General features: G+C 38.9%; 1 long non-coding RNA gene across 1 annotated transcript; it reads left to right on the forward strand.

Moving 5' to 3' along the window:
• The first annotated feature begins 39,047 nt into the window (after nucleotides 1–39,047).
• LOC128110459 (uncharacterized) lies at nucleotides 39,048–57,163 on the forward strand. Its single transcript, XR_008218209.1, has 3 exons — nucleotides 39,048–39,311; nucleotides 39,415–39,659; nucleotides 57,059–57,163. It is a non-coding gene; the product is annotated as an uncharacterized LOC128110459 (long non-coding RNA).
• The last annotated feature ends 14,926 nt before the right edge of the window (nucleotides 57,164–72,089 follow it).

Raw genomic sequence — 72,089 nt, forward strand, 5'->3', positions numbered from 1 at the left:
TATTTTTGCGTTTAAAATAAATGCAAAAATTCTCAACAAAATATTATCACATTTAACTTGTCTTTGCTTCCTAGCAATTATATGTCATTTATCAAGTGGAATTTATCCCAAGGCTTCATGGGTGTTTTGAAATAATAAAATTTGTAAGCATGGTACATTGTTTCAACAGAATGACAGATAAAAGCCATATGATAACCTCAACTCAGGTAGAAAAATATTTGACAAAATTCAGCATCCCTTCATAATAAAACCCTCAATAATTGGGTATGGAAGGAGTATAAATCTACAAAATAAAACAAACTCATGGTCAACATAATTCTGAATGGGAAAAAACTGAGATCATTCACTCTAAGATCAGAGCAAAGACAAGGGTATTCATTTTTACCATGCCTTTTCAACAGTATTGGAAATCTTAGCCAGAACAATGAATTAAGAGAAAGAAACAAAAGACATTTGAATAAGAAAGGAAGAGTTCAAATTACCCTTGCTGACAGATGAATGCAAAAAACTGTTAGAACTGATAAACATGTTAAGTGATATTTCAAAAAAGACCCAGTGTTTTTATACACCAATAATAAAATTACTGAGAATGAAAGAAAACAAATATGAATCATAACAGTGACCAAACCAAATTAGTAAAAGTTTGAAGTGGCAAAGGAGACATCTCAGTCAGCAAAAAGTTTGCTCAGGAAACTTGAGTCCTAAGTTGCATTCCCACAACCCATGTTTAAGAATGGGTGTCAGTGGACACAGGCATAAATCTCTGGGGTTTTACCTAGCTAGACTAATCTAATTGGGGAGCTCCAGGTCAGAGTGAGACTCTGTCTCAAAAACCAAGATAAATGGGTCTCAGAGATTGACATCTGCTCCCTATGCATACACATACATGTGTGTATATACATATGCATCCTCATACAGAAAGCACACACACACACACACACATACACACACACACACACACACACACACACACACACACACACACACACAGAGTATAAATTGAGTTAAGGAAATTAAGGTAAACTAAGTGGAAACTAAGAGAAATTAAGTGGAGAATATAAAATACCTATAAAAAAAGATGAACACACACACACAGACACTGCACATACTCAGTAAAGACCTTCCACTTTGTGGATTGGATAATTAAAACTGCTTCAATGCTCATACTACTCAAAAATCTTCTTCAGTGAATTTAATATCAAAATATCAATAGCATTCTTTATGAAAATAGAAAAAAATTCTAACATTTGTAGAGAACCACAAAGGACTCTGAATTGGCAAAGGAATTTCAAGAGACAAAAAAATCAAAGCAGGAATATTACAATACCTGATTTCAAAATATCCTGCAAAGTGATAGTAATTAAAACAGTAACCTAGGGAAAATATCTCAAGACTTTTGTGAATGCAGACAATTGAAAATGACTTCATATGGGTAGATTATAAAAGCAAAGAATTTGTGAAGGGAATTCCAGCAACTACAATGCTTACAGATTGGAAAAAAGTATTTTCAAAATATTGACTCAATAAAAGATTGATATGCAGAAATATACAGAAAGGAACTTTCACCAAAGAATAAAACATGCGATTTAAAGATGGATAAATGACCTGAAAAGAGATTTGCTAAGTTCATATAGATAAATTGGCAGCAGGCATAAGAAAAGAAGGCCCAATGTAACAAATCATTAGTTAAATACAAATTAAAGCCATGATGAGATAGCAATTAGAAAGGTAGAGACATGCCAAGGAGGATAACAGAAAGACCATGAGGCCTCAACCCTACACAAAGAACTACAGGCAACTAAGGAATGTTGAGAGTAGGAGAAATGTTCTTCCTCAGGAATGAGAACACTAATTGTTCAAAACTGAATGGTCAGCCCTGAAAATACAAACATGCACAAGTAACACTCTACAGACTAAACAGGTTTTACTTAGGTATCATATATGCATATACATATATGCAAATAACAATATTTTTTATTTTTTTCAATACATCCCAACCACAGTTTCTTGCCCTCCACTCCTCCCAGTCCCACTCCTCCAGATTCACTCCTCCATTTCCCTTCAGAAAAAAAGAGCAGGCCTCCCAGGAATATCATCAAAAAATGACATAACAAGATACAAAAAGACTAGGCACAAGCTCGAGTATCAAGGCTAGGCTAGGAAAACCAGAAGGGGAAAAGGGTGCCAAGAGCAGGCAAAAGAGTCAGAGATACCTCTACTCCCACTGTTAAGAGTCCCATAAAAACTACCAAGCTAATAACCATAACATATATGTAGGCTCAGTGATTGCCCCTTCAGTCTCTGTGAGCCCCTATGAGCCCTGCTTAGTTGATGTCTATGGGCTGTGTTCTCCTGGTGTGCTTGACACCTCTGGATCCTACAGTTCTTCCTCCCCCTCTTCCGTGGGTTTCCTTAAGCTCCAAGAGGAGGGAACCAATGGGGATCTCCAATTTAGACTTTCTCTCTGCCTAATGATATGCTTTGTGTTTCTGCATCTGCTCCTATCAGCTTCCAGAGGAAGCCTCTCTGGTGATTATTGGGCTAGGCATTGATTTATGAGTACAGCAGAATATCATTAGGAATCACTGTATAGATTATTTTCTATCCTAGGTATCTGGCTTATGCAGCTTTCAGTCCTGGTCATCCAGGCAGTACTGGGCATGGGCTTCCTTCTGTGGAGTGAGACCACTCCCAAAATTTCTGTGCCTCCATTGCCCCAGCCTATCTTGCAGGAAGGATAGGTGAAGGGTTTTGTGGTTGGGTTGGCATCCCAGTCCCAACACTGAATGTTGCCGGGTTATAGAAGACAGCTGGTTCAGGGTCCTTAGCCCCCATTACTAGGAATCCTCCCTAGGGTCACCCACGTAGAATCCTGGGAGTTTCTACTGCACTGTTTCCACTGCCCCCATCACTCTGGTTCCTATTCCCACCTGCTCCCAGTCCACCCACAAAATTTATTCTATTTCCCCTTTCCAAAGACTTTCATGTGTCCCTCTTAGAGCCCTCCTTGAAGTAACAATAATAAATGAAGAAGAGGCTATAAATTTGAAAGAGAGAAAAGAGGCATATGAGGGGGTCTGGAGGGAGGAAAAGGGACGGGAAATGATGTAATTACATTGTAATCTCAAATATATCAAAATAAAATAAAAAGAAGATAATGAATGCTGGTGAGGGTATGAAAATGAGAAACATTCTCTACACTGTTGGCAAGACTTATCAGTGGAGAAGTATGGAGTTTCCTCAATATGTATATTAAAAAAACCAACTAGAAACATGTCTGCCATGTGACCTAGCAACCCCATTGTTTTCATATCTAAATGAAAAGAAGTACGTCACCCTGGTTGCTAGACTATTTGCCAGAGCCAAGAGGTGAAACTAACTCAAGTATCCATGAAGTGATGAATGGATAAAGAAAATGTGGTGCACATTCATGAGAGAATACTATTCCTTTTAAAAAAATGAGAAAATCCTGTCATTTTCAACCAGATGGAAGTGGATGCTAGTAAGTTAAATGAGCTAAGACAAACACAGAAGAACATGCCGTCACTTACAGGTGGAATCCACAGAAGGTAACTTTACAGAAGTTGAAAGTAGGAGGATGATTACTACATGTTGAAGAGAATCTGGGGTAGGTGGCGAAGGAGGGAAGACAGTTAAGAGATAGAGGTAATAATATAGCTGGGTAAGAGGAACAACTTCTAATGCAGTAGGACGATCTAAGGCTACAGTGCATTGGTGGAGTGTTTGTTTGACCCCCACAAAATTTCCCAATGCTGAAAAAAAATCTATAGCATACCTGAATAACTAAGGCATAGAGTAATTGACTGTATATTTCGTGACCTGAAATGTGGAGGCCTTTTAAATGTTTCATAACATATACATACACACATACAAATGATAAATATCTGAGATTATGGTATGACCAGTTAAACCCTGATCTGTATGTAGGATACATGTGCATATATACCCTATTTGTTTAATTTTTTAAATAAAATTATATTTTATTTAATAAATATTTTTTAAACCATTTTTTGTTATTTGAAACCAGAAAATTTGCAGATTTGCATCATGGTAGTCCTAGGCTACTAAAATTCCAATCCATTCTGCTTTTAAAGCAATTCAGTAAAGATTTTTAAGTGAATGAATGAAAGAATGAATGAATCTCTTAGTCTGGTGCTCTTGGTACTGTTGTGAACAATACAAACAGAGCCTTGAAATTTTACTTGCCTTCTGACTTCTCACTCCACTTTCTGTGGAGTCATCTCCTTATGCTGATACTCTACTTTCTCTTTTGTCCACTGTAAAACAAGATCAAACCCCAACACACTCTGTTCAAATCATCTTTATCATTTCCTCTGTAGATATTTTCCTAAATATCTACTCCTACATTGAAACCTTTTAGTGTCTTTCAGCAATTTAGGAAGTAAAGTCTTGTTAGTGCATTGTTAATCTGGATCTTTGGGTGACATCTCTTTGCTCTTCTCTTTAAGCATCCTTGACTATTACTAGCTAAATATAACTCCAGTCTAAGCCACCCTCCTCTTGGACCTGAATCATTATATTGCTCCCCAAATGCCTGGTGGTGAGAATACAGATTAATTCAGATGACATTAAATCTCCATTTAAAATTTATTAATGGCTTCTCATCTCACTGGGAGTAAAACTCCAGCTCCTAATGACCTTCAAGCATGGACTCCTAGAGACTCTTAATTCCCTCTCTTCCTACACTCTGAGCTCCAGAGAGGTAGAGACAAACTGCAAGCAGTCCTCCTTTACGGGTCACCTTAGATTCCTTTCTAGTTGCTGTGATAAAACATCCCAATGAAAGCAATTTAAAAGACAACAGTTTTATTTTAGCTCACAGTTCCAGATTACAGGTCCATCGTAGTAGGGAAGTCATAGAGGCAGTAGCTTGAGGAGTTTGGTCACGTCACATCCATAATCAAGTACGAAGAGCAGGAAATGAACATGTTTGTGCTCAGCTTGTTTTCTTCACTCTAACATACTTCAGAATTCTTTTCCTATGGAATGGTGTCACTTGCAGTGGGAGGATCTTCCTCCCTGTTTAATTAATGTCATCAAGACAATTCCCACCCCAGACATGTCCACAGGCCAACTTAATCTAGTCAATTTCTCTCTCATTCAAGTGACTCTAGATTGTATCAAGGTAACAATTAACACAAACCATCCATCCCAGGGATTTTCACTGATTCCTTGCCTTTAGGATAATCGATGTTCTTGAGAGAGGCACCTAATTTCTTTGGTTCTCTCTCTCTCTCTCTCTCTCTCTCTCTCTCTCTCTCTCTCTCTCTCTCTCTTTTCTCCTTCCCTCCTTCCCCCTCCCTTACTCCCCAACACAGTGGTGTTTTTTGTGTGTGTATGGTGTGTGTGTGTGTGTATGTTTGTATGTATATGTGCATGTGTGGTGTGTGTATGTATGCATGTGGTGTGTTTATGTGTTGTGTATGTGTGCATATGTATATAATATGTGTTGTTTGTGTGTGTGGTGTATGTGTGATGTATGTATGTGTGTGGTGTGTGTGTGGTATGTATATGTATGTATGTGTTGTGTGTATGTGCTGTGTGTGTGCATATGTATGTAGTATGTGCTATATGTGTATGTGGTCTAGGTGCAGGGTGTGTCTGTATGTTTGTGTGGTGTGTGTTGTAAGTTTACAAGCACATATGCTTGCATCAGCATGCAGAGGCCAGAGGAAGATGCTCAGTATCCTGTTCTGCTGTACTCTGCCTTACTCCCTTGAGGCAGGGTTTCCCACTCATCTAACCTTGGCTGGCAGATAGCAAGTCCCAGCAATCCTCCTGTCTCTGCCTCCTGCCAAAATGGGGTTACAGATACCCAGTTATGACCAGTTTTTTACATAGTTGTAGAGATCCAAACTCAAGTCCTCATGCTTGTGTGACAAGGGTTCTGGCCACCAAGCCATCAAGCCACCAAGCCAATCTTTATATCTTTACTCAAACTTTATCCCTTAGAGGAGGCTTCATGGCCTCCTTATCACCAATTCCAACACGCTGCCCCATAGAAATTTATTTCCATTTGCTAATTCCCTCAGCACTTCTCCCCATCTCCTTAGCACTTATCACCATCTAGTATACTATATACTTTAAATTTTAATCTTACTTGCTGTTACTGCCCTTTGAAATGTCATCCCCTTAGGTCAGGAACTTGTGTCTCTTTTGTTAAGACTCGATTCCCAAAGCCTATAACAAGGCCTACCAAAAGTTGTTAGATGAATCACTGTAATGTTTGGGATGTAGAATGTTTAGCCTTGCCTCAGAGAATACCTTAGCAAGGCTCTGTGAGCAGGAGAGAGATGTCTTGTTCTGGTTATTTTTTTGTCAGCTTGAGACAAACTAGAATCATCTGGGAAAAGGGAACTTCAACTGAGAAATGTCTCCATAAGATTAGCCTATAGGCAAGTCTGTGGGGCTGTAAGCAAGTCTATGGGGTACTTTCTTGATTAATGAGAATTGGTGTGGAAGGGTCCAGTTTACTACAGGAGGTGCTATCCCTGGGCAGGTGGTCCTGAGTTATATATAAGAAATCTGCATACGGGAGACAGTTGTGTAGATTGGTCTGTTTGAGGGGCCCCTGGTAGTGGGATCAGGATCTGTTCCTGGTACATGAGCTAGCTTTCTGGAGCCCATTACCTATGGTTGGACGCCTTGCTCTCGATTGATGCAGGGGGAGGGGCTTGGTCATGCCTCAACTGAATGTACCAGGCCTTGCTGACCCCCTATGGGAGGCCTTACCCTTTTGGAGGAGAGGATGGGGGTGGGTTGGGGGAGGTAGGATGAGAGGAGCAGAAGGAGGGATGAGATGAGGATCTGTGGTTGGTATGTAAAATGAATAAAAAAAATTTAAGAAAAAAGGAAGGGAGCGAGGGAGGGAGGAAGGGAGAGAGAGAGGGGGAGGGACAGAGGGAGGGAGGGAAGGAGGGAGAGAGAGAGAGAGGGAGAGAGAGAGAGAGAGAGAGAGAGAGAGAGAGAGAGAGAGAGAGAGAGAGAGAGAATGAATGAATGAAAGGCTGAACAAGGCATGGAGAACAGGCCAGTGAGTGTCACTCCTCTGTAGTTGTTGCATCAATTTCTGCCTCCAGATTCCTGACCTGTTTGAGGTCCTGCCTTGGCTTCCCTTAATGATGGACTGTATTGGGGATGGGTAAACCAAGTAAACTCTTCCCTTTCAAGCTACTTTTGGTCATGATGTTTTGTCACACCAACAGAAAACAAAGCAGGACAGGTCTGAAGGAGGGGCTGCCTCGTCCTAGCGGAGATTCCCGGCACGGATCACCCAGCTCTGCTGGGACAGAATTGCTGCTGATGTTGAGATCCTGGAGCTACAGTTACCCTAGTATATTCCAGCAGACAACTGGAGGTAGCTCTAGCAAACAGCCACAGGACTCTGAAGACAGAGGCATCCCCACATCTAGCAAAGCATAGCTATAGAGAACCCAATACCAACAGGAATGCTCAGAGATCAAGGAGCTTGGAGGCAGTCAGCATGGGGAAATCTGCCCACTCATGGCAGAATTCACCTCAACTGAACTAGGGCTGCAGGTAGAACTTCAGACTCTGGGTAGAGAAAAACAAGAAGGCTGAAAGATAATTTCTTTTCAGTGTACATGCACATTATGTAATGACTAAATCAAGCTTATCTACATGTCCACCACCTTAAGACTTCATCATTTCCATATGATATATATTTTCAAATCCTCCATTATAAGTGTTGAGGTACACAGTACAGTAGTGTTAGCCTTATACACTACACATGTGGTACATCGTGGACTATAGTGACATGCATGTAGATAGGTGAGAGGATTGCTTGAAATTCACCTAAGCAATGTAGCAAGACTTTTTTTTCAGAACAAACACACAAAGAAAATGATATATTTTTATTTATTAAAAAGAATGAATTCCACCCTTAGTCAAAACACTCATGTGCTTTGAGCAATTGTGTTTAAAGAAATAAACCAGGCACAAAAACAGTAACATTGCATGACCCAACTTATGTGAAATCTGAAAAATGAAGTGCTAATTTTGAAGGATCTATATAGTTGTTTGATCAGATGGTTAAAAACCTAGAAGGATGCATTAGGAATTTTGTTCTAGAGTCTGAAATACATTGAACTAGGATGAATTTAAAATTAAAGAGCTGTTCCCATTCCTAAAGCAAGTCCAGAACCAATAGAAATGAAGTTGAGTGACAGGTCACAGTGTATGCGAATCAACTCTTCTAGAATCCAGAAGTTATAAGATTAAGAAGAAAAATGGTCTGACAGAAGAATAATGACAGTCAGCGAGCAGACGGTCCTTGGCACTTGGCCACCTGCCTCTTTGTCATGAAGTACTTTCCTGATCATTCTGTCCCCAACTAAATAAAATTCACATGGCCAAATAAGACTTAAACATACCCACAGGTATAATTTAGTTTGCCAAGAAGCAAGTTTTAAAATTGACTTGCAGATCTGTTTAGCTTGGCATTGATGGTACAGTTTGCTGCAGGCTCTGCCTCTCCTGAGCTTTTCAAGTCTCTGTCACCTGGATGCCCCTGAAGGCATTTCATTTTGCTACCTTTAATTATTTTTATCATCCTCTAATACCAAGTCCGTGGGTTCTCTGCCTTTTGGGGTTATTTGCTTAGAGTCAAACCTTCAAATTTCTTAATTTTACAACTTTATTCAGCATATCATGTTGTCTTTGTAGTAGAAGTACCTGTTTGTATAATTGCTTCTGCCTATGATTGTACTGATGGTCAGGATTTGGGTCTGAGTCAGCTCTGTGTTTCTTCAGTGTCTACTGCCATATCTTGAACAGAATACATTTCTCAATTGGATTCATAACTCTGAGTAATCTCTGGCCTTCCTAAAAATCAGGTGTTCTTCAGAAAGTCACCAGTTTATTCATTTTCACATCACATTAGTTATTTATGTCATCATTAAAGTTAATCACTGAGGAAAAAAAAGATCAATTTGAAAATGTTCAATCCAATCTGTTTGCTTCACGATTCAAATAACTGAATCATGCTGGTTAAGGTCAAGTGATTAAGTTAATTGGATTGGATGACTACTTTCTGAGTGAGCAATCCTTTTTTCACCATCAACCTTTGAATAGTTGATGTAATCAATTGTGTGGATTTACAAATAATTGCAGAATAAAGTGACTTGAAAATCACACAGATTGCATTGTGGTTTTATTTGCTATCTTCTTTTCTTAAGGGACCCATGGAAATGGTGTAGAGAAGGGTGTGGGTATATCTGCAGGGAAAACAGAAACTTTGTCCAGATCTTGGATGTCTGCTAATATGGTGCAGAAATGAAGATAAGAGCTATTTATTATTATTATTATTATTATTATTATTATTATTATTATTATTATTATTATTATTATTTGTGTGTGTGTGTGTGTAAAATGTGTGGGGGCGGGGCAGATGTGCCATGATGCATGTGTGGAGGAGATCCAAGGACAACTTTGTGGAGTTGGTTTACTCCCTCCATTTTTATTGTCTTTTGGAAATTAAATTTAGGTTACCAGACTTATGAAGCCAGTGCCATCACCCTCTGAGACATATCACCTGCCCTAGATGAGATATTTTTGACTGAACAAATAGTCTGTAAGCACTGATTACAGATTAAACTTACTAATTAGAAGAATTGCCCAGCAGCAGCTGGGATTTGTGGTCTGCTCTGTGATGGCATGATGCAAGCTGTGCTCATGAGTCTAGCACCTTTGGCTGCCCTGTTCTCTAAATCCAGCTTTTTCGTATGGATTGTTCTCCTACAACTAAATGAATTACTTTAGTGTCTGGAAACATTACGTGAAGAGAAAGACTGACTTAGCTAGTAGAAAGGGCAATGGTGGTGACTCCCAGTTTCCCTAACTTGCAGCGGTCCAGTGTTATCCAACTACTGGTAACTTCCAATCCTGTGTTTGTTGTTTTACATTAAGGAAGAAGAAAGAAAACGTCACAAATGTAGTTACCATTTTACAGTGTCAGTATATATACTATATAGGCCAGTGACAACTATCCATCCAAACAATGGATACATTTCAAATTTTGAGGATGAATAACACTATCCCCTGACAAACTCTCTATGTAAGTATGCTTCTATTGGATAGCAATAAAATAATTTCCGAAGTTTCTTGTCCACAGATGGTATCAGCAGCCATGTAACCTGTGTAGGAGATCTGTTTGGAATTATCCTGATTGTCCTTATGTGACAGTCCCACACTGAGACACAGGCATTTATGGTTTTTATTTTTATTTAAGTGTGTCACGGTTAGCTAACTTTGTTATTTTTGCTGTCATATTCTGTCACTATGTCTGATCAGTGTTTGGGATGAGAATCTTGTTTATTTGGTCGGGGAAACTAGCTACTCATTTAATTGAGGTCCTGAAACATAAGTTTTACTTCCTGGCTAATGCAAAAAGGGGTAACCTATCCATTCCACTGATTTCCTTAGGATTTATTGGCTTTCTTCAGCCCTCAGAGATCGTATGAGATGTGGAGACTATACAAGGCTTCGGGGAGAGATCAGTGGTTGCAGTGGTGATAATCATACAGTAAATAAAAGCACAATTTGCCTTTTATGTAAATTTTGATTTGTTGTTATGTGAATGAGAGTTTGAAGCAAGAGCCAGGAAACCAATCTCAAAGATGACAGCAGCTGCTGTGTCTTTTATTGTTCTAGGGGCTAATTCCATGTTTTTGTACCAAGTAGGTCTGTTTTTAATTGAGAAAACACTACAAAAATGTGCCTTGATTAGGGATGCTAAGATTTAGAGGCTGAAATAGATCTGAAAGATTTTCTAGCCCAACTTCTTATTTCACAAATGAGTTTAAAGCGGCACTCCACAGCTTCTTTGTTACATAACACAGTACGAGCATCAGGGATACATCTAATGTCTTCAGTACATGTGTAGTTCCATTTTCCACAGACCATATTCCAAGACCTTGCCAGATTTATGCCTATAGAAAAATACACAAGTCTAACAGGTAGGTTCCCTCTGAATATACAGTTCTCAGAAGATTAAGATTGTGATGTGAGAAAGTCAGGAGCAAGCTGAGTTCAGATCCTAGGCATCCTCCCTCTGTGGGTCCAGCTAAGTCTACTGGCACTAGCAAATTCTCCGTGAAGGAGAGAAAAGGCCTTTCTTCTTTTCTGAAGCTTATTTCAGGGATGCTCTGGGAAAGCAGTGAGGATGCAAGACTCACCTTTTCCCAGGGAATGTGGCAGAGCTGCCTGCCTTTTAGCTTTCAAGATCCTGTACCTATGGCTTTCTTGCCCCATCCCTCTGCTCGGTAATGTTCTGTACCAACAGTATTAGCATTTAAAAAAAATCACTTCCAAGAGTTTTACATATGGCATCTGGGAGGTTTGCAAACCACCTCCTTCTGGCTTGCTTATCCTGCCAACTTCCCTTAACTCTGTTAGCTGCTGTAGTCATTTGACTTTTCTGCTGGGCAGGTTGTAGTAATTTGGGGGCGGGGTCCTTAATTAGATTCCAGCCGCTCAATTCCCTGGTTCATTTACCCTGAACCACCTTCAAATTGAATTGTTTTTGTGTTTTATATTTTTTTTCCCTCACTGCCAGCCTAAGTAGGAGTGGATCCTGGGCAATTACATGGAGGCACAGCCTTCTCCTTTCCCCCTGCATCTGACGGATCCTCCTGTCCGTTTGTGTCTCTCTTCCATTATGCCTTCACAACCTCGTGCTCCGTACCTTCTGCTTAAACTGCCTGCGTGTCCTCCGTGAACCATCGTGATGTACAACACGTACAGTCCCAGGACCAGATGAATAGTTTTCCATTAGATGTACACTGTGCCATCTGGGGCACCTGGGAAGATAATGCCACAAAGACACCCCCATCTCTCACACACTCGAAGGGAAGATTTGTACCGCTCCGTCTGGCTCTCTGCTACCACTGCAGTGCAACGTGCCTGGGCTCTAAAATCTGTGCGGTTCTCTGCAGTATCTCAGTGCACTCTGCAGCTTGCGGTGGGCGAGCTTGAAATGGGATTCTGTATGCACCAAAAGGTAAAATACAATTGCAATACAACCTGTCAATACAGATACAAGGATTTCCCTCCGTCAAAGCCATCACACGAAATCCTTGCTTCTGAAAGGGCTTACGAAACAAGAGGACTATTTAAAAAGAGCAAGACCCTTCACTGGGCCACAAAATTAGCATTTTCTGATTTCAGCACCTTTGTTATTTCTTCTGTGATTGAAAGTTATTGGTGGGGAGAAGTCTTGATTGCTGCATAAGCCTCCTTAAGTGATTTCATTTGTGTGTGTGAGTGTGTACACTTCCATTTCTTTTAAGTCTGTTAAGACAATGCTGTTGCCTTAAAAGGGAAAAAAAAAAGAACAACCTCTGATTAGTATTCTTCATAAGACACAGTCTTCATTGCAGAAGATACACAGAATCTATCTTCACTTCCCCACCTGTCACCTGAGAATTTTAGTGATCTAGCTTTGAGATTGGAGGAAGCAGGCTTTCTGATTCTCCCACACCTACCTTCTGTCACTGGCACTGTATCTACAGTGACCTCGAGTCCATTTTTTATTCCTTTGTCAAATGCTTTTATTCATGGGAAACTGAAGGCTCATGTTTACTAGGACTAGAAATAGAAACACAATAAAAACCAGTTTGATAGATGATCTAGCCTATTCTCCACTCTTCCCTGTTGTTTTATTGATTTACAGAACACAAAGGCTAATCTGAATTTACATTGCTTGTATTTTCCCGTGATCTCTAAGGAATTGCTCCCCTTTGCTCAGATTAACCAAGCCAATTTTTTCTTTGTATCCAGTAGTTCTTTGACAGTCAAATAGCCTGTCAACTAATCAATTTATACTGCAAAAACTAATTTTTACTTTAAACAAACATCCTAACATTGTGTTGACACAATTAAATGATTTCTGAGTTATACCATATATCTAACACACGCCCTGGGGAGCAGGTAGGAACTATAGCTGAAAACAAGCGCACGTGCTCCAGCATCAAATTAAATATTTTTCCCTTAATCCTAGCACCAGCAGCTGTTAGGTATGGTGGCTTATTGCATATGGCCTACATAATGAGGCCAATCCAGGCAGTTCCAGCTTCTCCACTGAATGTTGAGTAGCTCTGCTCTCCCCAAGGACATTAAGAGTTACCGAGATTGGAAGTTCTCATGCCAATGAAGAGGCTCCGCATACATGTTTGGAGATGAGGGGAGAAAGCATTCAAAGCTGGAGCTTCTACCTTGATTAAAATAGAAGGGACTGGCTTTCTGAATGAGTCGAAACTGGCAAACTCCCCAGAGTTACGGCAGGACAGAGGAAGGAAGCGGGAGGCAGGGCAAACAAGGAAATCTTTGCTCTCTTTGAAACCTGTCAAAAAATTAGGTCAACATGATTTTGTATTTTAATGAAATAACTTAGGGTAAGGCTGAGACCTGGAGGCTGCTAATACTTTTATGCTAGGGTGGTTTGTCATGCTTGACGTAATGTCTGGCTCTGCATAAGAAGTATCGAAGCTAATGTTCTCCATGGCTAATCGTAGGCCCTTAGCTGTTCCCGTCCTTTTAAATTTTCAGTAGCTGGAGTATCAATATGGATGTTCCCCTCTAACAGTATAAACACAGTGCCGGCTGCACATCATCATTTCAATTGTCAAAACAGATGAAAGGATTTCTGATACTCCAATTAAACTAACCCGCAAAAATCATTTTAAAATATGCTCCATAAAAGAACCTGAATGTTAAAACACCGAACCTCCAGCCGCTCTTCCGACTGCATCGTTAGCATTTTCCCCTCCACAGCCGCAGTCCTTATCTGATTTGATTACTTTTAGAATGAATTTGGTTTTGAACATGAAAGCTGAGGAAGCTAAATTGGAAGAATAATGGCTTGGCATTTTATGTCATTTGGTTGAGATTGCAGGTGTGGGAGTCAGGCCCGCTCTTGTAACTTGTGCTTGGCTATTTCCCCTTTAATTTTCCGAATTTGAAATGGATTGCCTGTTCCAAATTACACCACACTTAAGGGACTTGCAAAGAATGTTTATGATTTAGGATCCCACGTTATTGCCTTGATGAAAAATTATGCAGACACACTTACAGCCCTGCAGGAAAACTACATCTTGTAAAACAAGAGTATTTGACAGACACCAGGAAGCTGAAGATGATAAAACGCATTTTCAGCTCCTTTTGTTATTAATCAAAAAGGGGTATGTGCTAATGGTGGCCTGCAGTATCAGATGAGAGGGCTCTCCAGAAAGGGTTTATCACAGGATCACTGTGGTCAGAGAAAGTAACAATTAGTCCAGATGACACAAAATTCTCTCCTTTGAAGCCACATTGGTTGACAGATAGCTTCTGAACACCAGGATGGTAATAATCTGCAAGTTCTCATAATAATTTACATTATACCAAAAACTATATCCTTGGATTAATAAGAAGATTCATCCTTAATAAAAGAACAGTATTCTATTGGTCAGTCGTATTTCCTTAAAATGTCAATGCATGCTTTCTCACAGTTTATCAGTTAGGTTTCTGGTGTTCAGAGCTCAGGGTTTGTCAGATTTGTTCTGCCTTGCTGGAATGCCCTGCTGTCTTGTGTAAGGCTTCCCTCCAATGTTGCAAAGCTTGCTCACTCTGAATCCATATTTTATCCTACTGATATAACCCATGGAATTTAGTCTTATTGATGTTTGCATGGTACCTTTAAAAAACACCTTTACTGTGTCATTATAATGAAAATGGGTTTATAGGTAATGTAAAGTTTAATATTACTTTTATTCTGATGATGCCCTTTTATTGGTACAGTTAAGAACATTTATATCCAGAGGGCTTACTGATGCAATTATACTTCAGCCTAGTCATTTCGGCCTACTAACTTCTCTGTTTCCGCTCTCTGACTTTCGTTTTGCATCTTTCCGACTCTGTTTTTGTCCTCATTTATACTAGCTGAGAATTTCTGATGTATTTTTGTAAAAAATGAATCCATTAGATATTTGATTGTGTCTTTTAAAATTCAAGTTTTTGTTCTTGCTCAAAGTGTTATAGCATATGAACCTAACTTCTAAGTAATTAGTATTTTACCGTTTCAATAAATTATAGAAGCCAATAGTCGCCTCTATTCAACTTACTCTTTTCTTTTTATTCTGTCCCTCATATATTTGGGTACCAGGTGGTGTTATATATAATTTTTAATGTTATGAATATCACAAAGCTAGTATAGTAATATCTGCCTGTAATTCCAGCTCTACAGCAGACTGAGGCAGCAGGATTGTGTGACCCAGAAAATTCAAAACCAGTCTGGACAACATAGTAAGATCTGATCTCAAAAACTAATAATAATAAATTAGAAAATAAATGTGTATGGGCTTTGCAGTTCCTTTGTAAAGCCTAAAAATGCAAAAAGAAATAAGTCTGTTTGTTACCAAATCATTTTCCATGATAAATTCCCTTGATTTTCCTTTAAAAGAAGGTGCTCTTAGTTCACCTCTAATCCTGAGGATATTTTCATTGGAAACAAAAATCTTCATTCCTAGAAATATTTTGTGTGACAGCCTACTTTTTTGCTGTTCTTATCCCCTACAAGATGTTCATTCATCTGTTTTCTAATTTCCATGATTTATGATGAGATGCATGCTATTATTTCTGTGATTGTTTCTCTCTTTGTCACATCTTTTTTTTCTGGCTGCTTTCAAGTTATTTTTCTCATCTTTATTTTCTATGGTTTGCTTATGATGTATCTGAGCATATTTCTCTTCAGTTTTCTTATGTTTCAGGTTCACTGAGTTTGAATTAATACATTTGTGCCAGCAATTTACTCTCAATGTGATTCAGGAACATAAAAGTCCTTGGTTTGATATTTGTGATCTTCTTCTTTTGGCTTTCTCAAAATAAAAAAAAAGAGGCAACAAAATTGATAATTCAGAAAGGTGTTAGCTGTTGAGGACATGATATTGTTTGAACTACAATGCTACAAAATTGAAAGGGCTTGATTTGTGAAGTAAAGAAGAATGACAGAGTTATATCTGAAAATCTAGGGAAACTGTGCAAATTGATAAGACTGGAGAGTACCATAGTGAGGAAGATGGCAATAACGAATATTTGTGTTCTTGGTCCACAGAAGAGCCAGGCTATGAAGCCAGGTGTATGTGACCCTGCTGAGTAGGTACTGCAAACACACTACCCTGGATCAATGGCTTAGGAGACCACAATGACCGAGGGAAGAACAAACACAGATTAAAGAAATCTACTTACAGGTACCACCATTCAGGACTTAATTATGGCCATTTAGATGCAGGTATGCAGACGAGGCAGAGGTCATCGGAAAGAATAAGATACTGTGGGAAGTTTTAAGAAATACATATGTATATATACAAGATACATACAAGCAACGTTAGTTAAGAGATTAGCACTTGAACATCTGAATGTCTTGTATTTTCCTTTGACTCATGCCAGAGAGTAAAACATGGAATTGGATGTCTTAGAGCCACCATATTTTATGAAATGCTTGATAATAACGTTCTGAAAAAGAAAACCCTAGATGGAAGTATATGGGTAATTTATCTACAGAGGCCATTAATTGACTTCTTACTATATCTTGAGCCCTAGGTCAGGATTATTATACAAATAGCTTTATCCATTTCTTTTACTAATTCTCTGAAATACGTGTCCAATTATCTACTTCTTCTAAAACAAGGAGACAGAAATATGGGCAGTAACAAGCTTACCTGTAAGGTGATAAAAACAGATGTTAAACTAAGCATTTGGTCTGAGAACACATGCTGTCAATAACCAGGTAATACTACCTTTATACTAACTATGAGTTTTCTGATCAATAAAAAGAAAGTGATACTTCATCACTGACCTGAAATGCTAAAGCCTGGATTGGGTGGATATAATAGATGGGAGACTGTAATTATGCTGGGATATATTGGAAGTCCCCATTAAGTAAATGCATGTCACACTGCAAGCCCCATACCTGACTGCTGCACGTGCCAGCCCTCACAAAATGAATGAGGGTGAAGGAAGCCTCTTTTTCTAAACCTAAATTAATCAATGAAACAGAAGTACAGAAATCTTGGAAGAAATATCACAGTTCAACATATTGTGATCTCAAAGGAAATAGTCAATTATGTACACCAGATTCAGTCACATCACCTTTCAGAATATTCAAAGAACGTTACAATGCATTCTCGATGCTTCGGATGGATAATTGGGTCAGGAAAGGCATTTTTGAGAGTTACATAAACAACTCTAAAACACAATCTTTTTGAGAAGAAAGGGAACTAAACATTTTGGAAATAGTATTTTCTTTACATAGTACTATTAGCTCTGACTTAAAAAGAAGTCAAGAACACTAAAGATTGCAAAGGGGCAGAGACTCACGTAGAATAATGTAGAAAGATGTTCCAGGGAACACACTGACAAAACTTTGAAAGAAAAAGACAGAGCATGGGAGGGTGGGTGAAATAGAGAGACATCTTCTACTTGTCTTGTTGCTTTTTCTCTCTATGAGGAGAGTGACCTTTGGAAAAAGGAACTGGGAGCCCCACAGATTGAAGGAAATGATGAGATACTGTCTTTTGCATTACTCTCTAGTTATTGTTCTAGTCAACCCCTCATGTACTTTTGATTAATTAATTAATGTGTGTGCACATGGGTGTGGAGGCCAGAGGGCCGCTTCCACTGCTGTTCCTCAGTAGCCATCTTCCTTGTTTTGTTGAGACCGTCTCCCACTAGTACTTGGGGTTATCCAATTAGGCTAAGCTGGCCAGACTGAAGGCCCTTCTATCGCTACCATCCCATTGCTAAGAATGCAAGAATGCACAAACCATGCTGGCATTTTTAAAATATTTTTTTATTCTTTTCAGAATTTTATACAATATATTTTTATCATATTAATCATCATTCCAGAACTCCTCCCAGATTCTCCACTATCTAGTTAAATGTTCCCTCTATCTCTGTCTCTCTGTCTTTCTCCATTTCTCTCTCTTTAAAAAATGGAGTCCATTTTGTATTGGTTGGTTATTCCAGAGTGTGGTGCCTACTATTTATTTATTTATTTATTTATTTATTTATTTATTTATTTATTTAATGTGTGTGAATGTTTTGCTTACATGTATGTCTGCACCAGGTGGATGCTTGGTCCCTGGGAATATCAAATACAAGTAACAAATGATTCAGCATCAGAGAAAGGATTCAAATCTTCTTTGTTACTTCTTGGAGGAAAGAGAGAAGTACAGATTCACTGTAAAAACTATCAGTAGCCACATGAAAGTGGGGGTTGGTTAGTTAAACAACCTCAGCCTTAGAGAGCCATTTCTTACATGCCTGTCATCTGTTTTACGTCTGTAATTGAGCCAAACTCTTAAAGATAGAATATATAACACAGGTTTTGAATGATTGAATCAAGATCTAAAATAATTTTTTTTTTCAGTTCTTGAGGGCTTCTAATGCCTAAGTTAGCAGAAGTGGTGATGTAGATAAGGTATGAATCCACAAACTACTCGATCTTTCAGCAGGATCCTAGAGAAGAGAATGATAATTAAGCTCTTAATGAAACCTGTGGGGTTGCCCAATACCATGTAGTCATCCCTAGAAACAAACACATGCAGGTAACACTGAATAGACCAAGCAGGTTGTATATATATATAATATATATATATATATATATATAATATGTATATTATATATACATACCTACAATCATACATATATATATATAACATGTGTATATAAATATATATATGCATACAATCTGCTTAATCTATTCAGTATTACCTGCATGTATTTGTTCATACATATATGTGTGTATATGTATATATGTATATATACACACACACATATATATACACACACACATATATGTATGTTTGTACATGTACACTAGAAAAGGAAGCCCTGTGAATTTGGGAAGGAGTGGGGTCTGGGGCATATCTGGGAAGCTAGGAGAGAAAAGGAGGGAGTAAATGATGTGTCTTAGGTGGGATCTCTATTGCTGCTATATACACCATGACCAAAAGGCAAGTTGGGAAGGAAAGGGTTTATTTCGACTTTTGCTTTTTTTTTTTTTTTTTTTGGTTTTTCAAGACAGGGTTTCTCTGTGTAGCTTTGCGCCTTTCCTGGATCTCGCTCTGTAGCCCAGGCTGGCCTCGAACTCACAGAGATCCGCCTGGCTCTGCCTCCCGAGTGCTGGGATTAAAGGCGTGCGCCACCACCACCCGGCCAGCTTTTGCTTCTATACCGCTATTCATTGTTGAAGAAAGTCAGTACAGAACTCAAACAGGTCAGGAACCTGGAGGCAGGAGCTGATGCAGAGGCCATGGAGGGGTGCTGCTTACTGGCTTGCATCCCATGGCTTGCTCATCCTGTTCTCTTATAGAATCCAGAACCACCAGCCCAGGGATAGAACCACCCACAATGGGCTGGCCCCTCCTCCACCAATTATTAGTTTAAAAAAAAGGCCTCACAGCTGGATCTTATGAAGACTTTCTCAATTAAGGTTCCCTCCTTTCAGTTAACTCTAGTTTTTGTGTCAAGTTGACATCAGACTAGCCAACACATGATGTAATTACATTTTGATTAAATTAAATTAAAAAAAAAAAAACCTTGTCTTGGCAACCCCAGTGTTCTTTCTCTCTTGGTGTCTGCTACTTTCTTCCCATTTTTGGAGAACACAACTATTCACCTCTTTAATCTCACTTTCTTTGAAGCTTACTAATTCCTGTAATTTATAAGCTTCCCAGTCCCCACCCTGTCTAGACCTTCCTTTCTCCTAGCATGTATTTTCACCATTGTCCTCAATACTCCAAGCTCACTGTTTAATAGGCATCCAGTCCAGCATGTTTAAAAATCTTTGAATGTCATGTTTTTCATTCAAGCATCATTAAATATCTCCTTTTAATACTACATGGTACAGTAATAACAGCTCCATGTTTCCCATTGTCCGCCAAGAAAGAATTCCAAAGTAATTGACATTTTTTCCCATTAAGAGTGGGAAAAGAAAGTGGGAGAAATTAGAAATCATTGGCAAGATCCTCAGCCAATAGAGAACAGGGTGGGCACTGAGGTTGGACTGAGCTGGTACCCAGTGACTCTAGAAGTTTCTAGTCCCAAATAAGGTCATACTGAACTTCTGGGCTCATTTCAACAAAATTAATATAAAATATGTAGCTCAGAGGATCATGGTACTGCCCTTGGAAGAGGATTTGTTTCACTTTAGTGTCATTCACAGTAAGGTGCTTACAGATGAGGGGACTTTAATAGTGAGCCAGACACAGCATCTTCAGTCTAATGGAGCTGTCAGTATGCTGTGTTCGGATGAAAACAGACGATCAGAGTTCTATTTTGTTCTGAAAATTTGAAAGAGATGATCAAATTCATTTATTGAAAAGCATCAGAGTGATAAGGAAATTCAAACTCATGACTAATGAATGTTTTAAAGAACCCGTGCTGTTTGATCTGGAGAGAAGATGGCCTGAGTGACACAATTTTTATGTCTACATGTAAATTCTATTCAATAAAAAAACTAGTGAAACTCTACTATATGTCAGTTGAGCAATGGAATCAACACAGAAATACAAAGATATACTAACATGGTTCTACCCCATCATCAAATAATAAGTGTAAAATTACAGATATATAGAAAGATTTGTCCTTTATATTGAGCCAAGTTTTAATGGAATTATTCAAGGATGAAATGACCTAGCCTTTCACCACCACTAAAGGTATTCAAGCACATGGTGGAAGTCTACCTGGTATAAGAGCTAGGGAAGTAAATTAGCCATCATGTGAGTGATTGAATGGTCTGACCTTTAAGCACTTCCAGCCTTAGATGCTATGATTCTTTCATATGTGCCATCCCTGTCCCTTAATATCATAAATAATTGAGATATAACTGCCAAAAATTGAATTTAGATGCTACATATAAATCATCTGCTTGCATATATAAGACTTGTTCTTACTATTTGTAGCCTGTATCACTTCTTTTGTCTTGAAAAAATTATAGGAAACCTAAGACAAAGTAGATATTACAATTGAAATTGTGAGTCAAAGGGAAGTGAAATGTCTATATGTTTGCATAGATTCATTTTGGTATACTAACTCTGTGTATCAAATACAAACTTGACAGGCAATTGACAAGTAATGTTCTTGGGAAATACTTGTTTTTTAAAGTATTATATGTGAAATGACTTGGGACTAATTAACATAATTTTAGTACTTCATTATATGCCAGTGAAAGATCCTTTTGCTCAAACTGAAATGGTAACACTCTCCTCACTAGGACTACCACCTCTAATGTTATCATGCCTGAGGCACCGAGTACACTCCTCTTGATGAATTTTATAAGTTGATTTGATCAGGGGTGGAGAAAGGCATAACAGTGAACAGACAGAAGTGTTTTGGAAACACTAGAGCAGAATTTGATAAGTTCTCGTTTTTTAAAAACAACAATCAAATAATGCTCAGGTTTTAGGTTTTGAGAAAAGTAAAAACAAGACAGAAAGGGCAGGAAAGTGGCTTAATTCAAGATATGTATTGAACTTTCCTGAAAATGCTTATCCCAATAAGCCCTATACATAGTTTTCTAGTATGCAATATTTCATTACATAATTTTCAATAGCAACATAACTTTCTCTCCATGTGGAAGAAGTGATGCACTGCACTAAAAATTTCATCAAGATAGCTAGACAGTGATCCCTACTTATCTGGTGGATCAGTTGCAAAAAGGAGTGCATTATCAAGCATGTTCTACATAGATCTATATATAATGATATGCAATCTTAAGAGTTTATGATTGCTGGTGTTGCTACTATAGTTTTATACTTGAAAACAACCAATTTTAAATCACATGCTGTATTAGTTAGGGTTCTCTAAAGGATCAGAACTGATAGAATGCACACACACACACACACACACACATACACACACACACACACACACACACACACACACACACACACACACACACACCGGAGTTATTAGTGATTAAAGGCTCTGGTTTGGCTACTGAGCAATGACTGCCTCCTGATGGAAAGGCCATGAATCCAATAGTTGTTCATTCTATGAGACTGGAGGTCTCAGCAGTTCCAACCTGGTACTCAAGTCCTGGAGGATTCCTAGAGAGCAACTGGTCTTATCTATTTTGGAATTTGGAAGATGGTTCTAATACCAGCCTTAGCAATAGGATAGATGAATTATTCAGAAAAAAAAAAGGAAGAGCAGGCAAAAAGCAAAAGCTTCCTTCTGACATGTCCTTTTATGTAGGCTGCCACCAGAAGTTGTGACCCAGATTTAGGGTAGGTCTTCCCACCTGAAATATGCCCATAAAGAAAATTCATTGCAGACACATGCAGCTTCTTAGGTTTTAGTCTATTCCAGATGTAGTCAAGTGGACAAACAAGAGTAACCATAATAGAGGCTAAGCCTATTCTTTTTTTTTTTTGTGCATTTCACTACTCCTCACATGTTGGTTGACAGGGCTTTGCACTTGTCTGCAAATATAATGAAATACAAAATATATATATATATATTCAACAATACACGCTACTTGTATTTGAAGAGTATTTAGGGGGCTCATTGTCTTGTTATATTTCTGGTATATTCTGGGTCCTCGCTCTCAGGTTAAAATTATTACTGTGGTAAGGGTGGGGAAGAAAAAAACATTTGGCTGAGGAAGATCATGATACAAATATACCAAGAAATCATTAGGAGAAAACTGGGCTTGAATTCAAGCTAAAACTGATAAAGATGGATGGTTATATACTTCTCTGAAAGAGATGACTATAATTTTTGCCAAAGTAAAATGAAAATATGTTCATTTTATACAGAAATGTGGGGAGGACATACCATAAAAGTAGTAAAGAGCAATCTTCTATGCTCTGGTTCTCAACATTGGCATGATATTTTATCCACTTTCTTATGTTGTTCTATATAAAAAATAACGTTGAATCAGCAGCCTAACTTTTACCATTTACCATGTTATATATCACAGTTTTAAATGAGAACATTTGAGTATTTAATTGGTATGTACAGTCTGAAATTACACAACTCACATTCTTAGGTATTTTGCATATGGTTTCAACCAGAAGAGTGTAAGGGTAGTACGAAACTAATTAGTTGAACTTTGCAAAACTCATATGAACTCATAGACACTGAAGCAGAGAGCCCAGGGCCTGCATGGATCTGCACCAGGTCCTTGGCACTTATTATATCTTCCACTTTATGCTTTTATGGGAATCCTTAGTGTGTGAACAAGTGGGTCTCTCATTCTTGTACCTCCTCTTTGGCTCTTTCCCTTCTGTGGTTTGCCTTGTTCATCTTCAATGTAATGGTTTTGTTTTATCAAACAGCCTTGGCATTAAAAAAAGTTTGGTTTTGGGGTTTTTTTTTTTTTTTTGGCTAATTTCATGTCTTAAACACACAACAGAAAATATAACCAATGATTAAAATGATTGGTATGTTTGTTTGATTTTTAACAGTTCAAGTTATTGTGCTTCCTAGACATTAGACTTAAATCCACATGAAAGGGTATATTTAGACAAATATTTATCTCTAATGATTTTCTTCTTGATCAGGAAGATCCTCCCCAGATATAAAAGAGTATGGCTATGGCTTAGTTTTGAAACTGTAACCCTTAGACAGGCCCTGCAGCTGTGGTCTTAGCCTAAAAATCAAATGATGCTCCAATCTCTTCTTTACTTTCCCTTCTCAAAGCCACCTTGGAGGGACTTCATGTGGATTCTAGCCATTTCTACAGCTATCAACCTGCCTGAAAGAGATTACTGGGTTTATTAACCTGGAGTCCAGCCTGGGAGACCAAAAGAAAATTCCCCAAGAAGAAAAGGAAAAGATTCCAATGAATAGATGTCCGTAAAATGATTGCACTCATAAAGAGAAAGAGCTCACAAAGAGGCCCTGATGCACTCTAATTCAGACATTAAAAATCTCCTTTGTTCTGGCTTCTCTTGGTTCTTTGCCTACAGCTTGCAATGTTAATTACTCTTGCCTTCACTTCTCCCTCAAATCTCTCTCCCAGTGCCAGCCAGCCCCTTGCTTTCCTCCCTACTCCTGGCTGTAAAAGCTGATGCAATTTCCAGGACCTTAGGTAGGCCCACTGGGAGGGTAACCCCACTGCCACACTTGATGACCCCACCCAGCCATAAGAAGCTAGATTAAATTGTTGCCTCATTTTTCTAAATTATGATAAAGGTAACCTCTTCAGAGAGGGCAATGATGAGGACAGCCCATAGAAATGGGACAGTTTAGGGACATTGGCCTCATTTATTTCCATGATTGTAAACCAAAAATGTCTTGATCCTGGAATGGGGGCAAATAATGCTATAATTTGGGGGTCTCAATCCATGGTATGGTTAATGATTTTATGGTTACCTCTTCAGAGACAGGGATATTACAATAGCCTTTATGAGGGCTCTATGGAGGTCCATTAAAGAAAGCTATTTCTCTGGCCTGGATAGAGATCTAACATTCTAAACTACTATGCAACACATAAAAGCTAATCTAAGTAGGCTTGTCAATCAATCCCCTGGTCATGGGACCAACTCCAAGGAAGGCAAGTTTACATTAAACCATGTTAAAGAGATAGGAAGTATAATTATTCCTTTCATGAGGTAATATATTTTACTTCCCAGAATTCCTACCCTTAGTGCAGCTTCTTTGAGAATTACAGTGATGAGATTCTGTGGGGTCAGCCTACCCTTCTGAGTCCTACCACAGAAAGGCTTACTTTCTCTTTTCCACGTCTTTTACTTGTTTTTCTTTTAGATGAAATTGAGAACTCAACTGAACTTTTTAGGTTTTACCCTTTGTCTAAAGTTCTACCCACCAGCTTGGCCATCTGCTAGCTTAACTGTATTGGCATGGCCTTTTCTATTCCTCTGCTCCATCTTTCTCCTCTGCACAGATGCTGAGATTTATAGATTACCAGCCTGGAGCTTTTTTTAAAATTCCAATAGAACTGTCCTTGGGTGAGAGAGAGAGAGAGAGAGAGAGAGAGAGAGAGAGAGAGAGAGAGAGAGAGAGAGAGAGAGAGAGAGAGAAATAAAGGAAGGAAGGAAGGAAGGAAGAAAGAAAGAAAGAAAGAAAGAAAGAAAGAAAGAAAGAAAGAAAGAAAGAAAGAAAAAACAAAAAAGGAAGGAAGGAAAGAAGGCAGCAAGGAAGGACGGAAGAAAGGAAAGGACTTCCAGTGTCTGCCAGTATAGTAGTTTGAATGAGAATGGCCCTCATAGACTCAGATGTTTGAATGCTTCTTTCCTAGTTGGTAGAACTGTGTGGAAAGGATTAGAAAGTATGGCCATATTTTTCTCTTTTTTTAACCTGGTTCTGCCCCAAGGCCAACTCCAGCTGCAGAGGTGACCAACTAAAACCTGTGAGGAAAAAACCTTTTCTTCTGGATTGGTTTATGTAAAAGAATGCCCTTGTGCATAGGAAATAGACACTAAAGTTCTGAAATGTGGTAAGAGTATCATGTTGACAATGACTCAGTTTACATTGATATGTGAACATGGTGAGAACAAATTTATATGGATGCCTTTGCTAATTCATATGGATGCTGGAGTACTACTGCTTATTTTAGAATTCTCTATTTACAACTCCCATCTTTATTAGTCTAAATCTTAGTTCCTGTTTGCCTTAAACATATTTATTCTTCTGACTTACCTCTAGGTGCATCATGTTCTGTTTAGCCTGTCTATTGCATGGTCTAGGTTTCTATCACCAGCGACAGGACTTTATAGGCCTTTACGATGAATACAGATCAGTGGTTATAAACTCACTGACAAAGTCAGGCCACCCACCATGTTGCTCTTCTGCCACTGAATTATTGTCTTTCTGGTTTCTCAGTCTACCGTCCATCACTCAGTCATATAGAGGCATGAACTTGTGTACTTAAAGTAAACTTTAATATTGACCCTTTTCTATCAAAGAGTTTTGGGGTTTTATCCTTAGCAGCCCTTGGAACTCCAGCTGTTGGCCCTCCAAACAGTGCATCAGATGAAAGTCCACCCTCAGGCTCTCTGGCTTCATCTATAGTTTCACCACGAGTCACTTGCCCTGATTCATTTCATACCAGATTCCATCTTCTAAAGTTGTTATTATTTCCCATTCTTGACCCTGTTTTGCCCCTAGGCCTCATAACTACCTGTTTTTGCCTATGCCTTAGTTTTTCTTAGGGTTTCTCCAGTGTCACAGCCTAGCAGTATGCAGCTTCCCTGGTCAGCTCAGCCCCAGAGACTACCCATTGGCACATTGCCCGTCCTCTTTGCTCAAGGAACTCTCTTAAATCCTTTGAGTAGATCTTAGCTACCTCACATCTACAGGGAGTACCACCCTTCCACAGAAATAAAGGTCTAGAGAGGAGTCTTCAAGTAAGGATAGCTATAGGATTTACTGCTTTCCTGGTGGCTATTTACCTCTGGCAGTAAAATAAACTTAAAGCCCCTCTGCAGGGTATTGTAATTGACTCCTTGGACTTTCATACCTTCAGGTTGTCAAGTAGAATTATTGTCCTTTATGGTTTTCCTACTGACTTCCTTAGCGTAACTCCAGAAAACTAGTTATATAGTACAATTCCCTTGCAGCCCTGCTCTCATAAAAAGCTAGCTTCAAAATGTTTTTGTCTTTGCAATGATTCTCTATTCCTTTCCTCATTATATGAGGTCACATTTTAGAAAATTATTACAATTATCTGTAGCCTGTGCATTGGAGCAGGAAATCCATTGTCTCCCATCAGTAGCCAATGCAGAAGAAAACCCCTGAGTAACATTGCAATGTATAGAGAATTCACCATCTATCTTTTCCTCTTAACTTTAGGAAAATTGTCCAACTCATTTCACACCTTGATGGTTAATAAGGAGCCAGAAAGAATTAGTTGAATTTTATTTCATTTTCCTTCCCATTTATAGTTGTTGACAGCAAGAGAATGCAAGATGTCTGAATGTGTTAAAAAATTTACTGAGTTTTCCAAATGTACCAGGCACAGAGATGGAAACACTTCCTGGTTTAGTATGTGGACATAAATACAGAGAAAAGAACACTGTAAGGGTTATTAGGACAGAGGAGTAAAGGGTTAGAAAAAGCATCCCAAAGTGATGCGGCTGCTGCCTGAGCCATTGAAAGATTGTCAGGGATTTTCCGAATTTAGGCAGAAAAGGACAAGGCACAGCACTAACAAGGGCATGGCAGAAGAGAGCCTGAAGACCATGATGGAATGGTAAAAAGTTTGGCAAGTCTCGATGTTGCGGATGGGAAGGTGCTACATAAGAATGATGGCGGAAATGGAGCCTCAGGCTCCAATGAGGAGGGACTTCCTTTCTTCCTAAGGAGTCTGACCCATAGCTAAAACTTCCAAAAAGCCATTTATGGGTTTAGGCAAGAGAAAGCCATTATTATGATGTCCATCCATTTGAAAATTTGACTTCCACGTGCCTAAAAGCTTAGAAGGGTTCAAGGGTAGAGACAGGAAGACAATCATTAAATTAATATAGGGAAGAGTTTTAAGGCCCCAGAAACAGAGAAAGTTGAAAAGCTATCAGAGGGATATAATCTTTGATTTCCGGATCTTGTTGATAATTTCAGCTGCATTGATGTACAGCCTCCCATTACTCCCAACATGCTCCCCTGTCATGAATGTGGTTTGTCAGAAACTGATTAGCACTTTTGTGTCTTTCCACAGTATGATACTTTATAGAACACAAATTAATGTATAAGGTCTAGCGACTTCAGGGGCAGCTATTTGCCAGATGTTACTGTTTTCCTTGGTAAACCTGGCTTATATGAACACAAGTTTGTTGTTGTTTTTATTTCAATCTTACTCAAGAGAATTAACTCTCAAATCAGACTTTTCCCATCACTTGGGAATCTATCACTCCATATGTGTATATAAGAAGGATACAGAGTGATTACATGGGACAAAGAGGCTAGGCTTTTCAAAGAGCCCTGAGAATTACACAGCTGGGAAATAGATAGGTTTGTAAGGTAAGGAACCCAAGGAAAGTGAGGAAAGGGGATAGAGAAGCCACTGGCAGGGTAAATTTCTATCAGGCTACTGTGTGTCATAGGCTTGAAAGTGAAGCCAGAGAATTGAGTCCCCTACAGAGGCAAAAGGACAGGATGTGGCCTAGATGAAGGAATAGGCAAAGAGATGGGTGCTGTGTCTAGAGAGAGGAAGAGGAGGATGGGCAGGGGAAAGCTGAGTAGCCTGTGTAAACAGTAGGACCAAGCTGAACTGAAGCCCCTGTGACAGTCAGAAGTTCTCTGCTTGTTACTCCTTTATGCATACACTGGGTTGAGGTGTTAGAACACAGGCCTGCACCTTTAAAAGACAGTCGTCACTCTCAAAGGCCAGATCCCACAGCCTAAGGAGACTGGGCTGCTTCTCCCTGTCTCTCTCTCCCTGGGACAGAGTAGGAAGCTGTGCTGTGGCTTGACAGTTGTTAATTTATCGCATCGGGCTCTTCCAAGCTCTGCAGGCTGCTTCCTGAAGAGGCTTGTTCTTGTGTGCTTTCTGCTGCTGTGACAAATATTCTGGACAGAAGCAATGTGGGGAGAAAAGGACTTATGTCATCCCACAGGTTACATTCCTGCAGAATTAAATGAAGTCAAGGCATTAACTCAAGGCAGGAGTTTGAAGCAGAAGCAATGGAGGAATGTTGCTCATTGGCTTGATCCCTCCAGCACATATTCTGTTTGCTACCTTTCTTATACAGACCCATGTGGCTAGGGATGCTACAGCCCACAGAGGGCTGAGCCACCCTACCTCTACTAGCCATCAGGAAAATGTTCCCTTGACATATATATCCACAGGCCAAGCTGATGGAAGAAATTGCTTAATTGAGATTCCCTCTTCCCAGATGTGTCCTTAACAACCAATATTAGCTGTCAAAAGGCTCCTCTGCCCCATCTCCACTTTGCCATCCCTTTTATCCTCTTCTCTCTCCCCTATGGCTATCACTCTCACTTACAATGAAGTTATCCTCCAGCTTTAAAAGAAGGCATCTCTTTCCCATCTCAAGGCTCTTTATCCTAATAAACTGCATCTGGAGAAAAGAATTTTGTGTCCACTTTTATTATCTTTAACAGTGTTTAGATACCAGGTTAGTGGGGATGTTGCTATTACAGTGTTAAGTGTCCATCACTTTCTACAGTCTGAATGAGGTAGCTACATCCTATCCCTGATCTGAGATGTTCAGTAAGTTTTGGGGCCAGGTTTCACTGATATGATATCAATACCACTACATGTCCCTACTGTTTCATTTCACCCTGATAAGATTGTGGTACCTGTTCTACTCCCAGCAAGTCATTTATCAGTCTGTACTGATGGGTGGTACTGAACTAATGGTATTGTTTACATGTCTACCCGGATTTGGCCATCCTCCATCTTCAAAATGGACTCAAAAGCTGCTTGTAAAATGGCACAATCAGAAAAACTTCTGCTTCACATAATATAGAATAACTTAGATCAGGGAACTGCCTGATTTCAACACAACTCAATCTCCATCTTGCAGTACAGATTACATAGGCCTGGTAGCCATGGCAACTAGTTACAGTGGCAGCTAGGTTTGTGGTAATGGCAGTGGAGCTACTTATACTTCCAAATAAAAGGAAGAGGAGAAAATCACAGGGCCCTCACCTAGGATTGCAGCCATTACTCATTCTGCACCCACATCAGCTAGGTGCTAGGAGATGCTAGAGTATGTCAGAGGTGTTAGGCTAACAGAATGAGGGACTCCATGATGCAGCTTCCACGACGTCCTCATGTATGATGAGGTAGGACTTGGCAGTGATGCAGCAGTTTTGGGGTCAACCACACTCTAACAGGTTAATAGGTAAACCTTGACCCATACTCTGTAATTTAGTCAAAAATCCACATAGATGCTTTTTATATCTCCCTGAGAAAAGTTAATACACCATTACCTTATACTGATGTCAAACATATTGGGCTTCATGAAGGATTCCTTACCTTTGTTTGTGATGTTTATTTTGAGGCAGAATGGACTTCCATCACTTATGTTTGTCTAAAACTTAGAAAGTAGTCTCAGGCGTCTTCAAAGTTGTGGCAATACTCAGTCCACCGAGTGATGTGACTACAGGTGTGAGCTACCTCCCCCAGGCTGTGTCTTTCATGCTTTATTGTTCCCTTTGGTCAAAAATAGATTTCTTTCACATAATACATCCTGATTACAGTTCCTCTCACTCTACTCTTCATAGTTCCTCCCACTTCATTTTCCGTCCAGACCTACCCTTTTTTCTGTTTCTCTCATTAGAAAGTAAACAGGCTTCTAATGGGTAATAATAACATAAAGTAAAATGTAATAACAAAAAGCAAAAGCTAACAAAAGCCAGAATTAGACAAAACAAACAAACAGAAGGAAAAGAGCCAAGGGGTAGTCACAAGAAACAGAGATCCACTCGTTTGTAAACTCAGGAATCCCATAAAAACACTCAACTGGAAGTGATACTGTATATGCAAAGGACATGCCGGGTAAAAAGAGAGAATAGAGAATTATAAATAAAAACAATAAGATAAAAATTTTTGAAAAGGCCAAAGATGCCGTTCAGATTGTTTTCTGTTGCCCATGTGCTACTTACTGCTGGGAATTATCCTTAAGAGTAGTTTGTTTCCCCAGTGAGACTCCCTTGGAGAAAACAAACCTTCCATCTGAAAGTGGTTATCAATCAGAAATTCCTTCTTGGTTAGGGATGGGGACATGTATCCATTTCTCCTTCCAGCTCTAGGGCCTCATTTGGTACAGACCTGTGTAGTCCCTGTGCATGCTGCCTCAGTTTCTATTAATTCATATGTGCATAGGTCCTGTGGAGTTTAGCAGCCTTGTTTTTTTTTTTTTTTTTTTTTTTGGTTCTTCCATTCCCTTTGGCTATTACACTCTTTTTGTCTCCTCTTCTCCTTTGGGGTTCCCTGAGACATCCTGCTTAGAGCTGAGTGTTCTGAGGTCTCTCACTGTCTGCATAATGTCTGGCTGTAGGTCTCTGTGTTCGTTCCCATATGATGCAGGAGGAAGCTTCTCTGATGATGGTTAACCAAGGTACTGATCCATGAGAATGGCAAAGTGTCATTAGTAGTCATTTTATTGCTTTATGTATTTTTTTGTTTTGTAGTTTTTTAGAATAATAGTATTTGATTTTATGTAGACCCCTGAAATATCTAGTCTCAAATTCTTTTTCAACCAAGCAGTATTAAGCATGGGTTCCATATCTTGGCCTTCAGTCAAATTAGATATTGGTTGGTTACTCTCACAAACTTGGTGCCAATATTGCAAAAGCATATCTTAGAAGCAGGATGCCATTGTAGCAAAGAGTTTGTGGCTGGATTTGTGTTTACATTTCTAATTTGATAGCATGCAAAGTACCTTCCTGTATCAAAGATGCTAGCATGTAGGGGTGAACACTCAGTAGGTACAGCTCCACTTCTCCATATTCAGTGGGTTGTGTAGGTGTTGTCTTCAGTAATGGGGACCTTGACACCGGTTTGTGGAGAGCAATCTATAGTACTGGCAGCAGTGTGGGTTGTTTAGGGGTTCCCATGGGACCCCTTTGGCCAACAATTCAATTAAATATAATGAGATCCTAGAACTAGAAATTTGATTTGGTGACAAGACAGGCCAGTTGGGGCTCTGTCTCTCCAATTATTTGGAGATTTCACTTAGATCACTTTTATATATGTATTTGTTTTAGGAACCTCCCATTGTATTAGTTTTCCATATTCTCCCTCAAATGGCCTTAATTTTAGCATTTTCTTCCTTCATTCTCCCCCTTGTCCCCCTCTCCCCTCACCTTCTCCACTTGATCAACCCAATCCAGTCCCCGCATTGATGCATAACTTTCTACTCTATTTCCTTTTCCTAATGAGATCTATCTGCCTCCACATCACAGTCCCATATCCTGCACCTATCCACTGTGCCTCTATGGGTTGTAGCTTGTTTATCATTGATTTAATAGCTAACATGCATAAAAAGTGAATCTATAACATAGTTCTCTTTCTGGGTATGAGCTACCTCATTCAGGATGATTTTTCCTAGTTCCACCCATTAACCTGAGAATTTAGTTTTTGTTTTCTTCTTGTAGCTGAATGATACTCCATTATGTTAATGTGCTACATTTTCACATTTTCTTTTCCTTTTTTTGTGGTTTTTCAAGACATAGTTTCTCTGTATAACTGCCTTGGTTGTCCTGGAACTTGCTCTGTAGACCAAGCTGGTCTCAAACTCAAATAGATCCATCTGCCTCTGCTTTCTGAGTGCTGGGATTAAAGACATGTACTACCCGCTTATGGCATTTTCTTTGTCCATTCTTCTCTTGAGGGACATCTAGGTTGTTTCCGATTTCAGACTATTATGAATAGAGCAAAAAATGAACATGGGTGAACTAGTGTCTGTGCAGTAGAATGAGGCATCTTTTGGGTATATGCCCAAGAGTAGTACAGCTAGATCTTGAGGTAGATCAATTCCCATCTTCCTGAAGAACTACTACACTTATTTTCATAGTAGCATGCAAGTTTGCAGTCCCACCAACAATGTATGAGCGATCTCCTTATTCCACACCCTCACCAGCATGGGCTGGTGTCATTTGTTTTATTGATGTTTGCCATTCTGATGGGTATAAAATAAATTCATAAAGTAGTTTCTATTTCTATTTCCCTTATGGCTAAGGATGTTGAACATTTTTTTTTAAATTTGTGGCAATTTTAGTTTCCCCAATTGAGAATTCTCTGTTTAGGTCTGTACTCCTTTAAAAAAAAAAAAAAAGATTTATTTATTTTATGCATGAGTGCTATCTGCATGTACACTTTTATGCCAGAAGAGGGCATCACATCCTACTAGAGTTGGCTGTGAGCCACACTGTGGTTGCTGAGAGCTGAACTCTGGAAGATCAGCTGAGCCATTTATCCAGCACCTGTACTCCATTTTTTAATTGGGTTATTTCGTTTTTGTTTTTGTTTTTTTAAATATCTAGTCTTGAGTTCTTTATATATTTTTGGTATTAACATTCTATCAGATGTGTAGTTAGTAAAAATAGCTTCCCATTGTGTAGGCTGCCTCATTCTCCAATTGACAGTGTCCTTTTCCACACAGAAGCTTTTCATTTTCTTGAGGTTCAATTCCATTAACTCTTGATCTTAGTGCTTGTGCTAACAGTATTCTGTTCAGGAAGTCTTTTCATCTACCAGTGAGCTCAAGGCTGTTCCCCACTTTCTCTTCTATCAGGTTCAGTGTATCTGGACTTACGTTGATGTCTGTGACCCATTTTAATTTGAGTTTTGTGTAGGATTATCAGTACAGAACTTTTTGCATTTCTCTATATGTAGCCATTCAGTTTGACCAGCACCATTTGTTGAAGAGACTGTCTTTTTTCCAGTGTGTATTTTTTGGCTTCTTTATCAGAAATTAGATCCTTAGATATGTAAATTTAAGTTTAGTTCTTCTATTCAATTCCATTGATCAATGTATCTGATTTTGGCCAGTATTGTACTATTCTTATCATTTAAACTCTCAATACAATTTGAGATCAGAGATAAAGATATCTCCAGCAGTTCTTTTATTATTCAGGATTGTTTTAGCTATCTTGAGTTTTTTGCTTTTGTTTGTTTTCTTCCACATGAAGCTGAAGACTGCTCTTTCAAGATCTGTGAAGCATTATGTTAAAAATTTGATGGTTATTGCACTGAATCTGTAGTTTGCTTTTGGCAGAATGAACGGATATTTTTACTACCTTAGTGCTACCAACTCATGAGCAAAGGAGCTCTTTTCATCGTCTAATATCTTCTGAAACTTCTTTCTTCAATGTCTTACAGTTTTTAATCATATAAGTCTTTCACTTATCTGATTAGAGTTACTCCAAGATATTTTATATTATTTGAGGCTATAATGAAAGGTGTTTCCCTGATATATTTCTCAGTATGTTTTTCATTAATATATAGGAAGGCTGCTGATTCTAGTGAGTTAATTTTGTATCCAACTACTTTGCTGAAAGTGTTTATCAGTTATAGGAGTTCCCTGGTGGAATTTCTAGGGTTACTTATGTATACAATCATATCATCTGCCAATAAAAACACTTTGACTTCTTCATTTCCAATTTGTCTCCCCTTGGTCTCCTCGGTTGTCTCATTGCTCTAGCTGAGACTTCAAGTGCTCTGTTGACTACATATGGAGAAAGTGAACAACCTTGTCTTGTTCCTGATGTTAATGGAATTTATTGGAGTTTCTCTCCATTTAAGTTGATGTTGGCTATAAGCTTGCTGTAATTTGCCTTTATTATGTTGAGATATGTCTCCTGTATCCCTAATCTCTCCCAGTACTTTTAGCTGAATGGAGTGTTGGCTTTTGTCAAAGGCCTTTCCTTCAGCTAATGAAGTGACCATGTGCTTTTTGTCTTTCAATTTTTACATGGTAGACTACAGTTATCTGTTTATATATGTTGAACCATCCCTGTATCTCTGGGATGATAATTGCTTGATCATGGTGGTTAACATTTTTTATGCTTTCTTGGATTTGTTTTTAAAATATTTTATTAGAAATTTTTACATCTATGTTTGTTGTTCAAATCTAAGATGGTCTTTCAATAAAAATCCCAGAGTCTGATATCAGGGTGAAAGCTGAAAGATCAGAGAAGCAGAACAGACAGCCACTAGTTCTTACCTCTATGAAATCCTCAGCCTAAAGAGAGTGAGTTCCTATTTCCTCATGCCTTATATACCTTTCTCTGCCCTGACATCACTTCCTGGGATTAAAGGCATGTGCACTTCCCAGTACTGGGATTCCAGATGTATGTCACCACTGCCTGGCTCTGTTTCAGTGTTACCTTGAACTCACAGAGAACCAGATGGGTCTTTGCCTCCCAGGTGATAGGGTTAAGGGTGTGTGCCTCCACTGCCTCACCTCTATATCTAATCTAGTGGCTCACTCTGTCCTCTGATCCTCAGGCAAGTTTGTTAGGGTACACAATATATTGCCACATATGTTCATAAGGGAAATGGGTCTTTAATTCTCTTTCTTTATTGTGTCTTTATGTGGTTTGGGTATCAGGTAAACTGTGTCCTCATAAAAAGAATTGGACAATGTTCCTTCTGTTTCTATTTTGTGGAATAATTTAGTGATCATTAGCATTAAGTCTTCTTTGAAATTCTGATAGAAATGTGTGCTAAATTCATCTAGCTCTAGGATTTTTCTTTCTTAGCATACTTCTAATTACTGCTTCTATTTCACTAGGGGTTCTAGGTCTGTTTAAATTGCTCATCTGATCTTGATTAACTTTTGTGAGGGGTATGTATCAAGAGAATTATCCATTTCTTTTAGATTTTTCAATTTGGTAGAGTACAGGTTTTTTTAAAGTATGTCTTTATATTTCTCTGAATTTTCTCAGTGTTTATTGTCCTGTCCTCCTTTTAACTTCTAATTTTGTTAATTTGGATATTCTCTCACTTTTAATTTTGTTAATTTAGATAAGGATTTGTTGATCATATTGATCTTCTCAAAGAACCAACTCTTTTGTGTTATTAATTCTTTGCATTTTTGTGTTTGTTTTCTTTTATTGATTTCAGCCCTGAGTTTAAACACTCCTTTTGTGTGTAATTTTTTAAAATTTTTGTTCTAGAACTTTCAGATGTGCTATAAAATTACTAGTATGAGATCTCTATATGTAGGCACTTATTAGTATGAACTTGCCTTTTACAACTGTGTACCAGCTTGCTCTTTGAATTGTTTTCCATAAGTTTGGTATGCTATGTATTCATTTTTATTCAATTCTAGAAAGTCTTCAACTTTTTTCAGGACTTGCTTTTCATTCAGTAGAAAGTTGTTCATTTTCCATGACTTGGTAAACTTTCTGTTCTGTTGTTGTTGATATTCAGTTTTAAAACACAGTGGTCAAATAGAATGCAGGGTGTTATTTCAATTTTCATGTATCTACTGAAACTTACTTTGTATCTGAGCACATGGTCATTTTTGGAGAAAGTTACATGAGGTGCTGAGAAGAAGGTATATTCTTTTGTGTTTGAATGTGCTGTAAATATTTGTTAGGTCCATTTGATTATTTTTTCTTCTCTCTCTGTTTCTCTCTCTCTTTTTGAGTTAGGATTTCTCTGTGTAGCCTTGACTGTTCTGGAACTTACTCTGTAAATCAGGCTGGTCTCAGACTCACAGAGATCCATCTGCCTCTGCCTCCTGAATGCTGGTTTTAAAGGTATGTGTCACTAGAGCTCAGCTGGTTCATTTAGTTTATACTTTAGTTAGTTCCAGAATTTCCCTTTGTTGTCTGAATGGCCTGTCTGTTGGTGAATGGGATAGTTAAGTCTTACAGTATCAGAATGGAAGGGTCAACATGTGATTTAAACTGTGGTATTTTGTTTGTTTTTTGTGTTGTTTTGTTTTAGAACTTGAGTGCCCTTGTGTTTGGTGCATAAATATTAAGAATTGCAATGTCCTCTTGGTGGATTTTTCCTTTCATGAATATGTAGTATCCTTTACTACCTCTTATGATTTGATTTGGTTTGAAATCTATTTTATCTGACATAAAATTGGCTGCACCAACTTGCTTCTTACTTGCGTTTGCTTGAGTTAACCTTTTCCATTCTTTTACCATTAGGTGATATCTATCCTTGATGTTAGTGTATGTTTTTTGGATGCAGCATGTTTCTTGGATACAGTAGAAGGACGAATCTTATTTTTGTATCCATTTTGTTATCGGTATCTTTTTATTAGGCAATTGAGACCATTTGATGTTAAGAAATATCAATGATCCATGATTACTGAGTCCTGTTATTTTAGTTCATGTTTTGTGTGTGTTCCCTCTTTTGGGTTGCTGATCTGGGATCATTTATTCTCTGTGCTTTTTTGGGTGTGAGTAACCTCTAATGTTAGAATTTTCCCTCTTGTGCTGTCTGTATGGCTGGATTTGCAGAGAGATATTGCTTAAACTGTTGTTGTTGCTGTTCTCTGTGTGTGTTCCCCCCCCCCCCCCCCCCCCGCCCGCCTCTTTTGATTTGTTAGTCTGGGATTATTTATTCCTTGTTTTTTATGTTTCCTGTTGTATCCATTTTGACTGTCATATCATTTTCTTCTATCATGTTCTCATATTCTCAATGCCTAAGGTTCTCTCTCCCATCTTTTATATTCTGTTGGTAAGGCTTGCTTCTGAGGTTCCTCTTTAAGTTCCTAAATTTTTCATTCCCAGATTTCCCCAGTTTGGGTTTTCTATATTGATTCTTTTTCCAATTACAAGGTTTGAACTGTTTTGTTAATTTCCTTTCACTGTTTGTGTTTTCATAGATTTCTTTAAGGAATTTTATTCATGTATTCTTTAAGGACCTATATAATATTTATAAAGGCTTTTTTATAAATATTTTATAACATTTATATTTGTTATATATTTTTATTGATAAAGCTTGTATTTGCATATTTATATAAATATTATAATATATGTTTTAAATGTTTTATAAATATTTTATAAATAATCATAAGGGCTCTTATTTCTTCATCTTGTGTTTCAACAATGTTGTGATTCTCAGGTCCTACTTACTGTGGAGTTGCTGACAGGCTTTAGTGGAGATGTATTTTCCTGGCTGTTATTGATTGTGCTTTTATACTGGTGTGTAGGCATCTGGGATTAGGAAGAATGTAATTCTAGGTACTGATATTTGTTCTTCTCTTTGTTGGATATGTGTTTTGTTCCTTGGTTTTTGTTACCTTCTGCTTTTTAGGAGAGTGTGCTGGCTGTGTGTTGCCTGGTAGGAAATTCTTCTGGGATCCTAATAAGTGTGGCCATTGGTGTTTCTGGGTAAAATATGTTTCAAGGGTTTTGGAGCTGACAAGTAGCAGTGGGGATGGGCTATGAGGGACGAACTTGAGAATCCACAGGAGGGAGGATGTTCCATTAGTATCTGCTTCGTCTCCTGGAAACATGGGCAGAGTGAGAAGCTGCAACAGGTAGTCTGCTGCAGAGCTGGAGCTGAGACTAGGGGACTGGATATGCAGGAAAAGAGAGAGGTGAAGATCTGCAGTTAGTCTACCTGCTTCCCTGGCTGGCATCAAAGCAATATGTGCTCCTAATTGTTGAACTATTGCTCTAGCCCTCTTTTATACTTCAGACGGTCAAATCATCACACACACAAACAGGAGACAGAAAGAAATCGAGAGAGAGAGAGAGAGAGAGAGAGAGAGATTTTAAGGTAAATTGATAGGACTTGGCACTCTCCTACTTGACTGAATGTGATAGAAATCTATAAATATAGAATCATTTTCATATTTATCTACTTTTATTTAAGAGATGATTGGGTGAATTTTATAATTATAAACATTGAATTTTAAAAATAGCTGATATTTGTTGGGCACTCATTATGCACTCAATAATCTTAAGCATATTGTTTTGTTATCTTTAATGTAACTAACACCTTGGAGTAGATTCAATTAAGCATACTCTGCAAGCTATGGAAGTCTAGAAAAGAATGTATGTCTTCCCCCAAAATCACTTAGTACATGACCAAATGGATGTGAACCTGGGTGTGTGTACTCAGATCTATTGCATTGTGTAGTGTTATATGGCTTGTGGTCTTGAATTGGAGCAGCTGTGATCACTTCCATAAGACTCTTAGAAGATTAAGCCCATAAACATTCCCTTTGCAAGGAGCTTAGCAGGTCTCTGAGTCTCAAGAGGCTCCGCTGCTCTCCTTTTCAAAGGTGTATAAGAGGTTAACAATGGCTTGGAGGTAATGACTTTGTTTCTGTAGTTGCCTTGAGTTGCCCACCCTCCTATGAACAATTCCTCACCCATGCTCCTGCTCATAACCTGGATCAAATCACTGGTTCCCCAGCTTAGACTTGGGTGGAATCTTTCTCCAGTCTGTCATCGCCGCTCTCTTTGGAGTGACCAGAAATAGACTCTCCAGGATGAGTCACACAAAAAACAGTCTTCTTTTGTTCCAATGCGGTGAACGTGGTTTCAGGATGTGGGGATGAGTTCTGTTTCAGTTGATACAGGTGGATTTTCTTCAGGCGCATGACGGACCATTATGCTATGGGTTGAAAGGTCATGTCAGTAGTCTGATTACGAGTTATGTTATTTAGACAGATAGAGCACCAGGGATCCAGTGAATGATCCAAAATGTGACCTTCGTGCTCCCACAGTTAGCTTTTTGTTCATTTGTTTGTTTGGCAGACGAAGACACGGTGATCCTCAGTAGGGCAAGCTTGAACTCTCCCTGCTTCTCCACTAGCCTTACTCACGTCATCACTATGCTGCCATGCCAGGAATGGGTTAAGTACGCTCCGCTTTCTCTTTTCCATATGATAATTCTTATCATGAGAACACATTAATCTTGTGCTATTTTCTGTTTCCATTACACTCGTTGTCGCACAGGTGGAGCATCAGAATGTTAATGCCTCGTGTCTTCTGTGAAGGATAGTAGAATTCGCCACTGCTTTGACCTTTCCGATGTGCTGCGTTTCGATTGGGTCTGGAAGTTGATGATTAATGATAATTACAATAATTACACCACGGGACTCTGTTCAAAGGAAGCCACTTGAAACATTTAATAGAATCTTGAACAATCTCTGTCCCGATGTCCCCGTCTCTCCTCCTGCACCTCCATCACATGTTCCTGGGTGAGTAGGTTGGGAAAGATTCGGCCTCGGTTGAAACCAGAAGAATAAAAGAGCTGTGATTTGTGAGTCATGTTTTAGTTATATGAAGGAGGAAAAAAGAAATCAATTTCTAAATCAATAGAATGGTCCTTTGCCCAAACAGCTTTGCTTAACAAAGAGTGAGCATTCCATAAAACACGGCTTGGCTTTCGATTCAGATCATTAGCTCCGGTTCCCATTAGCTAGAGGTGCCACGGGGAAAGGGGATATTTACTTGTCTCCTCGGCTCTGGTTGCTTGCCTTTAATTTTAGGGAAGTGTAGTTCTCTGGTATGAAGGGGTTATTCTATGCAGGCTTTGTACTTTTGTGTTCTGAGGCCGCCCAAACTGAATACTAATTCTCATGCATGTATGTTCTATCAGAGCCTTTGCAGTGAGCAAGATGCTAATTTCCTGAGGGCATCTTTTTTTTATATATATATAAATTATTTTTAATACAGAAATAGTAAGAGAAAACAGAATGAGGTTTTACTTGGAGATGGTTAACTGTTTTCTTCATAGTATAGTAAATTCTGCCTTACATTGTGGTATCAGCACAGTATATCACTACCAGAAGTTTGGAGAGGTCTCTGTGCTATTGGACATTCAAAGGGAATAATTTTCTAAAAACAAGCCATCTGATGGTATGCTGTGGACAGTATTTCAGCAAGATGGAGATTTCTTAAGTTTGGGTTCTGTTTCCACTGAGACACAGTAAGAAGTACTTAGCCATGCCAGTGTCTTTGGCTACTAGAAAGTGGCTTCCCCATGTTCCTTTGACCTCTGCCATGACCTCTTCTCAGAGGCACACCTCCCAAGAGGTTCTGAGGAGGGTCAGATTCAGGTAAGCTGACTAACCCCTAGGTCAAGATGCCTCAATGTTTAGGTAAATAATTTGGAATATATTTCTCCTCTGCAGAAAATCTCAATGGATTATGTTGGAGCACACATTCCTGACAGTTTAAGCTAGCACCTAACTCTTGAGGAATATTTCTATTCACAAATAATTTGATCTGGAGGTGTGTGTGTGTGTGTGTGTGTGTGTGTGTGTGTGTGTGTGTGTGTGTTTATTTCTGCTCATCTTAAACTTTTCCTCTTTGAGAGTTGTCACACTTCTTTTTGGCCTTCAGGATACCCATAGGACAAGTATAGGGCAGAAGGTTTTGTCTATGAGCATAGTAGAGCATGACTTTGAAGTAAGATTCATCGTCATGGCTACCTCTGGGCCTGTACTTCTCACTGGTAGCAGAAACAGAGCCTTAGAAGGACAAATATAAACTCTGCTCAAATGCCTGATCAGTTAGTGAACTGGCACAGAAGTATCTAGAAAGCTCCACTCTTCAAGTGGAGTCATGCTTTTGGGAGGTTTTTATTCTGCAGAGATATTCAGCGCTTGTAAACATGAACTCAAGCACATCCAAATGGTGACAGTTGATCTTATAACCTGGGCAGTTTCTATGATATTAAATTGCATCCTGATTATTTAGAAAGCACAATGCTTTTGATCAGCTACAGAGGTCATGCATGTGGAGTCAAGTATCTCATTACACTGTATTTTCTTTCAAATGCATTTGTACCTTTATTTAATTCTGCTGCTTGTTTCTCTGGCCTATTATTGCAGCCTATTATTGCAGTTTTAAAAATAACTCCTATTCCCACTCCTAGAAGTTAAAAGAAACACTTCTTTAAAAAAAGAAAACAAGTAAATGTAATGACAAAGTTAATATTCCAGTGTCTGTGTATTGTGTGTGTCTGAATGTGGACGTGAAAAAAGAAACAAAGTGGGTTCGCAGATGGTACCTATGCTAAAGGACTCAGTGATTGAAGGCAAAGTTCACCTTGCATTCTCTAGAAAGGAATGTGCCAGCTCCAGCATGGCAATACTGGGCAGTGTGCAAGGAACCAATGCAAATACCATAAGCTAGTTACTGTTCGGGGGTTGTTGACTTAGTTTGGATAGCTACCCATGCCATGAAATACTTTAACTGATGGACTCAGCCTTGAGTTTTATATGTAGCCCCAGTTGTTGCCACCCACGTCCATTCTTCTTTATAACCCTGGTCAGTTCATCTATGAAAGAGGAGGTTCTATGTACAAGTTTAGTTTGGCCCAGGATTAAAAAAAAAAGCATGAAGTTGCTCATCCTGAAGACAATTTTTAAGCATAGTGGAGCTTGACGCTTGGTGTCAGATGAATCTGTGAGAACTTTAAGGAACTCCTGGCAAAAACAGCCACGAGAGCTATGAGAAGAAAAAAAAGTTCCTGTTTTGACTCAGCTCATCTTTTGTGACTGACATTCCCAAAACTTCAAGCTGCTGGGCGTGCTGATCCCTAGTTTGTGTTGGAGCCTGTACTTTTCTGGTTTCTTTTTTCTTGATTGTCTATCTTTTGCATCTAGATTGATTTCTCTTTGCTTTGCTACCATATGACTTTATTTAGACCTCAGACCCACTGACTGATTCTATATTGAAGACCAGCTTCAAACCTCACCTTCCATCTCTTCCTCTTAATACAAGGAAGAGATATGTATAGAGCCAAGAGACCAAATCCCTGGTCTCGCAGAAGTGTAGACCTGGGCCATTATTTTGCAACTCCGTCAGCTAATATTTTAGATGAGCTGAACACAGTGAAGCCTGCATGTCCTTGGTTTGATGTGAGGTCATAACAATGTGGCTACACACAACTGACTGAAAAATTGAGGGACTACATTAACCAAGGTCCGCCTACACACTAAATCCACTGTACTCATTGTGCTGGACATAAACCAAATTAAATGGAGTAAGGGAATGGGTGGCTTCCAATAGTGGCTGTCGGCAGCTCTGTTTTTATTTGTTCTTGCTCATGTTTCAGAGGATGTGGTAGGCACTTGCTCATCCACTGGTGCTAAGTTGGAAGCTTCTGTAACCAGTCTAGGTCATAAGGATTCTATTTGTCTTCAATGGCAACAGCAACAGGATGATGCTCTACAACCAAAGAATACCTAATTCTGCTGGCCAAATTGGTCCCACTTCAAATGTCATAATTGCATTTCCTGGTCTTTGATAGTGCACTAAGGTATCATCAATGATTTTTAACTGATTATCCCAAGTCAGTGCCTGTGTCCTGTTTGTGTACCTGAGATACATATTTTACCAGTGTTATAAACTTTAACAACTGTAGAAGTTCGACCATGTGTGCATGCTGTTTAACCATAGTAATCTGCAGATACCATAATAAGCAGGAAATAATCATCCTCATTGGTGACTCCCCTGGACCTAGATCGCTCAATTCAGTGAGCTGCTTTCAGCATCTAAGCTCAGCTTGCTGCTTCCCACAGGTGGAGAATGTGACATCGACCTTTGAGACTAATATATTTTTTCTCATTTGTAGGGCTCCTGGTGGTTTACTTCTTCCTTGGCATTCTTCAGCAAAAACATCCACTTTGTGATTCCTCTAAAGATTGCCAACGTAAAACACTGAGCAAACTGAAAAGTCAGAGCACAAGCCCCTCTTCCGCTAGATATTAATCACTGGCTGGGAGTGAGTCAGAAGTCTGTGCTGCTGTGATTTCACTCTTCTACCCTCCAGGCAGAATCCTAGCCTTATTTGTGTCTTCGGGAGCACCCAATACACTGCTGGAGCTCCATAAATAATTAATTCCCCCCATAATAAGGGGGAAGCAGCAGCTTTCAAGAGGCTTCCTTCCCCTGTACTGTATAACTGGTGTTATGGTATTTTGACTATCAAAACAATGATTAAGCAGCTTTGGCACACTTCATATTTGGGCTAAATGCAATTCTGCTAATGCACCATTTCGTTCCTCCCTCCCCCAACACTCGTATTTTAATGATTTCTAATTAATATTGTAATATTTCTTGAATAATTCATGGTTTTAAACAAGAAAGGCTGGCACAAATTTATGTCAATCTGTTTGTGTACTGCAGAGCTGTGCATAACAAATAAACACAGGCTGCTTCCCTTGGAGACTGGGGAAGGGGAGGCAGGGAAGGAATGCATGGGAGAAAGGCTCTGGGACAAGGCTGCTCTGCACAGGTTAAAGGCTCCCATGTAGCCCTAGGAGCTTCCCCAGGGCACCTTTGTCTTTGCGATCACCCTTTATCATTCCATCTTTTCTCCAGGCACAAGCCTGAGGCCCTCACATTGCTCCTCCTTACCTGGAACTCTGCTCTTCACTGTGCTCGCTTCCCCTCTAGACCACCTGTCATTAACTCATCTTTCAGCTTAACTAAACATTGCTGGGGGATAGGTGTGAACTGTACTCTGATCACCAGGCAAGGCTCAATTAATAACAATTGGGTATGCGTTTATTCATTTTGCCAACAAATATTTAATGAGCACTGCTGTTTTCTTCAACAGTGAAGCTCTGGGGGCACACGGATTAGAGCCCTTTTGAGGGAATCATGGGCAACTCACACAATTCCTCTTTGCAGACTCCAGAAGGATCCATTTTTTCAGGAGGGAGACTTCTGTGGTTCCTTGTGGAGAGCTGTTGTTTATCCTTTCAAACAGTTTAGGTCACAGTTACTGTCATGTGGGGGCTTTATATTATTACTATCATCATTTTTATTAATGGAACAATCAGTTTCGAGGCTGGCAGAAACACTTCAGAATAGAAATATTGATAATCCAGAGCTTCTTGTTAACCCTACGTGGTGATACTCCTATTTGTTCAGGACTAATTTCATGTTCTGTTGAACTGATTATAAATTCTTCCAGAGAGCCAAACGCGGAGACTTCTTTGTGGATGGCACTTCCTCTTTCTCTGGGGTCAAAAAGGCTGCTGCTGTAAAGGCTGTTTCCATGGGGTATCTGTTGTTGTCAAGTGACTTCCAGTTCCATCCTCCCCCTTTCTAGTGGCTAGGGAAAAAAACTTTAATATCTATCATTTCTGTTGGCATTAAGACACTACCAATGCTGTGCTGACCCTGCTGCTGGGGCCATTAATGTGTGTCACTGTTAATTAGTAGCCATTGGAATACTGAAGCTGGGACATGGTTCACTGAGATGGATGGGGTTGTTTTGATTGCTTTGCTGTGGCTGGGCTAACTATCATTTGTACTAATGATTTCCAAGTAGGTAGCAAAAGGGTAGGAGGGAATGGCTTAATTTGATTTTTCCCTTTACTGTCTGTAAGAGCAATTTCAGTTGTGAAAATACTGTGGAGGCAATGGCTCCTGGATTCCTTGAGGTCCTTGGGAAGACAGATTGTTATTAACTGACCATAAAGAGATAGGGAGTGTTGGTGATTATGTATACTGCATAATCTTCCCAGAATGGAGATAACATACCTGCCTTCTGATGTACTGCAAATGGCCTCTGTGGACACAATCATTCCATACGCAAAAAGCATCTGCTGTTGTTGTTGCTGGTCTTAAGGACACCGGAAACTAGAAACAAAAGAGGTTCAGAGTAGTGAGATTATGCGCCTGGACGCAGAAGGGAAATGTAGCTTCTCCCTGTCCAAAGGGCATGGGGTCGGGGTGGGGTGGGGGTGGGGGGGTGTGTTCAGGGAGAGGAGAGAAGTTTGTAACTTTGGAAACTTTCAGGAAGCATACTTTCCCTCACTTCGCCTAACCCTCTTGACATCCTCTCTAACCACAAGGGCAGAATGAAGAGTGGACATTCTTCTGGAGCCCAAACTTAACCAGAAACCTATGCCTCTAAGCTCCACTGCCACACCATGGGCCATTTCAACACAAGCCCCTGTGGGCGGGTTCCTGTCCTTCTACTTTGCCTCCAGAGAATTCTCCAGACGCTGTCCCTGTACCTCTCGTCTCACAGCATCTCCTTGTCTACGAAGCACCCTGGCCGACTCCATCCTCTCAGTTTGAAGCCATCTTCCACCTGATCGACGCTGGGATTGTCTCCTGGGACTGAGGGTGACTCATGAGTCCTCTTGGCTCTGCTCCTTTCTCTTTTTTACCTTCCTGGGCATCACTGACTGTTCGTTCTCTAAGCCGTTCCACCATAAAAAATATTCTTACTTTGTTTTTGTCACTTGTTTTTTTATTTTATTATTGTATTTTATTTGAGACAAAGACTCTTTCATCCCAGCCTAGTATTCAGCTCACTGTATAGCACAGACTGATCCTCCTGCCTCAGCATCCCCAGTGCTGAGATTACAGGTTATGTTACCACTACTGGTTGAATAGTCTTAATTTTATCTCACATTTTTTTTTTTTAACTAAACACTTTATTTTCACTTGCCTTTCTAAAAACATTACTTGGCAAAAAGCAACAACTAGATTTCTCACTTTGTAATTGTTTTTCAAACAAAGGTGGGCTTCTGCTGACTGTTACATCATTGCCCCACAAACACAATACGCCACCTCCCATCGCAAAACACTCCGTGATTTTCAACTTACCTGATTCTCTCCAGCGTGACCTGGTTGGTTATTTTTTCTCCCTACTTTCCTTCTTTGATTTGTATGACATCTCTCTCTTCTTCTCCCTCTCCATTTGAATCTCTCTGGTCCTTTGTGGCCCCTTCTCATTCTTGTTAGACAGGTAAACTGTTCTCAACACCCTCTCATCTGCTGTCTTTGTTTTCAGGGAATTCGTTCTCATGGCTTCCATTACTACATACAAGCTGACACTGTCTCTTGCTTTCCTCTCTTTTCAAGTATCTTTGACTCGGGGTCTTTTAGCGTTTTACCTGAAAACACGTGGCTTCTATTGGGATCTCAAGTCTTTTCCAACCATGAATATTCAAACCCAAACTGTGGCTCTGCTTCTTCCTTGGGGTCACTGGAGCACTGGTCCATGAAGGTGGAGGGAGCAGAAGCAGGGAACAGGGTTCGGATGGCTGTGGGTATGATGGAGACAGCCCTCTGGGAGATGACTTCAGCGAATCAGCTCAGCTTTATTCCAGGGTATAGGAATATATAGGATTGGGGAGCCTTGGGACAAACTCTAATTTCATTAAGTGGCCCAGTCCTATCATAAGGCTTCATATGTGGCAGCAGGATCCTATAGCAAAGCTCCTAGTACAAGTCTTGGTTACCATATGGGCAGCAGGGGAAAGGCTTCCAGCAGGGGACTATGCCAAGGGTCAAAATAAAGATAAATCAGGCATCCAGGCCTAGAGACAGCTTTCAGATAAGGTCAGTCCTCTGGGCCCAGGGGCTTTCTCCAGAAAAGGGCAGGTAGAGAGCAGGAAGATCTTGTTGGGGAGGGAGTCCCCATGTTGCTGAGCTTTTGGAGAAAGTAGCCAGGCCATGATAGACTGCAACCTCTGACCAGAAAAGCCTCCCAACACCAAACAATCATCCTTTATTCTGAGCCTAAAATCTGACCTCCTCCTATTTCTCCAGTTCAGAACCTGGTGATCACGTACCCCACGGTCCAAACTCAACTCTGCCCTTCCTTATCCTCTATCTTCACTCATCACATCCTGTGTGGAACGAAGTCCTTTTCACTTTGTATTTCCTTGTTATCCTCAAGGTCACAGTGTTAATTTGCCTTGTCCTCATTATAGGGACATCATTTTTTAAATTAGGAATGTCATTTCCCTACTTAGAAATCTTGAGTTCTCTGGGAGTCTCACAGGCCATGCTTGCCATCTTTTCCACAGCACAGCTTCATTGCTTAACATCATCCTCTGCCTCTGTCCTCTCCATGTTGCAATACCTCCCTACTTCATGTTCCTGGGTGGCCCTCTCCATCCTTCATGTTTGTGAAAGGGGGATCTTGTTCCTTCATGTCCTTTTCCTGGAATCTTCCACGCTTCCACATCATTGTCAGAAAGCTATCACACTCCTGAAGCAGTACCGAACAGTACAAGGGAGATTGAAGACCATTTCTTCATTGTGTTCTGTTTTTCACATGTTCCTTCCAACTGAGCTCTAAGCACCTTGAAGGAATAAATACTTTTTGTATATGGAATACCTGGTACCTGCCTAGAACAGTGTAACTGATAAGTAAGTTTGTGTGTGTGTATGTGTGTGTGTGTGTGTAGTCATAAAAAAAATCCTTACTTACTAAAGGATTTTATTTTCTTCCACATTAGAGTCACACTTTTTAAAAGGTAATACCCAAATTAGCTATAATCCTGGATGCAGAAAGCTAGATTTCAGTTGTGTCCTTGTAAATTAATAGACATATGACCTGAGCTAAAGTATTTGATCTTTCTGGTCCTCAGATGTGGCTAGAGTTACCATATGGTTTGAACTATTTTTTGAGGAGACTAGGGTTTCTGAAAGGCAAGAGGAAGGATGCTGATAAGGGACTTTTTACCCTTCTTTGTTTCTTAGAACAGCTTGGCTTCCATAAGCTGCAGGTATCATGATGCTATGTAGAATTTTCTTTAAGCCAAATATCCTGCTTCTTAAATATAATTTAGAAACCACTTTACAGGGTTATCGCTAATTCTTCTTAGCTGAAAAAATGTCTGCAGTTCTGTGAGCTGCATAGTAATATTGGCCTGACAAAGCACTCTTGCTGCAGCCCAGTGGAGAGGCATCATGTGATCACTGCACAAACATTCAATTTTACACTTTCTACATAGATGAAAGCGCTGGGCACAGAGGGAAGCAAATAGGAGGAGAAGGGGGTTAGGTCCATGGAAGGGAGGGCCCAGAATGAGGTCAGTTAGCTGTATGTAGGTGAGTGCCATGTTCTTTCTGATCACAAGTCCTGGAAGAGCACGCTTATGAAGTCAGGTGAGCAGGAGAACAGCAGTCACTCTCTCAGGAAACTCGTCCTTCACAGTGATAGCTAAAAATGCAATAATCAAAGCAACACATTCTCCCTGCAACAGGCTCCTAACTGCGAGCCTGCAACTTCATATTTAATAAAAAGCATGGGTATTCAGTTCCAGAGCTGGGGGACAATTATTTTAGAGTTCAAAGAAAGTGTTTGTCTCTTAAGATCATGCCGTGTGAACTGTTGTGCATACAATTTCAGAGTTGTTCAGAGTTCAAGGGTGACCTAAACCTGTCATTATTGGAGCTGTGTGTTGTGCTGAAGGTCTGGAGTTGCATGATTTTCCCCTGCAAATCATGAATAACGTTCTAATCAGAAGGTGTGCTACATGTAAGCTGCACTGTTTATTCACTTGCTGAAGTGGGGGTCTGGGGAAGAGGTTCTTGGAGGGCAGGTAGGGCCAGGCAGGTAGGGCCAGGCAGAGGCAGAACAAGCCCTCAGAATGAGCTCTGGTTTGCAGCTTATTTAGATGCCGGAGGGAATGTTGACTCTGAGGAAAATCAAATACATTAACACAACATTCTTTGCATTTTAGATGCACACACAAACAAGCCTGAAACACACACCTCTTTAAATGTCCTTGAGAGAAAGCAGAAATTTCACCTAATTATGAAACCAAGGAAAGGAAAAATTAATCGATGTGCTGAGGGGCAGAAAATGAAATGCTAAATAAAGATTTTTTTTAAGACAAGAATGTTTTCTATTCAAGAATTGGGGTTTAAAATCTCACGAAATGTGCTGTGTAAAGTCCGATTGTCCTCAGACCCTTCACTTGGAAAAACAACATGGGTGATGGCTGATATTTCAGGGTATGAAATAGCCTGTTTGTAGTAACCCAATGTAAGGTCTCGGGGCTTTACTAACCTAATGAGGCTGGAGAGCTATCTGCCATTTTCTACCAGGTTTCTGGAGACTGCCAGGTTGTTGTGGGTGTCCCTGAAGTCATTCGCCTACTAACATGACCAGTGGAAAATCCAGAATTGCTAGCTAATAGCAGATTTGAGATTTGTTATTTTCCCTATAAAATATTGCTGCAGACAGAGGAAGAGGTCAGACGTAAACTTTCATTACAGTAGTTAATGTTTATCATTCTCCAGCCCCCGAATGTCAACATGCTCCAAGCCATAAACTCAATCAAGTGGGGCCTTTCCGAAGCAGCAGACCACTGTATGTTTCACCGCGCACAAATCCAATTTTACTTGAAAAACATTTCAGTAAATGGGGATATCATTTCCTTGTTTCTTTAATTGGTATTAGCTACTTTCCAGTACTTGCTCTGATGAAACTGGCAGGTCATAAAGGATCTGACTTGGGAAAAGAGGGGATCCTGTGTCCTTGACTGGAATCCATGCTTTCCTTGGCACACCCAGCTTTACATGCCTGATGCTTGCAATGAAGGTCAGATAGCCTCTCATGAGAAGACTGACTCTGTTCTAAGTTGTGGGGAATAGCTCCTGGGAAGTGAGAGACCTTTCTGTCTCCTTCCTCTGAGGCATTCTGTGTGCACCTGTCATCCTTTCCTGGATTCTGGTTTTTGTTTTTTCCGTACTCTAATAACAACCTGGTGTGGGACTGACCGCCTTCCCACATTAGATACCGAACCACTCTGTCGTTGCTGTGTTTGCACCTTCCTGGGCTCTGAGCTGAGGAGTTCGTTCGAAAACAGCTTTCTTTGGGTCGTTTTGTCTCCAAAGGCTGCACGGGCCTCATTTGGCCCAGTGTTTTACATGTGTTGTGTTTGTACTGCAGAACCGAACAGGTGACGAACTTCCTGGCCCAGGCCCTTCCTCTTCCATTAGGAAGCTGGAACGCATCGCAGGTGTGTGAGTTCGGGTCCAACGAAGTCAACATCTGAGTGCAAAGCTCAGCCCTGCAGAGGCTGCCCTACAGTCTCGTGAGGGCTTTGTTTTTTCTTATGTGATGGATTCCCCACTGGACTCCTGAACATGAAAGTACAGACCATGGCTATTCCATTGCCATGTTTATCTCCTTTATGGCACAGTCTTGGACACTTGGTAAGTAGAAACTAAACGAAAATAGAGATTGAAAAACTGAAAGAAAGTCTATAAAGGTTTCTACTAGTATACATGCTTTCCTGCTTTTCCAAGTTACATTTGGAGCAAAGTGTTCGGACACTTTCGTGGTTTCTACATCTACTGGAAAATAAGCACAAGCACATGTACTCAGGTCGGCCACATGAGTAAAAAAAAAAATGTTTTTCTACCTGGTGGTGGTGGGGCACGCCTGTAATACCAGCACTTGGGAGGCAGAGGCAGGCAGATATCTATGAGTTCAAGACCAGTCTGGTCTACAGAGCAAGTCCTAGGACAGCCAGTGCTGTTATACAGAAAAGCCCTGTCTTAAAAAAAAGAAAGAAAAAAGAAAAAGAAAAGAAAAAAGAAATATTTTTCTGTTTTTATCCCTATAATGGAATGCTACAATGCTATGAAATATTATAATTGCAAAGATAATTTAATATTATGTTACAAAATGCTCCAAAAATAACATTAGCATAGAAAAGGATTTAGTTCAAACACATTACCAATTCTAATTTTATAATACGTAGAAATTTAAAAAAAAGAGAAAAATAAAAATAATTTTGTGAGCGCTGATATTCTCTGTAATAGAATGAATTACTCTTCATGTTTAAAGAGTTTTCAGTAGAATGCATATATTTATTTAAAAATCAAATTGTGACATACTTGGACTTAGAGGAGAACTTTAGGATCATCTGTGTGTCAATCAGCAGTATATTCCTTATGCAGATAATGGATACAGTTAATTGAAAGCTGAAAGAGTGAATGAAAATGGTTTTCAATGAATATATTGCCATCTAGGATTTTTTTAAGAATAACATAGCTTATAGAAGTATCATTAACCTGCTAATGATTATAAGGATGGAATGTATATAACTTTTTTAAAAATTTTATTTTATTTTATAATTTGATTTAATTTTACATATCAGCCACGGATTCCCTTGTGCCCCCCCTTCCCCCAACCACCCCTCATTCCCATCTCCTCCAGGGCAAAGACTCCCCTGGGGATTGAGTTCAACCTGGTAGATTCAGTCCAGGCAGGCTCAGTCCCCTCCTCCCAGGCTGAGCCAAGTGTCCCTGCATAAGCCCCAGGTTCCAAACAGCCAGCTCATGCACTGAGGACAGGTCCCAGTCCCACTGCCTGGATACCTCCCAAACAGATTAAGGTAATCAACTGTCTCACTTATCCAGAGGGCCTGATCCAGTTGGGGGCTCCTCAGCTATTGGTTCATAGTTCATGTGTTTCCATTCGTTTGGCTATTTGTCCCTGTGCTTTTTCCAACCTTGGTCTCAACAATTCTCGCTCATACAAACCCTCCTCTTTCTTGCCAATTGGACTCCTGGAGCTCCACCTTGGGCCTGGCCATGGATCTCTGCATCTGGTTCCCTTAGTCATTGGATGAGGTTTCTAGCACGACAATTAGGGGGTTTGGCCATCCTATCACCAGAGTAGGTCAATTCAGGCTTTCTCTCGACCATTGCCAGTAGTCTATTGTGGAGGTATCTTCGTGGATTTCTGTGGACTTCTCTAGCACTTTGCTTCTTCCTATTCTCATGTGGTCTTCATTTATCATGGTCTCTTATTCCTTGTACTCCCTCTCTGTTCTTGATCCAGCTGGGATCTCCTGCTCCCCTAAGCTCTCTTTCCCTCGACCCTTGCCCTTCATTACCCCCACTCACGTCCAGGTTGTTCACATAGATCTCATCCATTTCTCTGTCATTGGGCGATCCCTGTGTCTTTCTTACCGTCCTGTTTTCTAGGTAGCCTCCCTGGAGTTGTGAGTAGCAGTCTAGTCATCTTTGTTTTACATCTAGTATCCTCCTATGAGTGAGCACATACCATGTTTGTCTTTCTGAGTCTGGGTTACCTCACTCAGGATGATTTTTTCTAGATCCATCCATTTGCATGCAAACCTCATGATGTCATTGTTTTTCTCTGCTGAGTAGTATTCCATTGTGTATATGTACCACATTTTATTTATCCATTCTTCAGTTGAAGGGCATCTAGGTTGTTTCCAGGTTCTGGCTATTACAAACAATGCTGATATGAACATAGCTGAGCAAGTGCCCTTGTGGTATGATTGAGTGGAATGTATATATCTTGATGAGTTTAAAGACGAAACTGTCAATATAAATAAATGCCACAAACTTAACTGTAACCCAAATCTTAAAAGGTCTTATTAATTAAAAAACCCAGAGTCAGACATTGGGGTGAAAGCTGAAAGATCAGAGAAGCAGAGCAAGCCAGCCACAAGTTCTTATCTCTATGAAATCCTCAGTCTCCAGGGAGAGTTCCTGTTTCCTCATGCCTTATATACCTTCCTGTGTCCTGCCATATTACTTCCTGGGATTAAAGGCATGTGTCCTTCCCAAGCAGAGACATGAAATCTCAAGTGCTGAGATTAAAGATATGTGCCACCACTGCCTGGCTCTGTTTCCAGTGTGGCCTTGAACTCACAGAGAGAGATCCAGATGGATCTCTGTCTTCCTAGTAATAGGATTAAGGGTGTGTGCCACCACTGTTTGGCCTCTATGTCTAATCTGGTGACTGGCTCTGTCCTTTGATCCTCAGATAAATGTATTAGGGTACACAATGTATCACCACACTTGACCATTATCTCTTAACGTTTTATTCTTTCCTCCTTTTAAGTTGATGAGAAAATTTAGCATAAGAAAACTTTATTTTGCAATAAAGTGCATGCAGTAAGGCTCTGTTCTTGTCTTATGTCATGGAAACCAGCGACCTCTGTGCCAGCTCCTCTCTAATTCTTTCTTCTTTCAAAACCAGAGCAGGACTACCATTCTACACTGTTTCTATGACTTCAACTCTCAGACTTAATGTAGACGATGTCTTGTGGTATTTATTCCTGTATATAAGTCTTGTTCATTTAGCATATCTCCTCAAGCTTAATTATCTGTCACAAATGCAAAGGTTTCTTTCTTTTGGTCTGGTAATATTCCATTGTATACATATGCTTTACCTGCATTAGACTTCCAGGTGTTCTCATGGCTTTGCTAGTGTGTATAACACATCCTGAAGATAGGAATGCAAAGATGTCTTTGAGGTAGCACTTTTAGTCTTTCAGGTAAACTTCCAGAAGTGAGATTTTGGTTTATTCCATTAGTATTCCGATTTGGGGGAGCACCCACTCACACTGTTTTCTTAGGCTGATCTCCCTTGGTGCTAACAGTGTACTAGGATTCCTTTATGAAGGCACCTCAGCAGTTACCTTCCATCTCTTTTGTAATTGCCATCATAACATACATAAGCAGGATTTATTTTTACTTTCATGCTGACTAGTATGTTGAGTTTTCTCGGTCTATCGATCATTTGTGTATAGTCTTTGTGACAAGAATTTCACACCGTTTCCCAGGTTGTCTGTATTGTGCTGCTAAGCGATGTTATGGACATTAATTCTCCATGCACCTAATCTTTTGTGGTTATTATCTACCATTTTATGGTTCTGCCTCAATTTACATGCACACAGAGATTTTTTAATTTATTTTATTTCTATTTTTTGTTTTTTATTGGTCCCTCTTGTCTGTTTCTGATTTTGTTGTCTGTGCTTTCTGGGTTATATGCAAGGGGATGATAGTCACCACTGGCACTGTTTTGGGAATATTCTGGATTTAGTTGTTCTGTGTCCCTCTAACTGGGTTTTATTTATAGCACATGATAAAGATTCAATTTTATTCCATTGCATTTAGACGCCAAGTTTTTTAGCATCATTTATTGAAGAGACTACCCTTCCCCTACTGTGTATCCTTAACCTCTCTATCAAGATCAATATCCTGGCAGTGTGTGGGTTTTAGTCAGTCTGTCTGTTTTGATGCCATCCTCAAGCTTCTTTGATTGCTGTGGTTTTGCAGTATATATTGAAGTAAGAAAATGTGATACATCCAATTTTGTTCTTCATTAACATTGTTTTGGCTCTTTGGGAACTTTTGTGGATGTGTATGCATTTAGGATTTATTTATGTATCTGTAAGATGGAACCGTATCTTTTTAAAAATTTATGCTGTTACTTTAGAAGCAGCGAAAAAAGAAAACCATTTTAATTACAATAAAACTGGTTTTAGTTTCCCTTTGCTTTCTTCCTACCCTTAAGAAAAAACCCACTATTTTCTAAAAGTAATTATATATTGTCAACAAGACTGAATAGATGCCATGGCTATTTCTTACATGTTCCCTGTCCCATGTGAGCAAAACCCAGAGCGACACATCTTTTTTTTATCATCAGGAAGCATACATTGGTATTCTGTTATCCCACATTCCAATACAGGATATGTGCTTTTATTTTTATCAAGGTTCTGTTCCATGAGAAGAAATTCTCTAAAGTTCAGGTCCTTGTTAAGTGATTGGGTTTCAAATTCTGTGGAATTTAAAATAAAATAGATGTCAAAGTTGGGGTTTTATTTAGGATTTACTTTATAGAGGTCCTGAATTTCAAGGAGCAGAGTGAGAAAGAGGCCTTGAACTAAGAAGGTGAAGACTGACATTCAGGGGCCATGTGATCAAGAGACATTGCAGTTTCTAACTACATGCCTGTACAAATTCTGACTACAGGCATTAAGTTTCTAAAGGGATGTTGACTTATTACAGTGGGATATAGGAAAAATATGCACATATGCACACACACAGAAAAAAAACCAGACAGATTGACTAAAACCCATACACTGCCAGGATACTGATCTTGATAGAGAGGATACGAATACACATTGGGGGAAAGGCTAGTCTCTTCAATGAATGATGCTACAAACATGAGTTTGAGAAGGGTGATTGGGGGACACAGGAAGTATTGAAGAGGAGAAAAGGGAAGTAGAAATGACACTAAGACAGTACTCACATACGAAATCCAAAAATAAAAACAAGCAAACAAATAGCAAAATTTAGTACAGAACCAAAAGTATGGAAGGAAAGGGGCTGAATTTGATATTCTTAAGATGTTTATTCAATTATTATGTATCATATACAAAATACAAATATCAGGTCAAAGAATAATCAGTAAGATTTAAAACATATCCAAGAACCGGGATTGGGCTCTAGGTTTAACAATTTTTAATCAAAATATTTGTTATAGGAAAGAAAAATTATTATCCTTTTTTATTGCCTTCAAAGCAGAGTAAGAAATACTCCATGAAACTGTGTGGCTAGAACTGGTAAATGAAAGGAGTCACTGCATAGCAGACTGAACCTGTGCTGGGGTCATCGAGTGTGTGGGTGAATGCCTCACACTGCACTGGAGAGGGATTGGCCTACGTAAGAGGCTGTATTTGAGTGCTCTGTGGCACCCAATATTAGACATATTGGAGGACAGTTTCTGACCCTACCAGCTACCAGTACTCAGCTTACTTTTCTGTATAATGGAAACATATGGTTGATATCTCTGGCTCTGTGAAGGTACTAAATGATAACTACTAGAAAGTTAAAAGTACATTATAACTTTTAAAACAATACTGCACTAACAAGACATTAGACATTAGATCAGCCATTCTCAACCTGTCTGTTGTGACCCCTTTGGGCGTCAAATGACCCTTTCACAGGGGTTGCATATCAGAAATCCTGTATATCAGATATTTACCTTATTATTCATAACAGTAGCAAAATTACAGTTGTGTAGTAGCAATGAAAATAATTTTACGGTTGGGGATAACCACAACATGAGAAACTATATTAAAGGGTCATAGCATTAGGAAGGTTGAAAACCACTGCAATAGATGAAACAAATCTGCAATTTTTACTGGTCTTCAAATTTTGCCTGGAACACATGGAGATCAATGATTTCACTATGTTATCACCTGCCTTTTGTTGGTCCTTCCCATCATTCTGTAACTCATCAACACAGCCATATACTTGGGAATAAAGATTTTATAGAATACCTCACAATATATCTTAGACATACAAAATATCAGCAGATACCTTAAACAATGCTTTCCTTTTCAAATTCTACTTCATAGCCTTTTTTTCCAGGCTTATTGGAAGACGGAGTTCCACTGTAGCTGTTAATTGTATATTGACTGATGGAAAACAGCTGGAAACATTGCATCTATTTCCGACTTTCTCCATAGGCTCCATGCTTTATTAACCTATTGTATTTACCTTGGAGGCCAGGTATTTAACTTGTCACCCAAAGGATACAGGTAACTTCTATCACAGATCCGTCTTTTGGAGGTCCATGAGAGCTACTTCGTAACTTCAGCACATGAGCTAAATAAAAATCATTTCCTAAAATTTAAGTTTATTTATTTATTTATTTATTTATTTATTTATTTATTTATTTATTTATTTGTAACTATTGCCTCTTCTAGCTTAGCTAATACCGAAATTTATTCCAAAACACAGTAGCTCTCTGGCATCCTGTTTAATGTTGGGCATTAGGTACTCTTGATGTGAAAGCTTGTCATTTTACTTATCTTCTTGTAAATCATGTCTATAAATCAATCCTGGGTCATTGTTTCTTTGCTTTTCTTTGTTTTCAGCGGATTCCTTTTCTCTTCAGCAATTATTTAAGTGGAAGAGAGACGGGAAGTAACAATAAACATTTATTGACCCCTTACATGCCTGGCACTGGGCTAGATCATGTGCATTATCAGAACAACTTTGTGATAGGACCATTGCTATTTACGTTTTTTTTTTTTTTCAGATGAAGAAATGAGGATTGGAGAACAAGTTTTATGTCATCAAGTACACAGTGGAATTCATGGCAAGTTCCTTGATCTAGGGATAAGCCTGGAAAATATACTAAGAGTAAGTATTTACCTCACCTGGTAGGTTGGAAGGGACAGACCTCACTTGGGAATAGCTTAGTTAACAGAGTGTAAGTACACTGCTGCACATGCTTGAAACTGGATCATGCACATGTATATGCACACACATATGTATACATGCACACACACAAACACACACTCACCCACATATATACACACATACATATATATATATATATATATATATATGCATGTACATACACATACAAACACATATACACATATAAACAAATACATACATATACACACATATACTTACAAAAGCAACATTAATATTATGACATAAAATAAATCTCAGAGTCTAGTATCAAAACTCAAGTTGAATAGGTAAAAAATGCATGATTCCCTGAGTAACACACACTGGATTGAGTTAAGCCATGATCCTCACCCTTGAGCTAGCATTCTGTTATATATATCTCTTGAGTGCTAGACTTGTGTCTAATTCTGACCAATAGATGCTCAATGAATGAACTACAATCCAATGTCGAAGCCTTAGTACAACTGCTAAGATTAGTAAGCACTCACTCACAAGTAGTAATCCATTTCTTTCATATTTTATATTGATTTAATATTGAACAATATTTTGTTCATATTGGGTTAAAAGGTATATTAATATAAATGTTTCCTGTCTAATTTGCTTTCTTATTGTAGAAACTCAATGTGTGACTCATATTTGAACCTCCCTGGGCTGGAGTAGTAGGAAGTAGGCTAACTGAAGTAACTGTTCAGGGAGTGTTTTTGTTTCAGGTACAGCTCACCTTTGAATGAGGGTTGAAGTCAGACCTCTTGGAAGCCTCGGTCTATTCTTCCTAAGTACCACTCTGATCTCAAACTATCTGAATCGCTCAGATCTTATAAACAACTTTGCTTAATAGTGAAAACTCAATCACTCCCCAAATGGTTAGTAGCTAGGTTAATGCTTCTCAAGTTAGCAAACATATAGGTCAATGCTGGGTGGGAGAGGTCTTGTTGAGGGTGGAGTCAGAGTTCGTTGGTGAGGCAGTGAGCTTGAAGAATGTACTTAAAGAAACAGGGGGTGGGATGGTTTAGACCCATCGAAATTTGGAAAAAGAAGCTATCAGAGGGAACCCTGTCTCCTTAATTAACTTACTCTTCTTTCTCCTCTCAGATTGAGCTGTATCTATGGAAGGTACAATGAACAGGCCACAGTACAACTAATCTCCTCAATTCTCCTGTTGCAAAGATTGATGGAGACCATTGTGTGATCAATTTGGTCATGACACTGGGTATCAGTCATGGGCCTGACTGAAATGAATGGAATCACTTTATTCCATTCTGGTTTGCTTCACTGTGTAAACTTAGCTGGTCCTAAGGTTTGGGGTCAGGGAAATCAGCTGCACCTAAGTCTAGTAACCTCCTGGGATAATTTATTAAAGGAAACTCCGCTTATTCATGCATATTAGTTAGCAGAGAACACATCAATCAATTCACCTGCCTTACTCACATTCTTCCCTCTCAGGGTATGCTTATCTTCTGTGGAAGTTAGAAAAATGTCCCAATATAATATGTATAAAAATGATTTCTAATCAGATGTTAGTCCCTAGCCTCAAATTAATACATAATAACTAGCATAAGAACATAATTTCTCCAGAAAGTTTATCCATATTACAAGAAGTTGTACAGTATTTGGAATAAACTCACAGTTCCTAGAAGTGGCAACTTAAAAAAATGCTGTCTATAATTTAAAAAATATTTAAAATTAATTGCATCACTTAATTTTCTTCTTACACATGTTCAGAGTACCATCATGGTGAAGATAGAAGGCAGTCAATGTTTCTACCCCTACACAATAAATTTTGCATGACATTGGGGGTTTTGAAATTTCTTGGATGGAAATTCTGAAGTTCCTGTGACCTTGAACTTCATTTTCTGTCATTCATAGTGTCAAATTACTTTAGTCTTGATTCTTTTCCTTGTTATTCCTGCAGTGGCTTCCTTATTTTCATTCAGATCTGGTTCAAAACATTGGCTGCTACTTTGACCTACACTGACATTTCAAAGGCTGAAGAATAATTAGTGAAATAAAAACCTCATAATTACTTCCTTGCACACACCCACACAAAGCCTTTTGTTGAGCTGGCAGAGTGGATTGAGATTTTTGTTGTGTTGTGTTTTGTTCTAAATGATTGAGCAAGGAATTAAGGGAAGTGACAGGCAGTTTCTAAAGGTACAAAATGATCCAGAAGCTATGGCCCTCATTGTTCACCTAGCAGTGTTAAAACTTGGAGAAGCAGTCTTATGTCTGGTTTTAAAGCCTAAGTTTTAACAAAAAGAAGTCCTTCTTAGGAGATAACTTTAAAATATATATGGTACAACTGTCAAGATGGCTGTCTAACTATAGCTGCTTGCTTTTGGCTTGGTTGCAAATCCTTATTTATGGATTGTTTTCATTTGGATAGTAAAAGGGCATTAACTACTCAATATCTGAGGAAAGTATTTCCAACAGAATTGACATGATGAAGTATGATCTTCATGCACTTGCCCTTTCTTCTAAACTGATTTGTTGGGATTTGCATGGGGGTCTGATCATCATTGTAATCAATTGAGAGTACTGTGTAGTCCTCAGTCAAAAGAAGAGAAAATCAGATGGCCCCTGCCACTTCTGGTTTGAATTCTTTGGTTCTTTATGGTCATCATATTTATCTATAGACAATTACCATACCAAATGACCCTTGGCATGACTATACAATGAGCCTTGCTGAGAACTGCTGGTTAGTGTGCCACACCCTCTGATGTGAGGTTTTTTTACAGGGACACTTGGTTTTGTCTATTATGAATTATTTTTCTATTTGTTGTTTGCATCACTTACACAATCCTTATTTTTTTATTTGATGCAATTTACATGTTGAACAAGCATGGCTTTTTGTAAACAAAACAGGTACTTCTAATAATTTTTCTCAGGTTCATTTTACTTTCTTATAATGCATGATTGTGTTGAGGGTCTTTTCATATTTGTGCTATTGTTACTGATTATAGAGATTAAGTTGAAAATTTTAAAATGTCCATTAACTTATCTAAAATGATAAGACACGTGTAGTGGTATTTGCTCTGCCTGTGACCTTGGGCTATATGGCCTGAAGGAGGTGGTGTTTCTTGCCATGCAATGTAAGGACGGACCCATTCAGGGTTTTTGTTTTGTTTTGTTTTATGAATTCTATTCTCTTGCTTTTGGGATAACAGTTGTTAATCTCTCCCAAAAAAATTACTGCAGGCTCTTTGCCAATATTCGTTATCTTTCCGTAAAGAGGAAATTTCTTCATTAGTTAAAGGTACTACAATTTCTGCTGGGTCCATTCCTATCAACATATATCTTTAACTTCTTACTCAGTTTACATGGTAGAAATATCCATTCCAATACAATATCTTCCCTCTGCATCAAAATCCCTGTAGGGGACTGTCTGGAGGGTAAAATGACCAGAATGCAGTTAAGCTCTGGATTCACACAATCCACATGTGCTTCTCATGCTTCTCATACTTTCTTTTCTACTAGGGCCAATTCCTTCTCAACTTCAGCTGATAATTCTCTTGGACTACTTAAGTACTTGTCCCCTTTGAAAGTATTGGGCAATTTACTAGTCCATCTTTAGGTATTCCAATGATAGTCTATAGGTTGGAAATGCTTCCTAACAATCTTTGTAAATCATTAAGAGTCTGCAATCAATCTCTCCTAAGTTGTACCTTTTGGGGTCTAAATTTTATACATCTGTCTTATATCCTAAGTAATTAATAGAATCTCCTCTTGGTATTTTTTCAAGGAGAGAGGTGACTCAGCAGTTAAGAGCACTGACTGATGTTCCAGAGGACCCGGCTTTAATTCCCAGGCCATTAGGTGTTCAGGATTAAATAATGCCAGGATTAAAACAACAACAACAACAAACCCACATGATCCTCTTTCCTCTCCTTTTAAGAGGTTACTTATGACTTCCAGAGGACTTCCATGTCCTCCTTCGGGCCGTATAGCCCAAAGTCACTGATGGAGCAAATACCACTACAGACATGTTTAAATACTGTATTTGAACAAGAATGCCTTTTTCCTTTTATTGAAAATAGATTCTTTTTTAACATAATATAACCTGATTATGCTTTCCCTTCCCTCTGCTCCTCTCAGTCCCTCCCCACATCCTCTCCTATTGTGCATCCATTCTATCTCTCGAAGAACATTTTCAAAAAATAGGTTATAATACAATCACTTTTCAGATTTTTTTCAGATTTCTTTAATATCTGATTTGATTGGTGATAGATAAAAATAAAGCAGGTCTTGTAGACAGTAGAACATTCTACTGTGTCCTACAATAGAAAAGATGGATCATGTTTTGCTGTTATGATGAACTGGGTTTGAACCCCATAGATTCTTTCCATATGTCTTGGGAACTCCAAGGGTCAGAGCTTGAACAGTGGTTTGAGAACTCTTGGTTTAATAATGAAAATGAGATGATAGCCACCCTGGAAAATGAGCCCAGGAAGAGAGGTGCTGTGACTCTGTACAAGTGGCACCTGTAGGTTCTGTGCAGCATGGGATAGATCCTGGAAGAAGACCTTACAGTTTGTCCCCAGAATCTGGTACTTGTTCTACAAAAATCATGAGATATGAATATTGTCAAACTCTGAGCTTTTACAATCTGGTGTAAACTCATGAAACTGGAACAAAGTGTTCTCTCTATGTCTCTTCCTTTCTCTGATTCCAGTTATTCTTTTATCTCCTGGGAACAAGTCCAGAGTCATGGCATGCATACTGTTCCCTATATATTCCCTTTTGCTCTGCCTCCTCCAGGGGCCTTGGTTCATTTGCTTCTCCAACTCATGTAAGCATCTCACCTAGAAACTTCTAGGAGGCAGAGTGATAACACATTTTTCAAAAGTAGCTTGTCTTTCAATCCAAATAATCCTTCATAATTGGAAAATATTAGGTATTATAAATGTAACTCAACATTGATGTGGGATGGTCTATATGTCAAATGTGTTGCTGATTGGTCAATGAATAAATCACTGATTGGCAGTGGCCAGACAGGAAGTATAGGTGGGACTAACAGAGAGGAAAATTGAGAAAACAGGAAGCTGGGAGGAGAGACACTGCCAGCCGCCATCAGGACAAGGAAGATGTAAAGTACCGGTAAGCCACAAGCCACGTGGCAAGGTATAGATTAATAGAAATGGATTAATTTAAGCTGTAAGAACAGTTAGCAAGAAGCCTGCCACGACCATACAGTTTGTAACCAAAATAAGTCTCTGTGTTTACTTGATCGGGTTTGAGCGGCTTGGGACTGGCGGGTGAGAGAGATTTGCCCTGACTGTGGGCCAGGCAGAAAAACTCTAGCAACAAATGGCGCCCAACGTGGGGCAAGAGTTTCCACCTAAAACCTGAGAAAAAAGATTCTAAAACGGAGCTAAAAATAGCTTCCTAATTGTCTCTCTCAAATGAGCGACAGCTGCTGGTTTGAGCTACTGGCGGGTTGCTGGCGTGCGCGCTCGACCTGCAGTATGGCGAAAATGAGGCCTCTACAAATGGCACATTAAGCTACATTGTGGATTTAGCCTTTGCTAGTACAAAACAAAAGAGGTTTCTGGGCTACACGCTGCTTGGATAAAAACATAGACCCACGATAGCTCCCAGAGCTGGTGGTAAAGTACCACGCCATGTTGGGAAGCTGAGGTGGGCGGAGCCAGCAGCCACAGCTGCTGCAGCTTAAAACAATAGATTCACAATAAGACAGATTCAGATGTAATAGTTTAAAATATGTGTAAAATATACGTAGGCTTAAAAGAGACAAAAAAAGGTGATATATACAGTATAGAAACAAATACATGGTTTTAAAAAATAAAGTCTTTAAAGAGACAGTAAAATTAATATAAAAAATAAGCCACGTAGAGATGACTATTACACAGAGAGTCTGGATTGTGTTGTCTTTGGGATTCTTAACTACAGAGAGATATTTGATTGTAAAGGAAGCTGAGTTAAACCAGTATGTATATTTTAAAGATACTTTGACTTCAAAATTTAGATGTAAGGATATGTTGCTTTGGAAAAGAGTCTCTTTTGTTTCCACAGAAAGCAAGAGGCTATAGATTTGTTCCAGATTAAGACACATCAGGTTTGACCAGCCAAGACCCCCTGAAAGGTCTCCGATGACACCATGGCCCAGATGATCCAACATCCAGAACCGTTTCAAGGCAACTGGCTCAGATGATACAGCCTCACGGACTACTCCATGATCCTAAAATTTTCTTTGTTTCCCCAGAAGATACAGCGCCCCCCTCCAACAAAAAGTAGTAAGAGAAACTACGCCCAAATTCTCAAATATACCAAGCTGACTTTGGAGATATGTAAAGGTTAAAACCTTCCTTTTTAAGAAAAGAAAAGGGGAAGTGATGTGGGATGGTCTATATGTCAAATGTGTTGCTGATTGGTCAATGAATAAATCACTGATTGGCAGTGGCCAGACAGGAAGTATAGGCGGGACTAACAGAGAGGAGAAGGGAGAGAACAGGAAGCTGGGTGGGGGAGACACTGCCAGCCGCCATCAAGATAAGGAAGATGTAAAGTACCGGTAAGCCACAAGCCATGTGGCAAGGTATAGATTAATAGAAATGGATTAATTTAAACTGTAAGAACAGTTAACAAAAAGCCTGCCACGGCCATACAGTTTGTAACCAATATAAGTCTCTGTGTTTACTTGATCGGGTTTGAGCGGCTTGGGACTGGCGGGTGAGAGAGATTTGTCCTGACTGTGGGCCAGGCAGGAAAACTCAAGCAACACAACATATTTTTCGAAATTTGAAAATCTGGAATTTTCTTTCCTGTGTTGTTTTGTTGTAATTTTCACTAAATTTCATGAAATAGCATATTTTGTGTCATTTCTTTATGTCATTAGTTGAGACCTTCTACACAGATCCAATAGAAATAATTTCTAGCTTAGAATGAAACACACACAGTTTCACTGAGATTATTCTTAACTTGAAGGAGATAACTTGACATTTTACTTCCACACCAGCAATAGTCTTGGAGTTTGATTATTATTGTATGAAAATATATTTAAAACTAACTACAATGTTGTAAAAATGCATTTTATTTAATAAATACTGATAAGGTATCAGTCACAGAATGAAATAAGAAGTTCTGCTAAAAAGCTGCATGTGTACTATCAACAATATTATTATATTAAAACTTAAAATTCAGACTAGCGGGTTGATTTCTGGTTATTAATATAGCTTATTATGTGTTAATTTTTCTCAATAATTGGTAAAGTCTGAAAACAATTTGGGCACTTAAAAATGTCTGCCTTTATGTAGCAAGAAAAGGTAATGGAGAGGAACACCGTCTTTTCATATTAGAGTCTTGCTAATTCAGCAATAAATATTCACCAAAGGGTATGCTATCTTGAGATAAGGTCGTTGTGACCATCCATTCCATTAAAAATATGTTTATTTTACTTACAGGTGTCATCCATTAAGACAGGCAATTGACGTTTCAGCTAGTGGCCTTTGTCAAGCAAATGAAACTTACTTTTAATGGAATGGAACTTTCTAAATGACCCAATCTCAAGTAGCATGCACTTTGCTGAATATTTATTTATTATGAACTAGTCAGCTGAAAATACAATTTGTGCTGCAGTAGGTGATCTAGTTATTTATGAATCGCATTATATCACTTGTGTTCATCTACTTAGAAAAAAAAACTTCGAGCTTGTCAGAAAAGCATGCTGGTGTTTAACAATCTCTTTAATTTCTCTCTTACTTAGTTTCTTTTCATCCCTAATGTTTTTTCTTCATGTACAACATCTCCTGATTATATGCACTCCACTTTTCTCTCTCCACTCGCCCTTCCTTTCTTTAACCCAGTCACTTTTGTATCTTTTGGAATGATTCCAAAGTTCTTGCATGCACACTTTTTCTTATATCTTTCCTTTCATTCTGCCTCTTTCAGAGGCCCTGGCTCATTTGCTTTTCCATGTCACATAAGCATCTTGCCCATGAGTTTCCAGGAGGTAGAAAGACCACATATTTTTAACAGTAGTTTGGTTTTCAATCCAAAGAATTATATAAGTAGTATCCTTGCAAAAAAAGGAAAACAATTTTTTCTGTGAGACTCCTATGCAACACAATATTTTAATCTTAACACTTCATGCTTTGTTTTGCTTCAGTCACAGTGTGGAATCATAATGTTGTAGCTGAAAGTCTTACTGTGTCCCACCCAATCTGCAGCCACTCAGACCCAAGTAAACACACTGAGGCTTATACTAATTAAAACTGCTCAGCCATTAGCTCAGGTCTACCACTGACTAGCTCTTACATTTAAATTTAGCCCATTTCTGTTAATCTATATGTTGCCACATGTTCTGTGGCTTTACCTGTGTGCGTTTATATGCTGCTCCCTGGACAGCAGGCTGGCATCTCCTGACTCAGCCTTTCTCTTCCCAGAATTCTCCTTGTCTGCTTATCCTGCCTATATTTCCTGCCTGGCTACTAGCCAATTAGTGTTTTATTAAACCAGTGTACAAAAGCATTATCTCACAGCACAATGTCTACAGTTAGACCCTGTTCCACTTCTTAAAGTCAGATTAAGTTTGTAGTTTTCCAGTATCTTTTTTGGTTCAGCACCAACCATACCTTTGGACTGGCTAATGATCTAATAATGCCCAATCACTTTCTTGTTCTCTCTAAATCCTAGAAAGAACTTTTTCCACTCTCAGTTAAAAGTCTGTAGCAACATCAACAATAGTCCTCAAATCACAATTTCTTAACTTAATTATAACCAATACATTTTTATTTTCCATTGCTTAATTTTTATTAAGTAATTGCACAAATCAATACATTTCACTATAAAATTCCAATGCAACCATATAACCTGCTTTGATTGTGTCCACTCTCCCTTTTGCCTCTGAGTTTTCTCTTCTTTTTTCCTCTCCTTCCTTTTCCTTTCCCTGTTAATATTTCTGCTTTCTGTTCCCCTCCATGACACACATATACAGGAAGAAAACTGCAATGCATACATTTCTGGATGATCTCGTTTATCATGGTGATCTTCCATTCTTTCTGTTTTCCTGTGAATAAAATTAATTCTTTATGGCTGAATAATACTAAATGCCCATGCGCGCGCGCGCGCGCATGTGTGTGTGTGTGTGTGTGTGTGTGTGTGTGTGTGTGTACAACAGATCTTTTTATCCGTTCATCTGCTAATGGACAACTAGGATGGTTCCAGTTCTTGGATATTATAACTAGGGCCACAGTAAATGTGGGTTTGCAAGTATCTCTTTTATATGATTCTATATTTATATATTTCTATATTTGAAGAAAGCTCCCATACTGTTTTCCAAAGTAGCTATACTAATTTACCTTCCTATGAACAGGTGTAATCTTACTTTTTCTGGAGAGATGTAAACAAATGCCTGCTCACCCGGATGCAACACCAAAGTAAGGGTATCACCAAAGTCCAATTGGAAGAATCAGAAAGTTGATTGTGGTTACTTCTTACAGGACTATGAATGAAGGGTTATTTGGCTCATGGACAGTTCAAGGGTAGCTGCATCACCAAAATGCATACCTCAGCATGGGGGATGACATGAATGCTGCATTCCTGGGCTTCCTGCATGACTTGCAGGCAGTTAGGAAGGTGGAAGACTCTCATCTCTCCAGAAAATCTGTCTTGTTTGTGTGATTTTAGGAAGATGTTAAGTGAGTCTTATAAGCTTCAGTTTTCTAGGATTTTAAGTCCTTCTCCCTCCAGGATAGACTACTGGGAGGAAATATTTCAATTAAAAGGAAATTACTATGAGATAGCATAGAAGGAAGAGTTCCTTTTTCTCCACCATAAGTAGGAATTCCTGTAATTTTGATTGTACATTTCCCCAAAGGCTGCATAATTTTTGCCAATTGTACTTCTTTTGCAGACTGTCTGTTCTGAACACTTAGCAACTTTTTGGCTCATTTACTTAAAGCATGCTTCATCATTGACATGCTAAGTAGTTTCTTTTTTGTCTATCTGTGTTGGCTGAGGACTTTGGTTATTTAGTGATCCAAGTGTGGAACCCCTCCTTAGCACATTTATTTTTTGTGGTGAAGTAGTACACAGTGGATGTAGTAGCAGGCTACATCCTTCACCAAGAGTGACTTACTTCTGTTCATACTTTTGTAATCAGTGTCACATAATCTCACCTACTTTCAAATGAGTTGCAAAGTACAGTCCTATCATGAGCTTGAAAATAAATGAAAGAATACAATTATGCCTGGCCCTACTCACTACATGGGTCATTAATACACAGGGTCACTGTATTTGGAAATTGTAGGTTCAAGGGTTTTGGTGATATATTGTATATCCTAAACTTGCCTGAGGATCAGAGGACAGATCCAGCCAGTAGATTAGACATAGAGGTCAGGCAGTGGTGGCACACACCCTTAATCCTATCACTTGGGAGGCAAAGATCCATCTGGATTTCTGTGAGTTTAAGGCCATACTGGAAACAGAGCCAGGCAATGGTAGCATGCACTTTTAATCCCAGTACTGGAAAGCACATACACCTTTAATCCCAGGAAGTGATGTCTGGGCGTAGAACAATATATAAGATGTGAGAAAACTGAACTCATTCTCTTTAGGCTGAGGATTTCATAGAAGTAAGAACTAGTGGCTGGCTGTTCTGCTTCTCTGATCTTTCAGCTTTTACTCTGATATCTGATATATTTTATTAAAATATCATCTAAGATTCAAACAACAAAGGGTCACTGTGACACCATTAAACCACTTTTCCTGCCTCTGCTTTGCTCATGAATGTTGGGTCATTTGTGGGAGATTAAACAGGTTTGAATATCATTCCTTTAGAAAATTTTGTATCAGCTTTCCTTTAATTATATTTGGGATAGAGAATTTGTTTTTTTATAAAGTACTCTTGCCTTAGCATCATTAGGGTTTCTTTCTTTCCTTTATTTATTTTATTTTTTTTTATTTTAGAGACAAGCTCTCATGTTGGCTTCAAACTTGTTTTATGGATGGGGAGGAGCTTGAACTCTTGATTTTCCTTCCTCTACCACCCATGCTCTGGGAATATAGGCATATACCATCATTCTTGACATCATTTAAGGTATTACAAAGCAGAATATACAGATCTATGTCTGATTCCTTCACATGGTAAGTTTGATTAGTTAAAACGGCAGGTTTGATGTCTAGGGGGCATGCTATAAATACATATACAATGAACCAAGCTTCTCATGGGAGCTAACTTTTCTGGTAAGTACAGAAAAATGCTAAATTCTCTTTTTAGGCTTGGATTAGCTATTTTGTGTAATGTATTTGCACATGGATGCTTCAATGGGATGCTCCCTCAGATAGTCACAAGGATTAGCTGTGGCATTTGCACAGCTGCTAAACAATCAATAAGGGAAACAACTCCTATAAGGTCACATGACTTTGGAGTGTCTTCACTTACTTCCCTGCATCTGTTAACTGTGGATCAGTTGATGCACAGTAGTTATTTCAAAAATGTTCTGGTCTTTATGTGGTGTAAGAAGGTGAAAGGAATGTTTTCAGTAATAGCCATTGTGATGTGAGGAGGTGCTCTGGGCGAGAGATGATAAGGAATGTGGATATGCTAAACTGCTTTGTTATTATCAATAATGATGTAAGATAGTGTTATCACTCCACTTTACAGTGGAGGAAACTGACGCCCAGATCTCCAGTAGTGTCCTTCCACAAGATAATCAGATACCCATAGAAAAGAAATTCAAAGTCACATTTGTCTGATAGCAAGGCGTGGGTGCCAAACTCTGTGAATAGATCCAGTGTATTGCCAGATAAGCAGCTCAGCTCCTTGAGAGAAAGTATCTACATATCTTTGTTTAGTGACTAAGGAGAAAGCAAGCATCTGTTACAATTGAATGATTGTAATTTCATGACTGCGGAGCTGATGTCATTTTACAGATGTATCCTTCATGGTGTTCTCACACAGAGCATGATTCAGTAGGAATCCAGAAAGCACTACCCCAAACTTTGATGTGCTCAGAATTTTCTGGAAAACAAATAAAGAACATGAAGGCCAGATCTGTTAAAATGAAACATATGGCTAGGGTCTTGGTACTTTCACTGAATCTTTTAAGTGGGTATCTCTGATACCACAGTTTAAGAACCACTTTGATGAAGTGTTTGTCAATGAATCACTTGTGGTATTAGTTCCACAGGGTGATATAGAGTTGTAAGTCAAGTGGTGATAAATACAGAATTTTAATTGGAAGGGATTATAAAATATTCAATGAAGACGTTCCTAAATTGTGCTCTATGAAATGAAAGTTCAGGAAGTATTTAAGATATGGGGTATAAATATAGTGTTTCGAACCCATCTGAGAAGTGCTGCTGGTCTGACTTCTTTCATAAATATTCATAATTCTCAACAAAATATAAATAATTCCAAGAATTCCTGAAATGGGAATTCAAGTTTTTATTTAACTAAGTTTTATTTACTTACTTTTTATTTATTCTGTGTGTTTTTCACATCATGCATTTTGATCCCATTCATTTCCACCCTCCACCCCTCCACCCCCCAAATAAAACAAAATTTAAAATTAACAAAAGGAAAAATTAAAAGATCTCATCTCAGAAGCTGTAGTGTGACACAGTGAGTCACGCAGTAAACTCCTTTGTCCATGTATTTTTACTTGAAAGTGTTCATTGCAAAGAGTCATTGGTCTGGTTTGAGGCCTCTGGTTTCTACTACACTATTGATGCTGGGCCCTCACTGGGACTCTCCTTGGATATCCTATTGTTGCCCTGTGTTGTGGAGATCCTGAAGCTTTGGTTCTGCAAGTCAGGTCCCTTCCCGTGCTTTAGCAGATCATAGACAAGGTGGATACTGAGTTGGGCCAAGTCATAATTCTGATTCTGGGTCTGGCCTACACCATTAGGGTCAGCTCCACTCCGTTGCCCAGGAGAAGTACAGGGACCACTCTCTCAAGCTCACAACATCAGAGCTGAGTCACCCACACCTACAACAACAGGGCCAACTCTGCTGTAGTGCCCAGACAAGAAGCAGGGCCTGCTTTCTTCAGAGCTGCAGCTGGTAAGGGGGATATTTAACTAAGTTTTACCAACTTTTGAAACTTATATTTGCCAAACCCAATGTATTTAAATATTCTCTACTCCATATATATGAACATACCCAGGAAACTAGCTTGAGAAACATCAATACAAGAACAAAATAACTTAAGGAAATGTGAAATTAAATATTGGAAAAACTCTGTTTTGAAAGATATGAGATTATTCTTGCTACATGTAAAATGTGAAAATGTAACAAAGTACTGGAATATTAACAAGAAAAGTGTCAGGAATATATAATGAAGGGCTATGTTGAAACAGTAAATATTTTAATGAGTGCAATCGTGACGCTGTGACAAGACGAATATGATAGAAAAGAAAAGTAAGATTTGTGTCTTTCAAGATTTTAATGAGATTCGTGGAGAGTTCTATGTAATAAGATGTATATGTTAAAAAACTGTAATGAGGTGACTACGTGAGATGGTTTAATGAGCTATGTCTCAGGAAGTGTCCTGTAAGATGGGCATCCTTCAGGCTGAAATGAGATGGGTGAAAGGAGAGTGTAATGAGCTGGTCACATAAAGGAGAAACATTCTAATTAGATGCATAAAGGAAGGAAAGGAGAGTATATAAATTTTCAAAATATGTAAGATATAATGGGAACTAGGTTTTAGTGTAATAAGATGCAGAAATAAAATGACAATGAGATACAAAAATGAAATCGTGTAATGAGATATGTAAGGACTGTGTAATGAGATGTGCATGTTTAAGGGGTCTAATAAGATGCAAGATGGGAAAGGTGTAATGAGATGAGCACGTTAAATAATCTAATGAGGGGCATGAAGGAAATGATGTCATGTCACATGAAAATTGAAGGAAGAAATGAGATGTGCATTTTAAGGACCACGATAAAATGGATAAAAGAAACCAAAGAGAGTGAAGAGGTGTAGAAATCAAATCTTGTTATTACAGCAGGGGTGGGAGATAATAGAGAAGGTGTGTCCTACCCATCAACTTTGAGACCATCCCTCTCCAAGTATTTCTTCTTTCTTGGAAAGTCCAAAAGTATACTAGGCATATTCTTGGTAAAACTGTAGAGATATAAATGATTCCTACTTTCAAGGGACCACAGATGCATATAAGTATATTCAAAGTTAGGCAATATATCAAGAGCAATAATGTTGTAAAAAATAAAGTTCCAAGAAAGGATATTGTTTGTGTGTCAAAATATTTATATATCTGAGTGAAAAACTGTCTTGTACTCATTCCCATTTAAACAATTCTGTCACATGTTTTCTGTCATTTTGGTCCCTCTACTGTTTATTCTCACATTAGTTGATCTTGCCTTTTCAGAATCTCTCTCTACTATCAAAATACCCTATTCTACTTTATTTCCATCTTAAACACAAAAGGGAAACAAACAAAAGGTAACACAAATGTATTGTAGGGTGTTTTTCTTTTGAAATATAGTTCAATATAGCTATTCTCCTGAGCATTGGTTATAAGGTAGCTGCTTGCTCTTCCTGATGAGGGGTAGATCTAATACAACTGTTTTTATCCACTGGCAATGGAACTGAATAGGTAGTAGTTCTTGAGTAAATGGTAAGCTATATTACTGGAAGATATCATACATAGGACTCAAAATAAATAATGGGCTGGTAATCCTGACCAAGCAATAGCAGATATGTTAGAATAAGCTCACTTCTTGAGAGTGCTTCTATACAAAATCCAGAATTTTCAACATAAAACACTTTATTCCTGAGTTTCTTGAGAAGATTGCCTTTACTACAAAATACCAACTCCTACATGAGTATGCTTTGTTTTTTTACCAGACATCTCTTCACTTCATCTACAAACACTTCAGTATAGTCAGG

Source organism: Peromyscus californicus, unplaced genomic scaffold, assembly GCF_007827085.1.
Source record: "Peromyscus californicus insignis strain IS unplaced genomic scaffold, ASM782708v3 Scaffold_15__1_contigs__length_86483966, whole genome shotgun sequence".
NCBI classification, from domain to species: Eukaryota; Metazoa; Chordata; class Mammalia; order Rodentia; family Cricetidae; genus Peromyscus; species Peromyscus californicus.